Here is a 72,089-nt window from a genome sequence, read left to right as displayed (position 1 = left end):
AGATAAATTTTCCTGAATCCGAATTCAGTGGTTTCCAAAAATGTACATCCCTATGTCATTTTAGGAAATCCTACTCCCTTACTCTTATTTAAGAAGTCCAACTTCTTTATTCATTAAATTTAACTCTTTAAATTTAACTATCTCAACGGGGATTAAAACTCCATTACACTGTGTGACCCTCAATGGTTCAGGGATACAGCTAGCCGTGGGCTCACAACTCCTTGTGACTCGGAACAACGATTTCCGACTTGCCCAACGAATCATGGTAAAGCGCCTAGCAACATCGCCCCATGATTCCCTAGGTATCACTGATAGTGCCTACAAGAACCAGTAGATTTTGGTTAGCGTACAGTACGGTCCCTTCATCCATATATCCCGATCGAATCAACAACCATTGGTATATCGAGAGTCGCTCAAGATTCGATAACTATGCAATACATCTTGAAGATCAAATTAATGACATCGCATGTGCTACTAAGAAACCATTTCTTAAATCACATCAAGTACTCTGGCCAGAGATTCGTCACACTAATATCTCCTCAGATCGCATAGGATATCCACACTCGCAAGTATGTGGTGAATCCTTGACAACAATGCATCGACTCCTATATGTGTTGTAACTGTACCCAATCCCGACACCTGATGACCCCCATAGAGTCGGTAAACGAGTCAAAGCACAGTACTAGCATATAGAGTCTCCATGATGTTTCAAGTAGTAAGGACTAATGGTGTACAACCAAAACCGCGGACTTTATCCACTCGATAAGTGATAACCACTTGGAAAGTCCGGATAGGGTAGTTCGATTATTCATCCTATGAATATCCATTTGCATGCTTCGAACATCTCCATGTTCCCTACCAATGAAACGTGGTACTCCGCATCGCAAATGCTAGTCTCAAACTCGAGCGATCCTTATCCTTATTATCGGACGGCTCAATCGACTAGGAACAGTTTAGAACATACAGTGACTATAAGATGTATTTCATGATAGACATCCCCATGTTCTACCACATCTTACATACACTATAGTATATTCAAGGTCTTTATCAAAACAACAATAGTATATCACAATATAACAATATGAAGTAATATAAAGTCATTGCCATTAATAAAAGTGTAAATAATATTAAACAAAAGATTGTTTATACAAAGAGTCATCAAAGCCCATAGCCACAAGTTGGCTCACTGGGCACCCACTCTTTCAGACTGGTCCTTATGACAAAACTACAAACCAATATCTCTGACGACAGTCATTCGATATCTAAACCCCTGATACCTAACCAGGCATCTAATCCTATGTCATACCCCGTCGTGACTGTTACAAAAACTCTAGACTAGGTAGCCTTCCCACCGCCAATCCTGAAGCACGAAGGCTTCCAGGAATTCTCCGAAGTACGAAAGACTCCCAGAGTAACACTAGCATAGGGTCGCGCTCCATCTCTAGTCATGGTCATAGTCCACAACTCTCAATATGTACTCAACTAGTTCCTGATGAAATACCATCATCACGAATTCCCAACCTATGAAGGTCAATCAGGCTACTGTTCTACGGAAACAACCTAGAACGAAACTCAAAATTTCAAACAAGATCAAAATTCTCATGCTCCCAGATGAATCACCTCATCACTGGCACTAACCCAGTCGAACGACTAATTAGGTCAATCCTAAGAAAACACCTAGACTAACCCCATGTCAATCCGTTACCGCTGGCTTACTCAAAATCCATGAGCTATCCTAGTTGATTAGTCAACTAATTCCAAGCCAAACTTTATAAAATTACTTGCAATCAATCACGAATTGCTGAATAAGTAACACATGTATCATTACTTCAAGTTTGTACAATTTCTTTATTACAATCCCATGTAATATCATTACAGTATTCCGAAAATACAACAACATGTACATCCAATAACTTGATATGATACAACCAAATTCTGATGATATATTACAACTGAAATACTGTTTACAACTACAACAATACAGTATTTAAAATCATCGAATCCTGTCTTCGTCCCTTGAGCATGAAGCTTCCCATAGACACACGCATCGATACAAGCATACTCCCGTCCAAGTCTCTCTACATGTCCTCTCGCGAAGAACTCCGGAGAAATGGCACGTGTTAGCTAACCAGCTATGCTCTGCGTCAGTGCATGTCAGTCGACTTCTTCTGCTCACGATCTACCATCAGCGTTCGTCTTGTACCCAAATCATGCTTTTGAACATGAATTTTCCCGTATGCCTACCAAAAGCATCGATACAAGCATACCTTCAAAACCATGTTCTGCATGAGTTTACAGACCTTACGCTCGAAACCTGTCATGCCTTAGGCACTCAAGGCATTCCCTGGTAAAGGTCTATCTGACAATCTCTCCAGCTACAAGTGGAGAATCTTCAAGGACTAGAACCACATGGATTACTAACACCATTCGTTCCAAAAAGCCATCAGAGGTATCTGACGTGATATACCCGATCTTCTCTTCCAGTCTTCCCTGGCTGGAATCCATATGTTCTTCGATCAACATCCCAATGCATCGAATGATGAACCATCCACAGCAGTCAGTCTATCTATCGATATGCTACTACTGGTGTTCTCATCACTGTTGCATTCCTTATAGTAAAAACTTATGCCGCAAACCTTGGCAGTGAAGAACAAATCTTCTTTTTCTAGGCCTCAATAAATCCTACAAGGATAAACAAGAAGTCTTATTATCAATTTTCTAAGTCCCTTGCATGCAGCTCTGATACCATAAATGTAGCGACCCGACCCGGATCCACTACCTAATCAGAGTTAAGAACATAATTAAGCATGCATTAAATAAAATCGCTGCGGAAGACTTAAGTACAAGCAGACCGGCAGAATACAACCGGCTAACAAACTCGATTTATACAACCCAATCGAATTACTTAGATAAAAACCTACAGCTAAATACTGCTGTCTTCAAGGTCACTGGCTCCTCCAAGCTCGTGGCGCTCAATCCTGCACCTACACTTGCCCCGTCGAATAGGGTATCCATATACACAGAAAATACTGGACGTGAGCTCTAAGCTCAATACGAAAGCACGGATAAACATACAAAAATGATGCATGCAAATGACAGGGTATCCATATCTGGGATAACTGTATACGAACTGCTCAGACTGGCGCCTGGGATATAAGCTCGTCATATCGGGGTAGCTAACCACTGTGTGCAATCACTCATTCCCGAATCACGGATGCGGACCACGGAGTCCTCGAGGTATCATGCACATGCCGCATAACAATAATAACATGCAAACACATAAATGCAACATATAAGCATGCATATCCGCTGGCAATCTCAGTCAGTACTTACGTACCTTTCTAAGGCAGTCCTAGTAGTCCCACTCTAGGTTCCAAGCCTATCATCAAGTCTACAATGCAAATACCCATGCATCATTCAATAAGCTCTAAAAGCCTTAACTAAGCTATTGCATACTCCTAAATAATTTAAGGAGACCATAGCTATATCTGCGTCCGTCGTCAGCCCACTGATGGCGACTATCCCGCAACTAGGGGTACACCCCTACTGCAGCTCCACAGCTTCGAGCACTGCTCAGCTACACGAGCACTGCTCCGCTACTGTGTCAGACACTGTCTGACTATACTAAAATATGTTCCCTACTCCAACTCTAAAATAAGAGTACCCAAAGCCCTAAATAGAGCCTTGCAGGCGAAGGAGAGGAACTCGGAATTGGCAAGAAATGAGGAGCTCGGACCTCATATTTATAGGCATCGATCGGAAGCTCCGTTCCTCGATTGGAAGCTCCGAACGTCGCAGTTCGGAAGCTCCGTTCCCCGATCGGAAGCTCCGATTTCCACGCGTCAATTCCTTTACATGCAACCACACACCTATCACCGCCGGCCGATCGGAAGCTCCGATCTCCTTGCTTCCGATGTGGTTCCGAACTCACCAAGATCAGAAGCTCCGATCCTGGATCGGTGGCTCCGATCCTGCTCAAGTCTTGGGACCCTCTGGACCATTTCCGAGTATTCTGGATCCATTTCCGAAGTCCGTTAATTCATCTGGAATTTCCTTAATCATGTTTTACTTAGTCTCAACATGATTATACGATTAATTACTCATTAATCATTAGTTTTGGATACGGGCCACTACATTTTTTATGACACCACAAGTATTTAATATCATAAGTATTAGAATTTGAAAGTTTAGATGTACCTTGATATTCACGCTTTGGAACTCCACTTCTCATCTCATAGTGATTAGGAGCAAAACGCTTTTTCATAACTCTTTTCATCTCATCCCATGTAGAAATAGGACTCATTACATGCCTTTTCCTATTCACCACCACTTTATCCCACCAAGTGCAAGCATAATCGATAAACTCTTGTAAGACAAGTTTAACCTTCTTAGCTTCAGAAAAATCATGACTTCAAATATATTCTTTACCTTTTCTCCCAATTCAAATACGATTCCGAATCCATATCTCCATGGAACGACGGAATTTTATTTTTCTTAATCCTATCCAAATAACATTCAAAAAAATTTCTCCACGACAACCATCATCATCTCTATACACATCAATTTTTCTCTCTCTCCTACTCCCATAATCTCTCATTTCTCTCCCCCAATCCTCACTACTATATTCATCTTTTCTTCTATTACTACCACACCCATAAAATCTCCTTTTACTCTCCATATACTCATCATCTTCACCAACAAAATAATTTCTATAGGACATCGTACCTGTAAGAAAAAGGTTAGTAATAAAAATTTACCTCACAAAAATTCTCACTAGTCACTCCAAAGAAAATCACTCAAGCACTCTTTTTTTAATCAAATATATGAAATAGCTTATGCTTTGTGGTTTTGTGTGTATCAAACTCACAAGTTCAAAATTTGTAAACACTTGCAAATCGACTTACATAGACTGCGCAAAAATAAGAAATTGACTTTATGAGGATTGAGATAACTTTGTACCCATAGACTCACAAGACACAAAAAATTTGCCACAAGTTTTTCTCGCTTCTTTTTTTTTTAAGCCTTTTTTTTTTCTCTTTTTTCGATTTTTCTCTTCATTTTTTTTTAAAAACTTGTAGCACAAGACACAAAACTTGGGCAACAAGATTTACAGAATGAAAAACGAAGAACGAAGAACACGAAAAACGGATAAGAAGAACGAAGAATAGATAAGAAGAACAAATAGAAAGATACGACTAACTTGATCAAGAGAACCTTAAACTTTGATACCAAATGATGTGAATCTTGGATGCATGAAAAGAAAACACGACTATAAATGAATCGTACCCTCAATTCATTAACAAAAAGATTCTATAATGTTATCCCAATCTTTTGAACAAATAAGTTTGGATATCCACATATAGTTTACAACGAAACTAGCAACAGGTAATCACGATAAGAAAACAATCAAAAATTCAATTGAACCTTCAAAGGAACCTGTCTTTCACAACCCAAGTGAAAAATCAATTGACAAACGCCACAAAGTTTATGAAACTTTGATAAGTTTGATTTGATAAAAACAAAGCAAATCTTTGGCAAAATTCTAGAGAGAATTTTAAGAATTGATAAAAATCAATAATTCAATAATAACTTGTATATTCTCTATTGAATGTAAAGTTTATAATATATAAAAGAAAATAAGCTAGGAATCCTAATAGAATTATACTATAAATTTCCTAGTTGGATTATAATTTCAAAATCCTAAAGATAATGCAAAAATATTGCAAAATATATCAAAGATATCATCTAAAAGTTTCTAATAGAATTATAAGACTCAAAATAACCAATATATCAAAATATATAAAAAATACTCAAAATTCCACACACACACACTAACACGCCGAAGTGCATGTGTAGTGACCCTTACCTGGATCACCTACTAAACAGAACTTAGGCATGCAATTAACTTAATAAAATAGATATCAGAATAAACTTGTGAAAACCATAAACAAATACAATCCCAAGGAAAGGAATCTGTAATTTATCCAAATATTATACAACCAAATCGAATAGTGTATCAACCCAAAACAACAGAAATAAAACCTAGACGAAGCTCCAGCTGGCCAACCACTGCCTAGCCCCTCTTGGAACCACCCGCCTCGTCCAATCGCAAACCTGCCCCATGGAAATAGGGTGTCCAGAAACACAGAGTACGAGACGTGAGCATAAAACGCTCCGCACGAGAGTATGAGTATACATGCATGCAAAGTGAACTCCCTATAAACTCGAGGTCAAGGATCAGATAACAGAGGCAAACCGGGCCCTGGTATGTAGCACTGACCGACAAAATCGGTGTGATAAATATCTACTGGCAAGCGCACCAGGTCAAGTAATAGTAAAGTGGACTGAGAGTCCAAGTATCGATCCCACAGAGACTATTGTCAATTCTCAAGAATTAATTATTTTACTTAATCTAGACAAAATAATAAAAAACAATTTGATTTAAAAAAAATAAGAAAATAAAATAAAAACTACTTAAGAAATACGAATAAAAATAACTAAAGATAAAAATAATTAAAAAAAAGACAACCAAGACAGACGTAGGTACCGAACAAATTTTGTAACATGTAGTCGATTCAGGACTCAGATTTAATCTTAATTCACGGGAATTCTCCTAATTTGTTCAAAGGACTATTTCTAGAACAATCAAACCTATTCAAATATTGATGAACTAATCTTTCATAATTCTAATCAAATTTGAATGCATTAAATATTTGTGAAAATTCAGTTTACACCTAAACCGCACACTGAAACCGAATTCTATTTCTAGTCGGTTTTACAATATGTTAATTATCAGAGTGATCAAAATCAAAACCTCCTCTGTCGATTTGGAATTGATTAACATGCAAGCAAACAGTTGATCAGACTATTCACAAGACAAATATAAATCTGACAATTAATAAAATAAAATCAACTCTAAAAAATCCCAAACAAACATCCAAGTTTTCTACATGAATTTGTTCGGCCCAATCACGCCGTCTTGGTTGAAAATAAACTACTCAATAATTAAAAACAATAATTCAAAAATAAAAATAAAAAGAAGAAAAGAAAGAAGAAATCTTCTCTCCCAAGCCTTGTAGCCGCCTCCTCTTGCGTTGTCTGCGCTCTGGAGCTTCCGAAAACCTCAAAAATATGTTATATCTTCTATATATATGGTCCGGAACGCCTACCAGTTAATTTCCTCTCAAAATAAGGATTTTTCGGAACACATATGACCCCCGAACACGCGCGCGCGCGCGACATAGGCCTTGCGCGCGTGCAGCACATAAAAACAGAGGCCTGTAGGTCGGACTCGCGCGCGCGCGAGCTTGATTCTCGCGCGAGCGCAGTACAAAAAATCTGCACCGAGCGACAATTTTCAAAAATTCATATCTAGATATCTAGCCGTCGGATTGAGCTGAAATTTGGACAACAGCTTCAAAACATCTTTAAATTTAATCTGAACGATGGAGATTGGATTTCAATGTATGTAAAATTAAATATGAATTTTTTGATCAAGGCTTCTCCGTAATTCACTCTTCAAAAATCTATTTTCCTACAAAATTAACCCAAGGAGTGAAATACACACACATGCACTAAAACACATAAAAACACATAAAAATAATATGAATGCACACAAAATAGACATAAAATCAACATAAAATAATGCATACAAAATGCACTTATCAACACCCCCATACTTTACTCTTGCTCGCCCTCGAGCAAGACATGCAAAAACAAAATGCAAACAAAAACATAAGTAAGGACGATTCATAAATGTGCAAAGCCTCTGAGAAGTTTAATCACAAAAAAAAAAACACAGACATGCTCTCAACTTTTCATAATACACCTTCGGTTTAACGTGAACGTGTGTGTGTGAAATGTATTCCAGTTTCATACAACTTAGACCGAATTCATCTCAAAACTGCTTAGCGACCTATGACAAATTAGTGCAAGTTTCACTCTTCAAGTGTTCATTCCTTTCAACGACCTCTAGACTAAACCCACCTCCCTTGAGATAATGAATTACACACCTCCGGATTTTGCACCCGGTATTGCATTAGCCCCAATAATTACCCGCTGACTTAGCTATAACTGGCTAGGATACGAAAAATCATTCTATTTTTTCTTTCTAATCCCCTCGTCTATAGCCCGGATGGAGCATCAATCCCATTGAATCCGCATACTTAGCCTTAAATTTAATTTTTTTTTTTTTTTGGATTTTAATCCTTTCAAGGCCCGGATGGAATTGTATATAAATTTTTTTTCTCTAGGTGCGCCCAAGATCATAAGTGTAAACTAGAGCCTCATCAAAATCCATAGAACACAATCAAGATCCACAAACCACCTATTGTCGTGCAATTGTCAAACAGATAGAAACTTCATCAAATCTTTCGCTACAATTCACTGGTCTAACATTAGTGCTTAAAAATATTCACGGTTCAACCTACAGTTTCTCATGTCCAGTCAAGAGCATAAAAAATTTCAAAAATCAATTTTTTCAAATAAACTTCATCATCATTGGCTATCATGACTCATCCTACCCATGCAGGACAACACAAACAACAACAAAAACACACTATATGCAAACAAAAACGAAACACGACAAATGCAAAACAAACACACAAATGCTATAAACTAGTCTACCCCCCCATACTTATCCAAAGCATTGCCCTCAATGCTTCAGACAATGAACAGAATTCAAAACGAACAAAAACACAATGAAAACAAAAATAACACTCCCCTGGTTTTCGTTTCATTCTCTTCCTTCTTGACGGCATCAGCTGGGACAGTAGCATCAATCTAGATATATCGGCAGGCATGACCAACTGGCATGGGAAAGAAAAAAAAATCAAATAAAAAAAATATAAAAAAAAACAAAATAAAAACAAAAGCAAAAACACTGGGTTGCCTCCCAGTCAGCTCTAAAATTATAGTCTATAGCCCGACTATGCAGAAGCCACCATCAAAGAGCGGCTGCCGCCCATAGTAAGAATCATACGATTCTACGTATGGGTTTTGAATTTATTCGCCCTCAAGCTTGGCGTGATATTTGTAGTTTAAGCTTGTCGGTCCAACAGTACTCGGCATGAAATTTTTCCTTTGGAAAGAGACTCTGATTCTAGGCTGAAGCTCAAAGAGGATGTAATACTGTGGAGGTGGCGTCAATGGAAAAAAAGTATCTTCTAACGGTGTACATAAAACGACCACTGACGAGGTAAAATCTCTCTCCTTGTATGGTTCTTCCTCCTCCACTATCATGTTTGTCTCATCCTCACAAAAAGATTCCTCAAAAATGATTTCTTCATGCTCTGGCTCAGTTACTTCACTCAATTGGCAGATATCCAAAATTGGTTCTCTAATAAGCGCAATCTGTTCATCCAAAAGACTTATGCGGCTTTCTAAAAATTGATTTGACTCTGTCTGCTGTCGCACAAGATTTTCCAACTGAGCCACATAATCTTCGGAACGCCCTATGCACTCTTCTTGATGCTCCGGTGGCTGGTTCGCAAAATTTTTAGAGTTGATATCTGGAGGATATTGGTGACTCCAACCCTGCAGTGAAGGATCACAATGCCAATGGTAGTCAAAATCTGCCATATCATTTAACAAGTGCATCGCACTATCTTCATCTCTTCTAAACAATTGACTGCCAGTGGCCAACGCTCCATAATCCACCCAACTTCTTGTAATCTCATCCAACCCACCATAAAAAAATTGAGTGAGGGTGTAGCTCAAAAATTTATGGCATCGAAATCTGTTCGCCAAATCATTGAATCTCCCCCAAACAGCATAGAATGGCTCCAAGTATTGCTGGCCAAATCTTGTGAACACCTGATGATGATCCATCTCCAAGTACCTCACAAGCAAAAGAAAAGAAAAAAAAATCAAAATTAAAATAAAATTAAAAAAAACGAAAAGAACGAAAAGATAGAAATAAAAAAAAAATGTCTAGCCTCAAGAAAATAATCTATCCTAATATCAACTAAACAGTCCCCGACAACGGCGCCAAAAACTTGACCGACAAAATCGGTGTGATAAATATCTACTGGCAAGCGTACCAGGTCAAGTAATAGTAAAGTGGACTGAGAGTCCAAGTATCGATCCCACAGAGACTGTTGTCAATTCTCAAGAATTAATTATTTTACTTAATCTAGACAAAATAATAAAAAACAATTTGATTTAAAAAAAATAAGAAAATAAAATAAAAACTACTTAAGAAATACGAATAAAAATAACTAAAGATAAAAATAATTAAAAAAAAACAACCAAGACACACGTAGGTACCGAACAAATTTTGTAACATGTAGTCGATTCAGGACTCAGATTTAATCTTAATTCACGGGAATTCTCCTAATTTGTTCAAAGGACTATTTCTAGAACAATCAAACCTATTCAAATATTGATGAACTAATCTTTCATAATTCTAATCAAATTTGAATGCATTAAATATTTGTGAAAATTCAGTTTACACCTAAACCGCACACTGAAACCGAATTCTATTTCTAGTCGGTTTTACAATATGTTAATTATCAGAGTGATCAAAATCAAAACCTCCTCTGTCTATTTGGAATTGATTAACATGCAAGCAAACAGTTGATCAGACTATTCACAAGACAAATATAAATTTGACAATTAATAAAATAAAATCAACTCTAAAAAATCCCAAACAAACATCCAAGTTTTCTACATGAATTTGTTCGGCCCAATCACGCCGTCTTGGTTGAAAATAAACTACTCAATAATTAAAAACAATAATTCAAAAATAAAAATAAAAAGAAGAAAAGAAAGAAGAAATCTTCTCTCCCAAGCCTTGTAGCCGCCTCCTCTTGCGTTGTCTGCGCTCTGGAGCTTCCGAAAACCTCAAAAATATGTTATATCTTCTATATATATGGTCCGGAACGCCTACCAGTTAATTTCCTCTCAAAATAAGGATTTTTCGGAAAACATATGACCCCCGAACACGCGCGCGCAGCACATAAAAACAGAGGCCTGTACGTCGGACTCGCGCGCGCGTGAGCTTGATTCTCGCGCGCGCGCAGTACAAAAAATCTGCACCGAGCGACAATTTTCAAAAATTCATATCTCGAGATCTAGCCGTCGGATTGAGCTGCAATTTGGACAACAGCTTCAAAACATCTTTAAATTTAATCTGAACGGTGGAGATTGGATTTCAATGTATGTAAAATTAAATATGAATTTTTTGATCAAGGCTTCTCCGTAATTCACTCTTCAAAAATCTATTTTCCTACAAAATTAACCCAAGGAGTGAAATACACACACATGCACTAAAACACATAAAAACACATAAAAATAATATGAATGCACACAAAATAGACATAAAAACAACATGAAATAATGCATACAAAATGCACTTATCAAGCACGCTGTGCCGTCGCTTCAGGAGGTGGCTCCCATACCATAATACCAGTTGATATGCCGGACCCAAATCGATGGAAGTCCAACCACTAACAGGATAAGGAAAAACTCTACTAACAGACATCTCGAAGTAGATAGCTCAGTATGCAAATGAGTGCAGCATAAATCAATGACATATAAACCATGCAGTCACATAATACATGCATACTCAGTAAGGATATCTCGAACAGTACTTTCATACCTCAAATCAGTGCAAGCTCTACCAACTCTAGGTCCACGCCTATAGTCTGCTCTACACTGCCAAATGATACTACTATCATTATAGTGCTCTAAAAGCCTTAACTAAGCTATTGCATACTCCTAAATATTTATAGGAAACAAAAGCTATACCTTCGTCCGTCGTTAGTTCTTTGATGTCGATGCCTCCAGAACTTGGGCACAACTCCGCTATGACTATCGAATGCCTCAACGACTCCCGGGGCAAGTCTAGGAAGGCTAGAACAACTCGAATATGACTAGAGTAGAGAGGAAATCCAGAATTGGCAATTGAAAATGAATTCTCGACCTTCTATTTATAGACAAAGATCGGAGCCTCCGATCCTCGATCGGAACGTCCGAACCTCGATCGAAACGTCCGATCCTGCCATTGGAGCTTCTGAAGATCCTGATCTTCCACGTGTCAAAATATCACTTGTTGACTTCGGATAGGGGTGATCGGAGCTTCCGATCCTGATCGTAGCTTCCGATCTTGCCACACGTCATGCCTGACGTAATACCATCGGAGCTTCCGATCCTGTTCGGAGCTTCCGAGCTCACCTTCAGAGCTTCCGAACTCTTCCCAAGTAATTATGATTAATTCCTTAATTATTGATTTTGGCTACGGGCTACTACATTCTCCCCCACTTAAGATATTTCGTCCTCGGAATCAGATCTTAAGTACTGAATGTAATGCAAAAATCAGAAACATTCTTTATTCAAATCAAACGTTTACAGAGTTTGCAACTGAATACAACTTAAGAATGAAATCAAAACAACTCAGGATGGCCTTCACGCATCCTGTCTTCAAGTTCCCAAGTAGCCTCCTCAGTGCCTCGGCGTTGCCACTGAACTAAAACCAGAGGAATGACTTTGTTCCGCAAAACCTTATCCTTATAATCCAAGATACGAATAGGTTTCTCAACATAAGTCAAATCCTTGCTCACCTGAACCTCAGACCGCTGCAGAATAAGAGATTCATCCGCCACATATCGTCGCAACACAGATACGTGGAACACGTCGTGAATACTGAAAAGATGCGGTGGCAAAGCTACTCGATAAGCCAAATCACCAATGCTCTCCAAGATCTCAAATGGATCGATAAATCTGGGAGATAACTAATCCTTAAGGCCAAATCTGAGAATCTTGCGGAAAGGTGACACTCTCAGAAACACTTTCTCCCCGACATCGAACTTCAAAGGCCTAAGCTTGGTGTTAGCATAGCTGGCCTGACGATCCTATGCAGTCTTAATCCGTTTCTTTATCTGATCAACAATGTCTATCGCCTGCTGGATAAACTCCGGTCCCTCAGCCTGTCTCTCCCCCACTTCTTCCCAGAAGAGTGGAGTACGACAACATCGCCCGTACAACGCCTCAAAAGGTGTCATTCCAATACTAGTATGATGCTGTTGTTGTATGCGAACTCGATCAATGGCAAATGATCCTGCCAGGCTGAACCAAAATTCATGACGCACGCTCTAAGCATATCCTCCAAAGTACGGATAGTGCGCTCTGACTGACCATCAGTCTCCGGATGATAGGCAGTACTCAAACTGAGAGTAGTACCCATCGCACGCTGAACACTCCCCCAGAATCTAGAAGTAAACCTAGGGTCCCGATCACTGACAATGCTCACAGGCACTCCATGAAGTCGAACGATCTCCTGAATGTACAATCGAGCCATACGATCCACGTTGTACTCCCGACTATAGGCAATGAAATGCGCTGACTTGGTGAGTCGGTCCACCACAACCCAGATAGCATCACAGTTCTTCGGGAATAACGGCAAATGGGTCACAAAGTCCATTGTGATAAACTCTCATTTCCATTCAGGAATAGGCAGAATGTGAAGCAATCCTTCAGGTCATCGGTGCTCTGCCTTGACCTGTTGACACACCAAACATCTCGAAACAAACTGATAAACACTGCGTTTCATACCCTTCCACCAAAAACGAGTACGTAGATCCTTGTATATCTTGTTGCTCCCAGGATGAATACTCAACTTAGTGCGATGCGCCTGAGAAAAAATCTCCTCTCGCAACTCTTCATCCTGCGGAATCACAAGTCTACCAGACAAACACAGAAAGCCATCTGACTGATAATGAAATCCAGACGAGCTACCCTCATTAGCTAGACGAGCTAAATGCTGGGTCTTCGAATCAGACATCTGAGCATCTCGAATCCGCGAATACAAAGCTGGCTCAGATAATATCGCAAACATCTGGATACTCTGCATACCTTTCTTATGCTTGAAGGTATAACCTGAAGTACAACAGTAACTGATCGCACTAGACATCGAACAAGTCTGAAGTGCGGATAGTCGCACCTTGTGACTCAAAGCATCAACGGTGAGATTAGCAGCTCCCGGATGGTACTTAATCTCGCAATCATAGTCCTTAAACAAGTCCATCCAACATCTCTGCCTCATGTTCAACTCCGCCTGAGTGAAAAAATACTTGAGACTCTTATGGTCGGTGAAGATCTCAAATTTTTCGCCATACAGATAATGACGCAAGATCTTCAAAGAGAACACAATGGCTGCTAACTCCAAATCATGGACTGGATAGTTGTTCTCATGAAGCTTCAGCTGTCTAGAAGCGTATTCGATCACATGCCCATTCTGAGTCAGGACACAACCTAACCCCTGAAGAGAAGCATCAGTGTATACCACATACCCTCCAGATCCTGACGGCAATGCCAACACCGGTGCAGAAGTCAACCTCCGTCGAAGCTCACAGAAATTCTCCTCGCACTCGGAGGGCCACTCGAAATCCACACCCTTGCGGGTAAGCTGCATAAAAGGTCATGCTAGTTGAGAGAAGTTCAGAATGAAGCGACGATAATAACCTTCTAGACCCAAAAAACTACGGATCTCCGCAACCGTCGTCGGACGCGACCAATTAAGCACCGCCTCAATCTTGCTTGGATCAACAGAAATCCCTTCCCTAGATATGATATAGCCAAGAAAGACCACTCGATCCATCTAGAACTCACACTTGCTCAGCTTGGCGTACAACTGCTCATCTCGAAGAGTCTGCAGTACCAACCGCAAGTGAAAAACATGCTCTTCCGTATTACGCAAATACACCAAGATGTCGTCAATGAAAACCACGACAAACTTTTCCATATACTCCCTGAAGACAAGGTTCATCAGTTCCATGAATATAGCCGCCGCAATAGTCAAACCAAATGGCATCACTAGGAACTCGTAATGCCCATAGCGAGTGCAGAATGCAGTCTTGGCTACGTCCTGATCACGGACTCTCAACTGATGATACCCAGATCTCAAGTCAATCTTGGAGTAAATAGAAGTACCCTGCAGCTGATCAAACAAGTCATCAATGCGAGGCAACGGATACTTGTTCTTCACAGTGACTCGATTCAGCTGCCTATAGTCAATGCACAGCCGCATCGACCCATCCTTCTTCTTTACAAAAAGAACAGGAGCTCCCCAAGGAGATAAACTAGGAAGAATGTACCCCTTGTCCAAAAGGTCCTGTAGTTGATTCTTCAACTCACGCATCTCTGAAGGAGCCAGACGATACGATGCTCGAGAAATAGGCGAAGTACCTGGCATCAACTCTATGCCAAACTCGACTTCCCTAACAGGAGGAAAACCCGGAATCTCATCAGGAAAAACATCTGGGAATTCATCTACAACATGAATGCTCTCTATCCCATTACTCTCAGCGGACAAATCAACTGCATAGATAAGGTAGCCTTCCCTGCCAGACTCTAGCGCTTGAAAGGCTCTCAAAGCTGATACCAAAGGCATCGGGGGTCGCGCTCCCTCTCCATAGAAAAACCATCTCTCACTCCCCTCCGGATGAAAGCGTACTAATCTCTGATAGCAGTCCACTGAAGCTCGATAGGTAGTCAACATATCTATTCCCAGAATGCGGTCAAAGTCGTCCATCGCCAGGACCATGAGATTCGCTTACAGAATGTTCCCTTCGAACTCTAAAGGGCAACCCATCACTAGACGCTTAGCCAAAGCAGATTGGCCCGTCGGAGTAGAAACAGACATCACTACGTCTAGTGCAATGCATGGTAACTTATGCATCTTAACAAAACGTGCAGAAATGAAGGAATGAGATGCACCAGTGTCAATAAGTACAAGAGCAGGTATACCATAAAGCAGAAAAGTACCTGCGATGACTTTCTCATTCTCCTCCACTGCCTGATCATGTCTCAGGGCAAACACCTGGTCCGAAGCTCGTGGCCTCAAATGAGAACTCCCAGCAGGCTGTCCCTGCGACCTCTGCTGAACGGTAGCTTGAGAACCAGATCCTGAACCTGAACCAGAACCGCCTCCCCCAGATAGTGGACAATCCCTCCGGATATGACCAGTCTCTCCACAACGGAAACAAGCTCCAGAAGCTCTACGACACTTGTTGGATGAGTGGTTATTCCCACAGTGATCACACTTGTCCTTCTTACCGAAACGGACAACACCGCCAGAACCAGAGGAAGAAGTAGATCCAGACTTCTTAAAAGATTGGGCACGGGGACCCAAAGAACTAGCAGGCCTCGACTGAGGAAAAGACCTGTTCCCTCGAATGCTGTCCCCCGCTTGGTGACAACGGCTCACCAAACCCTCGTAGGACATGTCGTCGCCAACCGCCACACGGTCATGGATCTCAGGGTAAAGGCCCTGAAGGAACAGATTATACTTCATCCCAGAGCTGTCAGCAATCTCGGGGCAATAGGATAGCAGATCAAAGAACTTCTGCTAATACTCATCAATAGACATGGCTCCCTGTCGCAGACTCAGTAGCTCGCCCGCCTTCGACTGACGGAGTGCAGGAGGAAAATACAGCTTCTGAAAAGCTGTGCGGAACTCGGCCCAGGTGTCCACTCCTCTCGCCGCAACAAAAGGTGCAGAATTAAACCTCCACCACCTGCGCGCACGTCCATCCAAAAGATAACCCAGGGTCTCCATCTTCTGCTCCTCGGTGCAGTGGAAAGTCTGAAAAGTCATCTCCATGCGGTCTAACCAGTTATCCGCATCCTCCGAAGACTCACCTCCAACTAAGGGCTTAGGACCCATAGCTAAGAATCGACGCACAATGAAACGCTCGTCGTCATGATGACGATGACGCCGTTCTCGACGACATTCTCGGTCGGCATCGCCCCAACGACCGCCTCCACTTCCGTGGCTACTCCCGTCATCGTAGTTTGCCATCTACAAAAATACCTCATGATAAGACTAAATCCGAAGAATACTTTTGCATGCTCTGATACCATAAATGTAGTGACCCTTACCTGGATCACCTACTAAACAAAACATAAGCATGCAATTAACTTAATAAAATAGATATCAGAATAAACTTGCGGAAACCATAAACAAATATAATCCCAAGGAAAGGAATCTGTAATTTATCCAAATATTATACAACCAAATCGAATAGCTGTATCAACCCAAAACAACAGAAATAAAACCTAGACAAAGCTCCAGCTGGCCAACCACTACCTAGTCCCTCTTGGAACCACCCGCCTCGTCCAATCGCAAACCTGCCCCATGGAAATAGGGTGTCCAGAAACACAGAGTACGAGACGTGAGCATAAAACTCTCAGCACGAGAGTATGAGTATACATGCATGCAAAGTGAACTCCCTATAAACTCGAGGTCAAGGATCAGATAACAGAGACAGACCGGGCCCTGGTATGTAGCACGCTGTGCCATCGCTTCAGGAGGTGGCTCCCATACCATAATACCAGTGGATATGCCGGATCCAAATCGATGGAAGTCCAACCACTAACAGGATAAGGAAAAACCCTACTAAAAGACATCTCGAAGGAGATAGCTCAGTACGCAAATGAGTGCAGCATAAATCAATGACATATAAACCATGCAGTCACATAATACATGTATACTCAGTCAGGATATCTCGAACAATACTTTCGTACCTCAAATCAGTGCAAGCTCTACCAACTCTAGGTCCACGCCTATAGTCTGCTCTACACTGCCAAATGATACTACTATCATTATAGTGCTCTAAAAGCCTTAACTAAGCTATTGCATACTCCTAAATATTTATAGGAAGCAAAAGCTATACCTTCGTACGTCGTTAGCCCTTTGATGTCGATGCCTCCAGAACATGGGCACCACTCCGCTACGACTATCGAACGTCTCGACGACTCCCGGGGCAAGCCTAGGAAGGCTAGAACAACTCGAATACGACTAGAGTAGAGAGGAAATCCGGAATTGGCAATTGAAAATGAATTCTCGACCTTTTATTTATAGACAACGATCGGAGCCTCCGATCCTCGATCGGAACGTCCGATCCTGCCATCGGAGCTTCCGAAGATCCTGATCTTCCACGTGTCAAAATATCACTTGTTGACTTCGGATAGGGGTGATCGGAGCTTCCGATCCTGATTGGAGCTTCCGATCTTGCCACACGTCATGCCTGACGTAATACCATCGTAGCTTCCGATCCTGCATCGGATCTTCCGATCCTGTTCAGAGCTTCCGAACTCACCTTCGGAGCTTCCAAACTCTTCCCAAGTAATTATGATTAATTCCTTAATTACTGATTTTGGTTACGGGCTACTACAACATGTGAGAGAACGTAGCGCGGGCGCACTTGTTGTGAGCAAATCGTGGCACGGGCGCACTGAAGCCTTGAATTTGCTTTCAAATTTTCTTTACTTTCTTGATCTTTTTGGCTTCAACAATGTTATAATAATTCCCAAAATTATTTCCATTCTCTCCAACTAAGTCTTTATGGATCCCAAACCCTTCAATTCTTGATGGCAAATTAAGAGACATTTCTTGGAACAATATGAATCTTCGAGCACCTCATAGATTCATATCAAATCCTTTCAAGTTTTGAAAAATTTTCACGTGAAAAATCAATGTTTCAACGAGGGAATGTTTTGGTGCAAAGTATTTTAAGATTTATGGCTTGAATTGTGTTAAATTGAAAATTTTGGTCTGAGTATGCTGGATGCGAAGTTTTTAATCAAACTTTAGAAAGATTGTTCGTTGTATATGGACTCCCTTTTGTGTTTTGAAGTTTTTGAGTATAGACTCATTTTTGTCAACGTGTGGGTGAGTATTTTCTCAAAAGATGTCGAAGGGGATCGAAACATGATTTTCAGAGAAGTATTCAAGCAAATTCGAGCAGCGTCGACAAGCCTGGGAAACCCAGGCAGATCGCCTCGCGCCCAGGAGCTTGTGCTGGGGCGGAATAAATTTCCGCCCTGGCGAGAAATGTTCTGTCTCGGAATTTTAAGTACGTGTTTTTGAGGTCCTAAATTAATATTCATGATATTCTAAGGTGTTTAGGTACTTTTAAAAGTTCCTATTCAAAAATTTTTGAGTTTTAATGTCAAAAACGAAAAGAATGATTCACGTGGATCGGTTTAGTTATGTAATGCATTATATGCTAGTATGTTATCGCGAAAGTTATATTCATTATGAAAGCACGAAATTTTATGAATGTAAAGATGATTTACTCATTTTTATTTAATTATAACGCATGATTTTCAAGAATGAAAGAATTTCAAGAGAATGAAATGTTGAGTATCAAGTTATTTTGAAGGACATGATGACATGATGTTTTTAAGATATTTTAAATATGTTTAATGAACGATAAGAAGTTTTATGATGTAAATATTTTATGATGATGTTTCATGACGATGATGAAGTAGGATGATATTTCAATTATGCATGAAAATATTTTGATGTTGTATGTGTTCTGAAGGTGCACATATTGATCAAGGCCAGTATGGACGGTATTCGGTGCGCATATTGGCCAAGACCAGTATGGACGACAAAGAGATAGTGTGCGTATTAGTTGAGACCAGTATGGACGATATTCGGTGCGCATGTTGGCCAAGGTTAGTATGGATGGTACATCTATATGCTTGTTGTACAACAACCGTGATCACGGGAACCTCATGTGCTCATATGATATGTTTACCACAATTACATGTATTCTATCACACGAAATGAAGTATTTTTATGCCATGATTTTATATGCATGATTTTATGTTTAGTCTTGCACGTCCAAAACATGATGATTATTTTTATGTAATTATATTATGTATGAATAATGCTTGTCGAGTCTTTAGACTCATTATACTTGATTGGTACAGTTAGAAGTAAATGAATTAAAAGCTTTGGTAGAAAGACTTAAGAGTCCAAGAGGCGAAGGTATTTCATGACACGACCGCTCGAATCTCTGGCATTTTAAAGTGAGAAGTTTTGCATATGTTTATTGATATTCTGTCGTTACATTATTTTATGCACGACCTTTAAAAATTGATTTTAAGTAAAGTTTAGATTTAGTATTTTCAATGACGGTCTCGCGACGATGTGTTTTTATGATTTTATGTTTTTAACCTTTTATGTTGTGGGGACCTCGGGTGCTAATATACTATGATAGAATATAACCATCATTATGAATCAATAAGCCAAGATAATAAAAAAAAATTTAAAATTGAACAGTGTCGCGCTCGAGCGGCAGGAATATGCACTCGAGCGCGAGACACTATACCCAAAAAATTAAAAACGCTCGCTCGAGCGGCAAGAAGTCGTGCTCGAGCGAGAAGCCTGCTGGAGTACCATTCCTCTATGTACTAAAAATCCCAGAACAATCCCTGCAACATATTTCCAATTCTTACAAATATTCGAGGGTTCGAAATACATGAAATAAAAATAAAATACAACATGTTCGATATATACACATAATCAACATATTTCAAAACGAGTACAAAGCAACTCTACTTCTTAACCCAACATTTCGCTTCTATGACTCAAGCTCGATCTATCCAAATCCTCGCTGACTCGATCATGCCCCACCTGTTTCCATGCACACATACAACATAGAGCAACAGCCGGATAACTTCGGTGAGAATAAAAATTCCAGTATGAACGACAATAAGCATACAAATCATGTATACATTTCAAGTCATAATTCCATTACCATAAAAGATCTTATATGGCAAATGAAAAAATGCAATGCATGTTCAATAAAAAGGGCTTTCAAATCATAGATTCAATTTGAATTTGGTTCTTGGGATCCCGTGGAAAAGAACGCACAACAATCTCCCACCTACTCTCCCGATCGAGGTGGCGTTGAGTTTCTTGTTCCCGGACTTTGGTCATCTATACCGAGCATTCTGGCTATACGAGCTAATCTGCAACCTATGCCACTCCAATATAATTCCAAACATCCATTGTAATCTAGGCGGATCTGCATTCAAAACTCAAAGAAGTTTGGCTCAAGATGAATGCAATGAGACATATCAAATATATAAATTTTTTGATTACTTAGAACATCTAAAATCTTAGAGGTCATCTCATTCTAATCATATATTCAATTCATGAACATTCAATCTATAATCATTGAACTAATCAAATAAGCATACTCATGCTGATCAACAAATTGTAAGCATCGAATCAATCAAGAAAAGTAAATATATAAACATGCAAGTATGTGGTTTAAACGGAAACTCGAGAATCTCAATCTATCTCGAGTATTCTTTCCCTTCTTAATCAACATCAGCTCATACCTTTATCATGTTTCTGGATTGCTCGAATCTGATATAGCTGCACAACACAATTTTTTATCAGAAATCTGCTCAAGTACTCTTCAATCTTCAGGGTAAGAATCATTACAAACTTTGCTCCACTTCTATCGGTTCGACTTCTGGAATTCCCGAGTTCGATGACCCTTTCTCAAATCTGAATTGAAGTATGAATAAGCTCAATATACCATCTTTCAACTCAATCAAAACACAGCTCAATCAAACACTCCAACAATGCAAAAAATCTTGAACCGTCGCCGCCACCGATTACAATTCGGCAATCCAAACTTCATTTATATCATTCTATAAACCCAATACAATTCATATCCTAATCATGTCAGCCTCAAATCATCATATGAAGCTCAAAATCAGAAGCATCAGATTTAAATTATTTTCAAAAAAAATTCTAACAATTGAAAAAATGCTCAAACAAAGATCTTTTCTCGATCCGTCTTAGATATGCTATCGTCGTCTATATTAGAACATATTTATACAATAAAAATCTGATTCTAACACCATCTCAAAATTAAAACATTGTAGAACTTAATAAAACTTACGTCAAAGTGAAGCCTTCGACGCGAGGATCGCAAATATACGATCAATTCTGAAATCTAACGGTCGGCTGAAGATAAATCGAATCTTGCAAGATGATGAAAATGGCGTTAAGGAGCTTCTCTGCTCTCTCTCTCTCTCGTTCTTTCTGGAATGGGGAAAAATGATATACAATTTCAAATAATATATATCTCATATTGATTGACTAGTCAAAATCAAAATTGCAGTTTGGTCCCTGGCCAAACTTTTAAACTTCAATTCAGTCCCTTAATTTCTGAAACCTGGAATTTAAATCTATAATCCCGTAAATGCTCAAATTTAATATTTTCGGGGCATTACATATGTTGTTTATTTCATTATGGGAATTTGACATTCCGTTTCACGAATTTTTGTAAATTAAATTCCACACTTAGTTTACTTTATTGCAAGAGCGGCTCTGTCCCAGGGCAGGCAAGGCCCATGCCCAAGGCCCACTCATGGTGGGGCCCCAAATTTGTTAAAAAAAATTTATTATACATATATATTATAAATATTATGTATTAAATTATGTAGTTCAATTAATTATTATTATATTATAATAGTTATTAAAAAATCGAAGAATATTTATGCATCATCAACAATAAAAGTATCTCCCAAACTGATATGTTTAATTTTCGCTTTGTTCATCACCTCTCAGTTTGGCTTGTTTGTCTTCGACCATCACCTTCAATTGCCTCTTGATAGGACTCAGTTTCACGTGTTTTATTCTCGATTTCTTTGTGTTTTGTTTTTGTTTCGTGTCATTTTGTTTGTGTTTAATCTAATCTTTGTGTGTTTAGTGTTTTATCATGCATTTCATTCACTCCTCTAATATTTGTGGTCTTTTAGCAGGAAAACAAGAAAAAGAAGAATTTATTTTGGAAAAGTCAGAGTGCACTGATAAGTGCATGTTATGCACTTAATTTATATATGATTTGACTTGGATTTTGTGATGTATCGAGTGGATATTATGCGTATTTGTTGTTTTTTTTTTGAGTTGCAAAGATTTGAAGAAAAGTAGCAAGAAGAAGCGGAAAGACGAATTATAGACAGCAAAGTTTACAAAATTACTGGAGCTTATAAACAAACCAAATCCAATCTCCACCGTTCAAATTGAAGTTTTGGATGTTTTAAAGTTTCTGTAAAAATTTGAGCTCGATCCAACGGCTAGAACACAAGATATGAATTTTTCAAGATTTTTGCGCGTTGGACAAAAGGAATAGCGCCCCAGCGCCTAATTGGGAGACGCTCCAGTGCTTCTCGGTAGCTCAGTAAAAGGATTTTATTCGAAATTTCAGCACCCCAGCTCTAGTTTTCCAGTGCTCCAGCGCCCATAATTTCATGCCTTAAGCGCCCCAGCGCCAATTTGGAAGCGCTCCAGCGCTAGACGTCCGTCATTAAAAAATAAAATACGAAACTTGAGCGCCCCAGCGCCGAATAATTAGAGCTCCAGCGCTGCGCAGTCTCCAAAAATATGAAAAATTTTTAATCGAGTTTAAAAGGGTTTTGATAGCTTATTATTGAGGGAGACGAGGGTTTAGAGAGTATTCAGAGTTTTTGAAGGCTAGAGACCAAGGAAAAGGGAGAAGAAGCATTCTTGGCACGAAGACGGACGAAGCGACTACCGGAGATGGAGAAGCATCATCTACCTTCATTTTTATTTCAATCTTTCTCCTAATTTAATGATGTTCAAGAACATGCTTTGTTTGATTTTTATTTTCATTATGAACTAATTCCTTTGTCTAGAGGGACGACGTAGCTTGACTTGAAACCATGTTTTTGATACTTTGATTGATATATTAGAATTCTTCATTCGGTTTATTTGTATTTTTCTGAATTGATTGCATTCAATTAACTGATCATTAGTTGAATTGTTATATTTATTTGAAATATAGCACTCGAGAGAGGCGATTTTGAATAGGACCGTAGGAAAATACATCATTGGTGTTTATAGAGTTTGAGATGCCTATAACTCCATTGAAGCCTTTGTAGGAATTATTGTGCTATTTACCGCATTTAATAGTTGAACTTAGATAGATATATTGAGTTTGCTATTGAATACGAATTTCTGCTTGACACTCGAGAGAGGTAATAGAAAATAATATGGATTCTTGGCTAATAAACTAGAAGAATATATGATATAGATTTCTTTATGAATTAAACTGGTGGATAGTTAAGTGATGTCGAACCTCTAGAATTTGTCTCTCATTGAATTTTCGTCTTGCGAACTCGTAGTTAATTAATTTTATTTATTGCAAATTTTAGTTTGATATAACTCAAATCATAGGATTAAGATTTTATTAGTTGCAAATATTTGATATAATATCATTTATTCATTCTCCGTGGGATCGACTTGGATTTAATTCCTATATTATAACTTGACATCGTGCGCTTGCGAGCGAAAAACACGCAACAAGTTTTTGGCGCCGTTTCCGGGGAGTGAATTTTATTTGATTTATATTAAATTGTGCTAATTAGTCTTAATTTTGATTTAGAGCATTTTATTTTATTTTGTTGGTTCTAATTTTAAAATTTTTCCTGTCAATGCAGTTTATGCAAAAAATCCAAAGTTACGACTCACTGCTCTTTGATCCGAAAATCGAGAAAACTGCTAAAGCTTTGAGAAAAGCTAGAAGAGAAGAGTTGCAAAAAATGGCTGAACAAAGGGAAAGAGCTGTCAATAATGCTCCGGTGCCGATCAGAGATCACTTTCGATCAGTGATCAATACTCATTATTCTGGGATAGCTCGGCAGAACATCACGGCGAATAATTTTGAGTTGAAGCCAGCTCTGATAAATATGGTGCAACAGAATCAGTTTAAGGGTGCAGCTACTGAAGATCCAAATTTGCACCTGCGTACGTTTTTGGAGATTGCTGACACAGGATTCATGGTGTTACTGAGGACACCATTAGACTACGATTGTTCCCGTTCTCTCTTAGGGACAATGCTCGCAGTTGGTTGCAGTCACTACCTTTAGGGAGCATCACTACATGGGAAGACATGACATCTAAATTTCTGGCTAAGTACTTTCCTCCTGCCAAGTCTGCCCAACTAAAAATTGAGATCACAAATTTCAAATAGCAAGATTATGAGCAGCTTTATGAAGCTTGGGAGCGGTACAAGGAATTGCTTAGGAAATGTCCAAACCATAATTTTCCAGATTGGGAACAGATTGAGTTATTCTACAATTGTTTGAATGGCCCAACGAGGATTTCTGTGGATGCTGCAGCTGGAGGTCCAATATTTTCTAAATCTTGAACAGGCTTATGAGATGCTTGAGAAAATGACTGTTAACAGTTATCAGTGGCCGAGTGAGAGATATGTAATAAGGAAGCCTGCTGGAATTCATGAGGTTGATGCATTCACTGTTTTGACTGCTCAGATGGCAACTATTTCTACACAGTTGGCTGCACTGACCAAAGGCAATCAAGTTTCTATTAAGACAGCATCGCTGGAGACTTCCGTAAATTCTGCTGATGGATTTGAGAGTGTGGAGCAAGCTCAGTATGTGAACAACAGAAATTACAACAACTATCGAGGTAATCCTGTACCCAATCAATATCATCTTAGTTTGTGTAATCATGAAAATTTTTTATATGCAATAATAATAATGTGTTGAATCCTCCTCCGGGATACAATACAAATAAGGGTGAGGGTCAGCCTACTTTGGAGGATGTTGTTAATGATTTTGTGCAGGAATCAAGCAAGAGGATGGCAAGGACTGAGGCTCGCCTGGACAACTTAGAGACGCACGTGGCCAACATGGGTGTTGTATTGAAATCCATGGAGACTAGCATTGGGCAGTTGGCGAACGCACTGAAAGATAATAACAGAGGCCAATTCCCAAGTAATACTGAGGTGAATCCCAAGGAGCAGTGTAATGCTATCACTTTGAGAAATGGGAAGCAGGTGGATAATGAAGAGGGAAAATCTGAGAGCAAGACGTCTGAAAAAGTTGCAGTTGACGAGAAGAAGGTCGAGGAAAAAGAGTCTGAACTTGAGCAGAAACCGATGTACAAACCTCCTCTTCCATACCCCGAAAGGTTCAAGAAGAAGGCAGTGGACGAGCAGTTCTCAAAATTCTTGGATATTTTCAAGAAGATACATATCAACATCCCTTTTGCTGATGCTTTGGCACAAATGCCAAATTATGCAAAGTTTATTAAAGAGGTGATGTCGAAGAAAAAAATTCTGCAAGAGAATGAGGTGGTGAGCTTAACTGAAGAATGTAGTGCTGTGCTCCAAAACAAGATGCCACAAAAGCAGAAGGATCCAGGGAGTTTTACTATTCCTTGCACTATTGGTTCTTCTTATTTTAATAGTACACTTTGCGATCTAGGAGCTAGCATTAACCTGATGTCTTTGTCTGTTTTCAGGAGCTTAGGACTTGGCGAGGTGAAGCCCACAATGATCGCATTGCAGCTAGCTGATAGATCTATCACATATCCACTTGGAATCATTGAAAATGTTTTGGTAAAAATAGATAAATTTATTTTTCCGGTGGATTTTGTTGTGCTAGATATGGAGGAGGATGCAAATATGCCATTGATATTGGGGAGACCTTTCTTGGCAACTGCTGATGCCAAGATTGAGGTAAAGAATGGTGAGTTGTCGATGGGTGTGGACGGCGAAAGAGTTATTTTTAACATATTCAAGAAATCAAGTAATCCACCCATCGAGGAATTATGCATGATTGAGCGAGTTGTGAAGCTGGATGGCCATCCCAAACTTGTTCATGAGGTAGATTCAAAGAAGAATGATCCAAAGGTGCCAAAGAAGAAGAAGAAAACAAAGAAGAAATCAAAGTTTAAAAAGGTTGTTGAATATATTTGGAGGGTGAAAGCGAAAGGGAAGACCCTCAACAAAGTGGAACCGGGCTAGAATTGGAATACAGTCGGGCTATGGACTATAAACTAAGCACTTCTTGGGAGGCAACCCAAGCTAGTTTTTATGCGTTTTTTATTTTCTTTTAGTTGTTTTTGTTTTTATTTTTATCGTGAGGAAACTAGACATTAATAATGATTTTGAATTGTGTAGGTGAAAAAGTATGGAGCTGAAAGAGTTTAGGAGCCACCCCTGATGAAAAGTTTTGAGTGATTAAGATGGTGCCGAGTACTGACGTTTGATGCCTAAGGTATGTATCCCTTGTTTTTAATGAATATTGTACATTGAGGACAATGCACAATTTAAGTTTGGAGGGGTGTTTAAAAATTGTGAAAATTTGAATTTTTTTTAATGAGTTAGTTTGAGTTAAATGCATGATGTTGTAATTGTGTTGGCCTATGATGAAAATAAATTTTGTGTGCTGAAAAAGTTTATGTTAGCTATATTTAATCTTGAGTTCTCACATTTATGCACGAATGCCATGATTTTCTATACTCCTAGCAATTAGAAAAAAATTATGTGGATTTGTGATGTGGATTAGAGGATTTGATTCTTAACTCTTGTGATTTTTACTTGAAACTGAGGTAGATTTTTAAGATCAAAGAAGTGATTTAGGCATTTTTTAATTCGTTGAGCCTTTTTAGCCATTATTCATTTGTTAGTTATATAAATCATGAAAAATCCAAAACAAATTGAGTAGCTAAAAAGTTCAAAGAAAAGTAATGGCGGAGAAAGTAAGGTGAGGGGAGGCCTTGAAAAGAAAAAAAGAATGGATTGAAATTCTAGTCCAAATACAAGGCATAAAGATGGAGATTTATGGAGTAGAAGAAATCCAAGACTAATGTCTCGCAATGCAAATAAAAAAAATTTAGCTACTCATCATCCTACACAAATTAAAAATATTCAGTACCCTTTGCTTTGAATCATGAGTCCTTGTTTACATTGATATACATATGGATGCTTATCTCCTGCTGATTATACTTGAGCATAATGTTAACCGAAAAAGTCCTGTTGATCTGTGTGAGTAAAATTTGAACTTGTTTGAGAGTATTTTGAAACTTGAGGGCGGAGTTAATGATTTTATGAAGCTTAAGAATTGCATGATTTTACGGAAAGTTAGGTGGGTAGATGAGATTGGCAAATCACACACACACGAGAACTCTTAAGAAAATTAGCGGGCATGTGTATTGAATCTTGAAATGTAAAAATTCAGAGGTCGACTATATTGTTCATTACTGTTTTGCTCGGGACTAGCAAAAGTCTAAGTTTGGGGGGATTTGATAAGTGCATTTTATGCACTTAATTTATATATTATTTGATTTGGATTTTGTGATGCATCGAGTGGATATTATGCGTATTTGTTGCTGTTTTTGTGAGTTGCAAAGATTTGAAGAAAAGTAGCAAGAAGAAGCGGAAAGACGAATTATAGACAATAAAATTTACAAAATTAGTGGAGCTTATACACACATCCAAATCCGATCTTCACTGTTCAAATTTAAGTTTTGGATGTTTTAAAGTTGCTGTCAAAATTTCAGATCGATCCGACGGCTAGAACTGAAGATATGATTTTTGCAATATTGCTGCGCGTTGGACAAAAGGAATAGCGCCCCAGCGCCTCATTGGGAGCGCTCCTGCGCTTCTTGGTAGCTCAGTAAAAGGATTTTATTCGAAATTTCAGTGCCCCAGCACTAGTTTTCCAGCGCTCCAGCGCCCGTAATTTCATGTCTTAAGCGCCCCAGCACCAATTTGGAAGCGCTCAAGCGCTAGACGTCCGTCATTGAAAAATAAAATACGAAACTTGAGCGCCCCAGCGCCGAATAATTAGAGCTCCAGCGCTGCGCAGTCTCCAAAAATATGTAAAGTCTTTAATCGAGTTTAAAAGGGTTTTGATAGCTTATTTTTGAGGGAGACGAGGGTTTAGAGAGTATTCAGAGTTTTTGATGGCTAGAGACGGCTAGAGATCAAGGAAAAGGGAGAAGAAGCATTCTTGGCACGAAGACGGACGAAGCGACTATCGGAGACGGAGAAGCATCATCTACCTTCATTTTTATTTCAATATTTCTCCTAATTTTTGAATGAAGTTCAAGAACATGCTTTGTTTGATTTTTATTTTCATTATGAACTAATTCCTTTGTCTAGAGGGACGACATAGCTTGACTTGAAACCATGTTTTTGATACTTTGATTGATATATTAGAATTCTTCATTCGGTTTATTTGTGTTTTTCTAAATTGATTGCGTTCAATTAACTGATCATTAGTTGAATTGTTATATTTATTTGAAATCTAGCACTCGAGAGAGGCGATTTTGAATAGAACCGTAGAAAAATACATCATTGGTGTTTATAGAGTTCGAGAGGCCTATAACTCCATTGAAGCCTTTGTAAGAATTATTGTGCTATTTACCGCATGTAATAGTTGAACTTAGATAGATATATTGAGTTTGCTATTGAATACGAATTTCTGCTTGACACTCGAGAGAGGTAGTAGAAAATAATATGGATTCTTGGCTAATAAACTAGAAGAATATATGATATAGATTTTTTTTATGAATTAAACTGGTGGATAGTTAAGTGATGTCGAACCTCTAGAATTTGTCTCTCATTGAATTTTCGTCTTGCGAACTCGTAGTTAATTAATTTTATTTATTGCAAAATTTAGTTTGATATAACTCAAATCATTCTCGTAGCTCTACATAGGATTAAGATTTTATTAGTTGCAAATATTTGATATAATATCATTTATTCATTCTCCGTGGGATCGACTTGGATTTAATTTCTATATTATAACTTGACATCGTGCGCTTGCGAGCGAAAAACATGCAACATGCACCCGAGAGCAGCATTTGAAAAAATAAGGCAATGGTTCACAGGGGGGTGCGCCGAGCGGTAGTTTTCTACCACCCGCACGCGCACCCAAGGAATAAAATAGTAGCAAGAAAGAAAAGTGAGCGCACGAGCGGTAATTTTCTACCGCCCGCTTGTTGCTCAAGAATCAAGGCTGTAAGGTGGGCAGAAACCCAGCGCCCGAGCGGCTCTTTTCTACCGCTCGGGCGCTCCCGCGTAATTATGGAAATTATTATTTCGGGTATTTTGAAAGGAAATGACTCTTGGGGTCAATATAAAAGGAAGATTTTCAGACTTTAGAAGGGTTCGACACAAAGAAGAAGGAGGGACAGCGGCTATGAAGAGTTGGAAGATTGTTCGGATTGTTTTCACTTTTCTTATCTTCAAAACTTTGAAATTCTATGTTGAAAACTTTTGTAGTTTGATTTTTATTATGAGTTGTAGTAGATAAACAATATTTTGTTGAAATTTAGGGGATCCGAACCCCGAAACACGTATGTGTGATTGAACTTTGTGGATGAATTGAGTTTGATTTATACTAGTATTTGATTTTATCATGGTTTATTATTCTATGTTGAGGAGTAGCTAACTTTAGCATAGATTCGTAAGTTGTGAATTGTTGTCGAGAGATATATTCATTATTAGTACTTGAGGACGATACTCGTACTCAGTACACTTTACTATAACTTGAGTCATGCACTTGCGATAATTTTGAGCGCAATAGAAAGATTTTTATATTGAGTTTAAGTGTTAGTATTTGCTCAATCAAGTTTTTGGCACCGTTTTCGGGGACTATTGATTACTTTGATTTATCTTATTTAATTTTCTTTACACCAATTTTAATCACTATTTTCATCTGTGAACTGCAGGATTCTCTTGCAATGCATGAAACATCCATTTGAGTTAGAACTGATCCCTTTTGATCCTGAAATTGAAAGAACCTTTCGCAGGAGAAGAAGGCAACGGAGATAAACAATGGCAAAACTGGAGCATCATATGCTGAATGATGGAGATCCTGAGAACAATGCACCACCTATCTACAGGTCAATGATGGATAGCTCCTTGCCATCCATAAAAAATGTCAGACCAAGCATCATCGGGCCAACCATAGCAGCAAATCCTTTTGAAGTAAATCTTGCTATCATTCAAATGGTGAAAAACACAATCCAATTTGGTAGGATGACAATTGATGATCCGTATGCTCACCTGACAAATTTTCTAAAAATCCGTGATACTTTCAAGATGCAGGAGTTTCTGATGACGCTATTCGTTTGCGTTTATTCCCTTTTTCTTTAAGAGATAAGGCTAAAGCATGGCTAACAAATCTACCTGCAGGTTTGATCACCACTTGGGATGATCTCGCGAAAGATTTTCTCACCAAATACTTTCCACCATCTAAATCGATGAAGCTAAGAGATGACATCACAACCTTTGCTCAAGGAGAACAGGAAAAACTCTATGAATCATGGGAGCACTACAAAGATCTATTGGGGAGATGCCCACACCACCAATTACCAGACGGTCTTGTGGTACAAACTTTTTATTATGGTCTTCCTCACTCTAATCGCACCATGTTATATGCAGCTGCTAAAAGAGTGGGTGCCCGGTTAGCCAACTTGTGGCTAAGGGCTTTTATGACTCTATGTATAAACAATCTTTGTTTAATATAATTTACATTCATTAATGGCATTTTCTTTGTCTTTCTTCATATTTTTATATTGTGATATACTATTGTTGTTTTGATAAAGACCTTGAATATACTATAGTGTAAGTAAGATGAGGTAGTGAATAAAGAGAGATCACTATTATGAAACACATCTTATAGTCACTGTATATTCTAAACAGTTCCTAGTCAATTGAGCCGTCCGCTAATAAGGATAAGGATCGCTCGAGATTGAGACTAGCATTTCTGATGCCAAGTACCACGTTTCATTGGTAATGGACATGGAGATGTTCAAAGCATGCAAATGGATATTCATATGATGAATGATCGAACTACCCTATTCGGACTTTCCAAGTGGTTATTATTATTTGAGTGGATAAGTCCGCGGTTTTGGTTGTACATCATTAGTCCTTACTACTTGAAACATCATTGAGACTCTATATGCTAGTACTGTACTTTGACTCATTTACCGACTCTATTGGGGTCATCAGGTGTCGGGATTGGGTACAGTTATGACACATATAGGAGTCGATGCTTTGTTGTCAAGGATTCACCACATACTTGCGATTGTGGATATCCTATGCGATCTGAGGAGATATTAGTGTGACGAATCTCTGGCCAGAGTAAATGATGTGTTTTAGGTTACTCGGTTTTCCTAGTAACACGTGCGATGTCACTATTTGATCTCCAAGATGTAATGCATAGTTATCGAATCTCGAACGACTCTCGATGCACCAATGGTTGTTGATTCGATCGGGATATATGGATGAAGGGACCGTACTGTAGGCTAACCAAAATCTACTGGTTCTTGCAGGCACTATCAGTGATACCTAGGGAATCATGGGGCGATGTTGCTAGGCGCTCTTACCATGATTCGATGGGTAACTCGGAAATTGTTTTTCCGAGTCACAAGGAGTTGTGAGCCCACGGCTAGCTGTATCCCTGAACCATTGAGGGTCACACAAGTAATGGATTACTAAACCCCATTGAGATAGTTAAATTTAAAGAGTTAAATTTAATGAAAGAGAAGTTGGACTTCTTAACTAAAAGGGAGTGGAATTTCCTAAAATGACATAGGGATGGACATTTTTGAAAATCACTGAATTCGGATACAGAAAAATTATTTTGACTTTAAAAGATGCAGAAATGATTTCTGTGCACATTGGTAAAATCAGTTTATCAATCGGAGTCACGATGAATTTTATATTAATTTATATAATAACAGGCTTGGCTTGTTGGGCTTAAGTTATGGATTGTGGGCCCTAAGGAGTTAGTGTCCTAATACAATTATAACTTAATCTAGTCTAGAAATTATCTATAAATACATGTGTAGTGTTCGAAAATTACATAGCATTCACTCTTGCAATTTTAAAAAATACTGCATAATATTTCAAGGGAATTTTCAAATTCCTCTGCTCCTTTTTGAGATAATTCAATCTGTAATTTTTGTGAAAAATTACATTCTGAATTGACAGATCAAATCTGTTTATTCTCTTCGATAAACATCTGATTGATTTCTATTGCAATCAATCAGAGGGTTTCTGTTTTCTATTCATGGACCTAATTCCGGAGATTGATCGAGCAAGTCATCAGTTCCCGGGATTTACAAGAAGAGCAGATTAAATTCTGTTGGAGTCCATAATCAAGTCATTGCTTGAAGAGGTAAAAATATTTAATTGTGATTTTTTATTTTTACTTGAAAGATTTTAATCGTTTGGATTTGATACCCACGATATGGAATCGTTCCATATCGAAAAATAAAATTTTAAACTTCCGCTGCTTCGGGTATCACATCCGTGTGATCAGAGAACGCGTGTTCCAACAGTGGTATCAGAGTCAGGTCGTAAACTTTGATCAAACAATTAAAATTAATCGATTGTACAAAATCTTTAGCCTCGGTTTTTGAAACAAAACAAAAAATTTTTAAAATTAAATTTGAAAGGAAACAAGGGCAATCGGGCAACGCACGTCGCTGCCCGTGGGCAGCGACGATCGCTGCCCTGGGCCCGGGAATGTCCCTGGCAGTCTGGAAATTTTAAATTTTGTTTTTTTGGATTTTTTGAAATTTTTGAAATTTTAGTTTTTGGTCCGATCGAAAATTGTTTTTGATTTGTCCACGAAGCATCGGATCAAATTGTTTGAGTCCGAAATTTTTTAAAATTAATTTTTGGATAAATTTGAATTTTTAGAAAATTTATAAATTTTATCCGTTAAATTAGATTTTATAAAATTAATTATTTTGGTACAATTGATGATAAGATATGATCTTATGAAAGGATAAGATAAAATTTGATTTTATCTTTTTAATTATGATTTCATTGCATGTTATCCAATTATTTAATTGTTGAATTAATTATTGGATAAAAGGATAATCGATTGTCATGACAAATATTATAGGTGTATGTTAGGTTGTTTACATTTGGTTTTATTATTTTTGGGTTTTATTAATGGGCTTGGTTTATGGCCCAATTTGAATTGTCATTTGTAATAAAAAGTGGGCCTGGTTTATGGCCCGTTCCCACCCTTAAATATGTATCCCCTACTTGTCATCGAAATTTATTGTAAATTTATTAGACGTAGTGGGAGATAAAGATTTGAAGACAAAGGTGGGCCCAGTAGACAATAAAGACCGAAGAAATGTAAATTGGAAGCTCAATGTAATAGGATTGCATTGCATACTTGCATATCACCTAGGATTGGACTTAGACTCGTGATTGGCAACCACGGGTCGATTAGTGATTGGGATCGATCATCCTTTAAATAATATATGATATTATTGTTGTATGCATGTTTAGACTAAATTTTATGAATCCCGCAAGCATACAAATATTGCATGATGAGACAATTTTCAAATTTAAAAATCCCTCATTTTAAATATGATTTAAAATTGATATCAAGATAAACAAAAGGGAATTTAAATATTGTTTAAATGTTCTTACCTTTCATCAACGATCAATGTATGAGATGCTACCTGCGGGCACGGTCCGGCTCATATTATTGGGGGGGCCCGTTCGTCGGAAAGCTGTACATTGGATCGACACATGTTGTAAGTTGGGTGGAACTCCCATGGGATTGGCTCATATTATTGGGGATCCACATGGCGATCGTCCATCATAACTTAATATTGATGGGTCATCTTGACATGTCACATTAAACGGCGTCATATTATTGGGCCCTTATTGGACATGAGGTAAAAACATGGGGTTGCTTTGGAAGCAATTGGGCTCTACCTTTTGAAAATTATGGTTAGCTGATATTATTCGGGACTATAGTTTGTCAATTGGACTCCATGTTCCCACTAAGGAAACAAGTTTCCCATTTTCACTAGAGGGTAGTGAAATCGTTAAAATAGTGGGAGTGAAATTCATAAAATTAAATCTCGCCATATTTTATGTCTTAGTAAATTAATTAAACAATCATCGATTATTGTCTGTTTCATCTCAGTATATCATTATGATGAATCTTCGTAATCCACATGTTTCAATTCTCGAACAAAACAAACTTTCTGGCGCAAACTATACGGAATGGTTCCATAAGTTAAGATTGTCCTGAGTTTGGAAAAGATTTTCTAAGTATTAGAAAAGGCTCCTCCGAAAAACAGCCCCGGCTGATGTAACTTCGGAAAGGTTGGCCGAACTAGAGAAATGGTAGGACCATGATCTCAAGGCCAAATGTTACATGCAAAGATGGAGAAGTCTAAATAAGTTTGCCATCACTGCAAGAAACTCGGTTACTGGAAGCGCAACTGCAAAGAATGTATATCGAGTAGTTACGAACTACAAAGGATATATTTTATAAATGTTTCACTTAATATTATTTCTTGGGTATTGGATACCAGATGTAGATCTCATATTTGCAATGAGTTGCAGATGATGACAAGAAGTCGTAAGCTTAGGATGGGTGAGACCCAGTTAAGGCTCGGGAATGGTTCCAGAGTTGAATCCAAAAGCTATGGGAAACATTTGTTTAATTTTGCAAAAACAATTTTAAGCTATATTTTGAGAGAGATGTTTTTATTTATACCAAGATTTCATTAAAACATTATTTCTTTTTCTATTTTTGATAGAGAAGATATTTCTTGAAAATTTGCGAATGGGATTTGCAATATTTACAAGAATGAATGTTTGGTTTGAAATGGACAATTTAAAAATGATCTATATAACTTAAAATTAAAAGACGTTCCAGTTGATTATGTTGATAAACCGGTAACAACAAACAAAATAAAAATCGATAGTCAAAACCCGGCAAACCTTTGGCATGCTAGGCTAGGTCATATTTCCTCAAGGAGTATGAACAAGCTAGTGAGAGAGGGCATGTTTGATATGTCTGATATTAACTCTCTACCTACTTGTGAGTCCTGCCTAAAAGGAAAAATGACTAAATCTCCTTTCAAAGGGAAACCTGAGCATAGTCAAAATCTGTTGGATTTGATCCATACAGATGTTTGCGGACCATTTAGTATCGGTACTAAATTTGGTCACACCTACTTCATTACCTTTACTGATGATTATTTTAGGTATGGGTATTTATATTTAATGAAATATAAGTCTGAATCATTTGAAAAGTTCAAAGAATTCAAGGCTGAAGTAGAAAACAAACAAGGTAGAAGTATTAAAGTACTTCGATCGGATCGAGGTGGAGAATACTTAAGTATCGAGTTTTTGAGCTATCTAAAAGAGAATGGGATTCTCTCTCAGTGGACTCCTCCTATGATACCTCAGCTAAATGGTGTCTCGGAGCGTCGCAATCGAACTTTGTTGGACATGGTTCAATCTATGATGAGCTTCACTGAGCTCCCTCCTTCGTTTTGGGCTATGCACTTGAAACGGCGGTGTTGTTGTTGAACAATGATCACACCAAAGAAGTGAATAAAACTCCATACGAGTTATGGAATGGCAAAGCTCATAAGTATTCGTACTTGAGGATTTGGGGATGTCCTGCTTACGTGAAGCAGACAGTGGGAGATAAGTTGGATAGTCGATCCACCTTATGTTATTCTGTAGGATATCCGAAGAATTCAATCGGATATTATTTCTATCATCCTACTGAAACAAAAGTGTTTTTTTCGAGGAATGTCACCTTCATGGAGAAGGAGTTTTTATTAGATAAGAAAGGCAAGATGATGGAACTCGAAGAAATTCGAGAAGAACCTGAGATACAAAATAATGATCCCACACCTCAAGAACCTTCAGTGGACACGCCTACATCTAGGAGATCCGAGAGGACTTCTAGAACTCCTATTCGATATGGTCTTCTTCTTGAAGGGGATCAAAGTGAACCCGACATTGGATGTGATCCAAGAAACTTCAAGGAAGCAATTTCTGATGCAGATTCGAATTTATGGCTTGATGCTATGCAGTCGGAAATAGACTTGATGCATACAAACCAAGTTTGGTCTTTAGTAGATCCTCCCGATGGAATTGTTCCAATAGGGTGTAAATGGATCTATAAGAGAAAACTTGGTCCTGATGGCAAGGTACTAACCTACAAGGCACGATTGGTAGCAAAAGGTTATACTCAAAGACAAGGAGTTGACTATGATGAAACCTTTTCACCGGTCGCAATGTTCAAGTCCATAAGAATCCTTATTGCCATAGCAGCATGGTATGACTATGAGATATGGCAAATGGATGTGAAGACTGCATTTCTTAATGGAAACATTAAGGAAGAAATCTATATGATGCAGCCCGAGGAATTCACATCCATGGAAAGCGAGCATAAGGTATGCAAGCTTCAGAGATCAATTTATGGTCTCAAACAAGCATCAAGAAGTTGGAACCAGAAATTTGATGAAACAATAAAGGACTTTGATTTCATCAAAAACCCGGAGGAATCGTGCGTGTACAAGAAAGTAGTTAAGGATGCGGTGATGTTCTTAGTGCTTTATGTTGATGACATCCTACTCATTGGGAATGATGTAGGGATGTTGCAGTCAACAAAGATATGGTTATCAGGTAGATTCTCGATGAAGGATTTGGGTGAGGCCTCCTATATTCTAGGGATACAGATCTATAGAGATAGATCTAAGAGAATGATAGGACTCACTCAAGCAACCTACATCGACATCATATTGAAAAGGTTTTCTATGGATGAGTCCAAGAGAGGACATCTACCTATGTGTCATGGAGTTTCTCTATCCAAGTCTATGTGTCCCAAGACTGACGAAGAGATAGAAAAAATGATACACATACCATATGCATCAGCCATACGTAGTATTATGTATGGGATGATATCTACCAGATCGGATGTAGCCTTTGCTCTGAGTGTCATGAGCAGATATCAGGCCAACCCTGGTCAAATGCATTGGAAAGCCGTGAAGGATATTCTTAAGTACTTGAGAAGGACTAAGAATATATTTATGGTTTATGGAGGAAGAGAATTGAAATTGGAAGGCTATACCGACTCTAGCTTCCAAAGCAATGTAGATGACTCGAAGTCAACCTCTGGATTTGTATTCATGCTCAATGGCGGTGCTGTCTCTTGGAAGAGTTCCAAGCAGGACACCATAGCGGATTCCACCACTGAGGCAGAATACATTGCAGCATCAGCTGCTGCTAAAGAGGCCGTTTGGATGAAGAATTTCGTCCAAGATTTGGGCGTAATTCCTGAAGCTGTTGGTCCAGTTCCGGTGTACTGCGACAACACTGGTGCCATTGCTCAGGCAAAGGAACCAAGGTCTCATCAAAGATCCAAACACATACTGAGGAAATACCACATCATCCGGGAGATTGTGGAAAGAGGAGAAATCACTGTCGAGAAAGTGGCCTCTACAGACAATATCGTTGATCCACTTACTAAGCCCTTGCCAGGACCATTGTTTGACAAACATCGCGAAGCAATGGAATTACGTAGTACGACTAGTTGGCTTTAGGGCAAGTGGAAGATTGAAAGAGTGGGTGCCCGGTTAGCCAACTTGTGGCTAAGGGCTTTTATGACTCTATGTATAATTAATCTTTATTTAATATAATTTACATTCATTAATGGCATTTTCTTTATATTTCTTCATATTGTTATATTGTGATATACTATTGTTGTTTTGATAAAGACCTTGAATATACTATAGTGTAAGTAAGATGAGATAGTGAATAAAGAGAGATCACTATTATGAAACACATCTTATAGTCACTGTATATTCTAAACAGTTCCTAGTCAATTGAGCCGTCCGCTAATAAGGATAAGGATCGCTCGAGATTGAGACTAGAATTTGTGATGCCAAGTACCACGTTTCATTGGTAATGGACATGAAGATGTTCAAAGCATGCAAATGGATATTCATATGATGAATAATCGAACTACCCTATTCGGACTTTCCAAGTGGTTATTATTATTTGAGTGGATAAGTCCGCGGTTTTGGTTGTACACCATTAGTCCTTACTACTTGAAACATCATTGAGACTCTATATGCTAGTACTGTACTTTGACTCGTTTACCAACTCTATTGGGGTCATCAGGTGTCGGGATTGGGTACAGTTACGACAGATATAGGAGTCGATGCTTTGTTGTCAAGGATTCACCACATACTTGCGAGTGTGGATATCCTATGCAATCTGAGGAGATATTAGTGTGACGAATCTCTAGCCAGAGTACAAGATGTGTTTTAGGTTACTCGGTTTTCCTAGTAACACATGCAATGTCACTATTTGATCTCCAAGATGTAATGCATAGTTATCGAATCTCGAATGACTCTCGATGCACCAATGGTTGTTGATTCGATCGGGATATATGGATGAAGGGACCGTACTGTACGCTAACCAAAATCTACTGGTTCTTGCAGGCATTATCAGTGATACCTAGGGAATCATGGGGCGATGTTTCTAGGCGCTCTTACCATGATTCGATGGGTAATTCGGAAATTGTTGTTCCAAGTCACAAGGAGTTGTGAGCCCACGGCTAGCTGTATCCCTGAACCATTGAGGGTCATACAAGTAATGGATTACTAAACCCCGTTGAGATAGTTAAATTTAAAGAGTTAAATTTAATGAAAGAGAAGTTGGACTTCTTAACTAAAAGGGAGTGGAATTTTCTAAAATGACATAGGGATGGGCATTTTTGGAAATCACTGAATTCGGATACAGAAAAATTATCTTAACTTTAAAAGATGCAGAAATGGTTTCTGTGCACATTGGTAAAATCAGTTTATCAATCGGAGTCACGATGAATTTTATATTAATTTCTATAATAACAGGCTTGGCTTGTTGGGCTTAAGTTATGGATTGTGGGCCCTAAGGAGTTAGTGTCCTAATAGAATTATAACTTAATCTAGTCTAGAAATTATCTATAAATACATGTGTAGTGTTCGAAAATTACATAGCATTCACTCTTGCAATTTTTGAAAATACTGCATAATATTTCAAGGGAATTTTCAAATTCCTCTGCTCCTTTTTGAGATAATTCAGTCTGTAATTTTTGTGAAAAATTACATTTTGAATTGACAGATCAAATCTGTTTATTCTCTTCGATAAACATCTGATTGATTTCTAGTGCAATCAATCAGAGGGTTTCTGTTTTCTATTCGTGGACCTAATTCCAGAGATTGATCGAGCAAGTCATCAGTTCCCGGGATTTACAAGAAGAGCAGATTAAATTCTGTTGGAGTCCATAATCAAGCCATTGCTTGAAGAGGTAAAAATATTTGATTGTGATTTTTTATTTTTACTTGCAAGATTTTAATCGTTTGGATTTGATACCCACGATATGGAATCGTTCCATATCAAAAAATAAAATTTTAAACTTCCGCTGCTCCGGGTATCACATCCGTGTGTTCAGAGAACGCGTGTTCCAACAGCTGCAGATGGTAATTTATTACGAAAATCACCAGAGGACGGATATGAGTTAATTGAGGATATGTCATCTAGTAGTTATCACCCTCAATCTGAGAGAAGTGCATCCAGGAGATCCGCAAGAATTCATCAAGTTGATGCATTCACCTCACTAGCAGCTCAGCTTGAGGTCATGAATAAGAGGATTGAAGAGCTAAGTTTAGGGTATTCTGCGATGCGTATTCAAGAAGTGTGGTGTGAGAAATGTGGTGCTGAACACTTCACAAAAGATTTTCAGACTAGCAATCCATCATATCAGCTAGAGGGAGGCATGGTAAACCATGTAGGACTTCAAAACCGCCCTAGGAATGATCTATTCTCAAATACATATAATCCAGGGTGGAAACAGCATCCGAACGTTTCGTGGGGAGGACAGAATAATAGGCCATATGGGAATCAGAACTACGAAAAACAGCCTCAAGAGGAGAATTTAAGCATGGAACAGATGATGCAAAAGTTCATATCATACACTGAGACTAGAATGCAGAATCAGGATGCATCGATTAAGAATTTGGAAAATCAAATAGGGCAGTTAGCTAAAGCGATGTCCAGCAGAGAGCTAGGTACTTTGCCAAGTGACACGGAAAAGAATACAAAGGATCAGGTCAAGGCAGTTGAATTGAGAAGTGGGAAGAGAATCGAAGGTGAGAGACGAGGCGAGAAAGAGCCAGAACCAACTATATTAGAGAAAACTGCAGGTAAGTCTTCTACTTCTACGCAACCACCCACATCATAGTAAAATATTGTTATTCCGCCACCTTTTCCTGCAGCTCTCAAGAAGGCCAAGCTAGATTCTCAGTTTGCTAAATTCCTAAAAGTATTCAAGAAATTGAATATAAAGATACCCTTCGCCGATGCATTGATGGAAATGCCCAGCAATGCTAAATTCTTGAAGGAGATTCTCTCCAACAAGAGAAAATTGGAGGAGCATGCAATGATCAGTCTAACAAAAAATTACTCTGCACTAGTTCAGAACAAAATCCCATTGAAGCAAAAAGATCCAGGGAGTTTTTCTATTCCTTGTGTTATTAATGATGTGCAATTTCATAAAGCTTTGTGTGATTTGGGTGCTAGCATAAACTTAGTGCCACATTCTGTTTTTAGGAAACTGAGCTTGGGAGAGCCGAAAGCCACCAGAATGTCGTTGAAATTGGCGGACAGGCCTATCACATATCCAATAGGGATAATAGAGGATGTGCTGGTGAAAGATGCAAATTCATCTTTCCGGTGGATTTTGTGGTACTTGATATGGAGGAAGACTTGGACATGCCACTTATTCTGGGAAGACCTTTCCTGGAAACAGGAAAAGCACTCATCGATGTCCAAAAGGGAGAACTACTTCTGAGAGTGGGAGAGGAGAAAATCTCCTTTGATGTGTTTAATGCACTTAAATTTTCACAATTTAATGAAGAGTGTTTTCAAATCGATGTTGCGGACTCACTTCTATATGATTATGTGCAGGATACATTTCAGGAACCGTTAGAAGCTGCACTTATATCTCCTCCACATGAGGACGAAATCAATGAAGGGATATAAGAGATGACTGCTTACTTGAATGATAACCAGTCATGGCAAAAAGGTTGCAAGCTTAGACTCGAAGATCTTGGTGACTGGAAGGATTTAGTTCTTTAGAAACCAAGTCTTGAAGAACCACCAACTGTTGAATTGAAACCATTACCAGCCCATCTGAAATATATATTTCTAGGTGAGAATGAAAATTTACCTGTCATAATTTCTTCTTCTTTGACAGGTGAGATGGAGGCCAGACTGCTGGATGTTCTAAAAAATCACAAGAGTGTGTTTGCTTGGAAGGTAGCAGATATCAAAGGCATTAATCCATCTATCTACATGCATAAAATCTTAATGGAAGAGAGCATCAACCCCTTGGTCCAACCATAGAGGAGATTGAATCCCAAGATGCAAGAAGTAGTGAAGGCTGAAACGATAAAACTTCTGGATGCAGGTATTATTTATCCCATTTTTGATTGTGCATGGATGAGTCCGGTTCAATGTGTATCGAAAAAAAGTGGGATAACTGTCATTAAGAATGAGCAGAATGAGCTGATACCTACTAGGACAGTTACAGGTTGGCGTGTGTGTATAGATTATAGGAAATTGAATGACGCAACCCGTAAGGACCATTTTTCCCTCCCCTTCATTGACCAAATGCTAAAAAGACTTGCTGGGTATGAATTCCATTGCTTTTTAGATGGGTATTCAGGATACAATCAAATTGAGATTGAACCTGAAGATTAGGATAAAACAACTTTTAATTGCCCATATGGTACGTTTGCCTATAGACGTATGCCTTTTTGTCTTTGTAATGCTCCTGCAACTTTTCAGAGATGCATGACTGCTATATTTCATGATATGGTTTAAAATTTTCTAGAAATATTCATGGATGATTTTTTCATTTTTGGTCAATCTTTTGATGCATGTCTGAATAATCTGAATACTGTTTTGATGAGATGCGAGGAGACGAACTTGGTACTAAACTGGAAAAAGTGCCACTTCATGGTGACAGAAGGTATTGTGTTAGGGCACGGAATATCTGAGCAGGGAATCGAGGTGGACAGGGCCAAGGTGCAAGTCATTCAGAATTTGCCTCCACCGACGACGATCAAGGGAGTCAGAAGTTTTCTAGGCCATGTCGGTTTTTATCGGCGGTTCATTAAAGATTTTTCAAAAATTGCAAAACCTCTGTCTTCTTTATTGATGAAAGATACACCTTTTAATTTTGATTCCCATTGTTTACAGGCATTTGAATCTCTGAGAGAAATATTGGTGACTGCACCAGTGCTGACCTCATCGAATTGGGATCTTCCATTTGAGGTCATGTGTGATGTCAGTGACTCAGCTGTTGGCGCGGTACTTGGCCAACGAATAGACAAGGTATTCCGTACTATTTACTATGCTAGCAAAACCTTGAATGAAGCTCAACTGAATTATGCCACCACTGAAAAGGAGTTTCAAGCTGTAGTCTTTGCACTTGAAAAATTCCATTCATACCTTGTACTTTTGAAAATCATTGTATACACTGATCACTCTGCCATAAGACACCTATTGGCTAAAAAAGATGCAAAACCTAGGTTGATTAGGTGTATCCTACTCTTACAATAATTTGATTTAGAGATAAAGGATAAGAAGGAGTAGAAAATGTTGTGGGTGATCACCTGTCTAGACTAGAATGCATTCCTGATTGTGCACAGAATGATACTGAGGACATAGATGATTGGTTCCCTGATGAAAAGTTGTTTGCCATAGAAAACTCCCCTTGGTATGCTAATTTTGCAAATTACTTGGTCACGGGCACACTCCCACATAACTTGTCTTTTCATCAAAATAAAAAATTTCTGTCAGATGTAAAACATTATTTTTGGGAAAAACCTTTCTTGTTTAAAATTTGTGCTGACTCTATGATCCGGAGATGTGGGGCGGAAGGAGAGATGAAAAGTATCTTCAGTCATTGTCATGACCATGAGGTAGGTGGCCATGCTGGGCCAATCAAGGCGGCAACTAAGGTACTTGAATGTAGATTCTATTGGCCCAATCTTTTTAAAGATGCACGGTCTTTTGTCATTGAGTGTGATAGATGTCAGCGGACAGGTAATATCTCAAATCATCATGAAATGCCATTGAATAATATTATTGAGTGTGAGATATTTGATGTTTGGGGAATCGACTTTATGGGACCATTTCCGAATTATTTTACAAAAAAATACATTTTGGTCGCCGTCGATTATGTTTCTAAATGGGTAGAGACTGAAGCTTTTGCAACTAATTATGCACAGGTGGTCATAAAATATTTGAAGAAAAATATTTTTAACCGGTTTGGTACACCCCGTGCAATTATTAGTGATGGTGGCACCCATTTTTGCAACAAATTCTTTGAAAAATTTTGAAAAATTATGGTGTCAAGTACAAAGTTTCTACACCCTATCATCCTCAAACAAGTGACCAAGTAGAAGTGTCCAATCGAAAAATCAAACAAATTTTTGAAAAGAATGTGACTACAAACAGAAAATATTGGGCACTTCGACTTGATGATGTTTTATGGGCCTATAGAACAGCTTTCAAAACTCCTATAGGCACCTCACCATATAGACTGTTGTTTTGTAAGGCATGTCATTTGCCAATTGAGTTAGAGCATAGAGCGTATTGGGCCATTAAGACACTAAACTTTGAATTTGCTACTGCTGGTGAGAAGAGACTGCTAGAACTTAACCAATTGGAAGAATTTCGAGACAACGCATATGATATGGCGGTATCGTTCAAGGAGCGGACTAAGAGGATACATGACAGACGCATTCGCCATCGAGAATTCAAAGAAGGAGACGCGGTCTTGTTATTTAACTCCCGGTTGAGGCTCTTTCCCGAAAAATTGAAGTCTAGGTGGTCTGGACCCTACAAAATCACCAGGGTGTATCCATCAGGGGCCATGGAGATAAAAGATGATAGAAATGAGTCTTTCACAGTCAATGCTCAGAGGCTAAAACATTGTGTGGGAGGTGACGTTGATTCCATTCCAGTCACCACCACGCTGACTGATCAAGACTAGTTTGGGGAGGAGAAAAGTCAAGCTCTAGACTTTAAATTGAGAACTACTTTCTTCACTCTCTTTTGTTTAGTTCTGTCAGACTTAATTTTTATTTTTCAGTTTTTTTTATTAGTTAGTGAAATTTTCGTACTGTTTCTTTTTCAAAATTTTAGGTGCACTCGAGCGGTAATTTATTACCGCCCGAGCGCCCATTCTCTGTTTCGAGCTTTTTGTTTCAAACTAGGGTGCGCGCGAGCGGTAATTTTTTGCCGCCCGTGCTCGTTCCCTCTGTTTTCAAATTTTTTCCAAATAGGGTGGCCCGCGCGGTAGTTTTCTACCTCCCACGCGTGCACTCTCTGTTTTCTTAATTTTTGCCCAAAGAGGGGTGCGCCCGTGCGGTCATTTTCTACCGCGCGCGCGCCTCGCGCAGATCCAGAATTTAAGCACCCCGATCCCCTTTCCTTTCTTATCTATTTCTTTCCTCTTCTTCTTACAAAACCCTACGCCCTTTCATCTCATCCCTTTTTCTCATATATTCTCCTCCAAATCGCAGGTACTTCTCTCCTATTTCCCTAATTTTTCTCAAGATGGGACCAAAGAGAGCAAAGATCGCTTCATCTCGTGCTTCTTCTTCATCCTCCACTATTATTGACTGAAAGTTCATCTCCATGGAGGCTAAAGCACGATATGAAGCCGCAAATATCAATAAGAATCCGATCCCCGAGAGAGGAATCTATCTATCCGGGAACCGCACCATCTCCCTCGGCATCACTGAGCCTGGATTGACCGAGTTCTGCCGCCAACCTCCGGCGGCCGTCGTACCTTTGGTGAGGGAATTCTATGCTAACGCCCCTTAACGAACCGATAACAAAGCTTTTGTGAGGGGTAAGTTCGTTTCTTTCGAAACTAAAACTATTAATGCTTTATTGCAAACACCGGAGGTCAACGATAGCCAATTCCAAGCATTTAAGGCTAGACCAGATTATAATCTATTCTCTGCTAAACTGTGCTATGATGAAAACGTTTGAATGGACTCGGTCAAATTTCTGTCGTTTAAAGAAAAGTTTTTAAAGATGGAACCGGCGTTGTGGTATGCGTTTCTAACTCACAGGATAATGCAGGTGTCCCACATGCACGACGTGGTGATGAGCAGGGCGTTGTTGTTGTTGTTTGCCTTACACAAACACTGGCCAATAAATATAGGAAAACTCATCAACAGGGAGTTGTACACGTCCATCCGCTCACCGAATATTGGCATATTCTTCCCGTCTATTGTTTTCGCACTTTGTGTGCAAGCTGAAGTTGTAGCGCGAGATGACAAAGAATGGAAACATCCAATTCAGGATGTGGACGATTCAATTTTGAAGACAAAGCAAACTTTTAGACTCCAGGAGTTTACATCGTGTGGGCGGGCGAGTTCTGGACCCGGTCAATCTTCTAGGCACGCCCCGAAACCACCACCCGCTCGCCGCCCCAATAATGAGATGGTTAATGAACTATCTGCTTGGTACCAACATCAGAACGAGTGCCAGAATGTCACATTTGCTTATATGAACTCGATGCATGCTATGATGAGATGGTTGTGCGCCACTGCTGGCTTGGATCCCGCGAATTTTCCAGCACCACCACCGTATCCACCACCGTTTTGATTCCAATATGCTGCACCCATCCGTGAGCTTTCTGATGATTTAGAGGCAGAGCCAGCTGGCCAGGATGAGGACCACTGATCAGGGGAGTTTTTGTTTTGTTTTTATTTGTTTTTGTTATTTTGTGTGTTTTGCATTGTTCGTTCTGTTTTTCATTCTCCGTGTTTTTAGGATTGCCTTGTGGTTTCTTTAGCATTGAGGACCATGCTTGTTTCTAAGTTTGGGGAGGGTGTCTTTTATGTTTTCATGCATTTTGTTTTTTTTTTTTTTTTGTCGTGTAATGTGGATGAATTCATAAAAACCAGTGATGATGTGTAGGAAGAAATTTTTAATTATAGCCTTAAAATAATAGACCTTTAGATTGATTGTTAACATTCATTTGCACTATAGTTCAACCTGTGAAGTGCACTAAGAAAGAAAAAAATTCAGTGGCTAGATCATTGCACGACACTAAGGGTTTTTCGAACTCGAGTTAATACTTTGTGATTTCGGTTGATTCTACTAATGCACTAATGATTTTGGAAAAGTGAATGATTCATAGCGCACTCGTAAAAAAAAAATTTCTTTGAATGCTCCATCCGGGGTTGATTTAGTGATTGAAATTCTAATACCTAAATCATAGCTAAGTTTGCGGATTTAATATGGCATGAAAAAATGATGTCTTGCAAAAAGAAATCAAATTTTAACAAAGATACTCCATCCGGGCTATAGACGAGGGGATTAAAATCCTAATCCTATCAAAGTTATAGGGCGGGTTAAATGGGGTATGAAAAAAAAATTTTTAAATTCCATCCGGGCTTGATTTAGAATTGAAATTCTAATCTCTAAATCATAGCTAAGTTTCGGACCAAATGGGATTAAAAATTCAATAGATATAAAATTCAGTGGTGCGTAATTAATATCTATGAATCATTCATTGGTAACTAGTTCTTTTGGAAATTCCAAAGGAGGTGAAAAGTTGGAGAACATGACTGAGAGAATGGGTGTTTAAGGGGTATATTTACCTTGATGTGTCATTTAGATCTTATAGCCCAAGTGATTGAGTCTCTTCGAGGTGCATAACACTGGAGCCACTATCCACACACTCACGTTCACATGAAATCTGAAGGGCACACTAAATTCTAATGCAGGGAAATGAAATTTCGGAGGCTTGAAAAATATGAGTTTATCCATTCTTGTTGTGTTTTGTTTTTGGTTTTGTGTTGTGTTTGCATTCCAGTTTGTCACCTATTTTGCTCGAGGATGAGCAAAATGTTAGTTTGGGGAGGTTGATAGGAGTCAGTTTTACGTGTTTTATTCTCGGTTTCTTTGTGTTTTATTTTTGTTTCGTGTCATTTTGTTTGTGATTAATCTAATCTTTGTGCGTTTAGTGTTTTATCATGCATTTCGTTCACTCCTCTGATATTTGTGGTCTTTTAGCAGGAAAACAAGAAAAAGACGAATTTATTTTGGAAAAGTCAGAGTGCACCCGAGAGCAGCATTTGAGAAAATAAAGCAGTGGTTCACAGGGGGGTGCGCCCGAGCGGTAGTTTTCTACCGCCCGCTGCGCACTCGAGGAATAAAACAGTAGCAAGAAAGAAAAGTGAGCGCGTGAGTGGTAATTTTCTACCGCCCGCGCGCGTGCTCAAGAATCAAGGCAGTAAGGTGGGCAAAAAACCAACGCCCGAGCGGATCTTTTCTACCGCTCGGGCGCTCCCGCGTAATTATGGAAATTATTATTTTGGATATTTTGAAAGGAAAGTACTCTTGGTGTCAATATAAAAGGAATATTTTCAGACTTTAGAAGGGTTCGACACGCAGAAGAAAGAGGGACGGCGGCTGTGAAGAGTTGGAAGATTGTTCGGCTTGTTTTGAGTTTTCTTCTCTTTCAAACTTTGAAATTCTATGTTGAAAACTTTTGTAGTTTGATTTTTATTATGAGTTGTAGTAGCTAAACAATATTTTGTGGGAATTTAGGGGATCCGAACCCCGAAACACGTATGTGTGATTGAAATTTGTGGACGAATTGAGTTTGATTTATACTAGTATTTGATTTTATCATGGTTTATTATTCTATGTTGAGGAGTAGCTAACTTTAGCATAGATTCGTAAGTTGTGAATTGTTGTCGAGAGATAGATTCATGATTAGGACGAGTGATAAAATCCATGGACTTAAAATATGCATAGAGATATGATATTTAGTACATGTTGATAACCATAGACCACTAGGTTGAAAGTTGTAGGAATTCAAAGAACGCAAAGCAATCAGTAATGATAAATAATTAAAGAGATTTAATTGTTTCATTAACTTGAGTTAGATTGGAATAAACTCGAGAGAGAGTGTTGATACATCATGAATTTCTGTCAAATTTATGTGTATTAAAGTAAGATTCAATCGTCCAGTTCAATTAGGGGGAAGGTGAACTGAAATTCCAACAAAATCTTTACATATTATATTTTTCGATCTTGAAAAGTTGTTTTCGTTATCTGCATTAATTCTAGTTACTCAAGTTGAGTTTATTAGTTATAAATTTTAGTTATAATCAATTATCAAAATTTCGATACTTTGGGTAGAAAAGATAAGATAAATAAATCATTGTCGACATAGTCCCTGAGGACGATATTCGTACTCAGTACACTTTACTATAACTTGAGTCGTGCACTTGCGATAATTTTGAGCGTAATAGAAAGATTTTTATACTGAGTTTAAGTGTTAGTATTTGCTCGATCACCAGGGGCGGAGCCAAGATTCGAAAATACCTGGGGCTGGCTCCGTCCCGTACTTGAATGTATTGACAAAATAAATAATTAATTAAAAAAGTATGTAAATATTAACTTTATGAAAACATACAAAAAAAATGTTTAATATTTTATACCTTCAAAAACACGTAGCTAAAACACTACTGGAGTTGCGCTCTTCGATTCTTCTTAGAATCAAACTCAAGAATGATTAAATCGTTATCAATTTTTTCGACCAAATCTCGTTCAATGTAGATTACCATAGAATCTACAAAGAACTCTGCTTCCATCTTATTTCGAAGAGCTTTTTTAACAAGTTTCATAGCTGAAAATGCTGGTTCTGTTGTTGCAGTAGAAACTGGGAGAGTTAAAACAAGACGAATCAACCTATCAATTAATTAAACATATTAGATTTAATATATAAGCAAACAATGTATGATGTAAATATAAAGTATAACACATGAAAAAATAACTTGTCAATCAAATTGTAGGTTTCGGACTTATTTATCTCAACCAATCTTCGACACAATTCAGAAATAGATGATAAATTCTGAAATCTTTCATGGCCAACAACATCAAGTTTATAGTGATCCAATTGCAATCTCAAGTGATGCAAATCTTGTGCATCGAAATCAAGAGAGTAGAATTTTTCAGCAAGTCGATAAACATGATCAACATTAAGAAACTTAAAGTTTTCTTTAGGTTCCAAAGCACAACTAAGTTTAAGAAGTTCAATTGTCTCATCATTGAATCTATTATAAAGCTCTTCAACTTGAAAATCTATTGCAGTTGTAAATACATCAAATCGATAGTGGTGCTCAACTGTGATTGAATCTTTTTGTTGACAAGAACGACCCGTACCAGATATATAACGAGCTTCCATGTTTGGTATCTCAATATCATGCTTGACACAAACTTATTTCATATAACTAAGAAGGATAACAAATCCTTCTTCTCTCAAAGTATGCAGTAAAGTTTTAGTAGTTGAAACACAATCCATTGCACTTAAAATATCCAGAGATTTCTCTTGCAATGATCGACAAAGCAGATTTGTTAGCCCCATTATCTTCTGCATCAAGTGTAATATGAATACAAAATCAAAAGACTTCATCGCAGTCAACAAACCACTAGCTTCACCACGGATAGAATTAGAAGCCCCATCATTCACCATGTTTTCTAACACAATAGTGACAGAGCTATACATATCAATCATGCTACAAAAGTGAGTCAAAATTAGAACTCCAACGAGTCTTTCCAGGCCGCAATAAATTTCCAATTTGATTACATCCTCTACCAGTATCACGTTCACCAGTAGCTACCATATGCGCAACTTCAATTCTTTGAGCAGAATGTAACTCAGCGTGGCGTTTAGGAGATGCATTGATGAGATTACAAATGGAATTCAATTTTGAAAAGAATAACCAAATGGGTACCTCTTTATCAGCAGCTGCAGTTAATGCTAGTTGGAGCCGATGAGCGAAACAATGTACATAATATGCACATGGACAATCTCTCAAGAAAAGAGCTTGTAATCCATTCCAAGAACCGCACATATTGCTAGCTCCATCATATCCCTGTCCCCGCATGTTGTGGATATTCAATTCATAACGACCAAGAGCATCAGATATTTCTTTTTCTCAAGTGTTGCAGCAGTTGTATCTGTCACATGTACAATGGAAAAGAACCGCTCTCTTAAAAATCCATCACTATCTACAAATCTTAATACAACTGCCATATGCTCCTTGTTAGATGCATCTCTTGCTTCATCAACTAAAATGCAGAATTTTTCATCCCCGATTTATTTACGAATCTTGGTTCTCACTTGGTTGGAAATAAGATTCAAGATATCTTTCTGAATATCTGGTGAAGTATACTTTGAATTCTTTGGAGCTTTCTCTAAGACGATGTCCCCAATACTCTCATTCATTTTTCCCATAAATTTTATCATCTCTATAAAATTTCCACGATTTTTAGAAGCTGGAGATTCGTCATGCCCTCTAAGTGCACATGCTTGCAAAGTGAGCCATTGAATGCTTTCAATAGTTGCTGTAAGACGTAATCTATTATTCTGCTTTTCTTCTGAAGATTGTGCATTTATCACTTTTTCAATATGACAAGGTATATTCATCAAATTATTAAGATATTCCACAGCCTTGTTATGGGGTGAAGTATTGCTTCCTATATGCATAAAAAATGTGCATCTATCCCCATCATTAACTCGCTTCCAATATTTGAATCCATCTATCGTAAATGTAGAATTGCGAGGATTTTTATGTTCAAACAAGAAACACGGAAAACAAAATGCAGCATCTTTCGAAGGAGAATACTCTAACCAAGTAAATTTCTTAAACCAATGACTTTGGAACCGTCGATTTTGACTTCCAAATTTGGTCGGTGGATACTCATTCTTAATAGGCTGATATGGCCCCATCTTGATATAAGCTCGTCTGATTTCATCCATTTGATTAACAGGATATTTTCATATCGGAGTACGTAATGCCGGATCAAGTTCAAGAGTACTCACATCAATATCAATTCTAGGAGATTTGTTAGGTTGTTGATCGCTGGGATTTGAGATGACAATACTGGACGGAGAATGCTCCTTACTTGTCGATGTCTGCTCTTTTGGCTTAAAAAATAAATCGATAGTTTTTCTTTTCTTCATTTGAGTTCCTTTATAATCTATCAAAATAACAAAAATATAAAAAATGTGAGAATTAATTTAATACATGATTACACAATAGTCAACTAGCACAAACAAATGTTAGAAAAAATTTAACTGAGTTAAAAAATCCAAATTTCGATCATAAAAAAATCTAATTTCAATCATCAATTATAAAAATAAATGATGTTACTACTCTATTTCAACTACTGCCTTTTTTTTTTTTTGTGGATTAAACACTGTCTAAATTTACACAATAAAGAGATTCCACTAAAAAACTACATTACTTTTAGAACAAAAGAAAAAAAACAAGATAAAAAAGTATTTCATTTAATTTCTACCAATATATACAAATTCAAAACAAAAGGAAAAAAAAAAGATAAAATAACAAATATTTCATCCCTAACCAAACTACATAAGCTATCGGCTCAATGGTTTTACAACAATTAATCGAATGTTTTTAGATTATTTGATATTAATTAAGATAAAATAACAAATATTTCATCCCTAACCAAACTACATAAGCTATCGGCTCAATGGTTCCATCTAAATTTTTTTTTCAAGAGATTACTTCTTAATTAATATCAAATAATCTAAAAACATTCGATTAATTGTTGTAATTGAAGAACAAAAAATAGAACAATTAAATCAAAATATGGGTCACGTCTTTAAAACTCGTGCTATAGGGCGGAAAATAATTCCTCACAAAAGTAGTGCCAAAAGATAACTTGCAATGAGAGCTTTTCAAATATGTGGTCGATTATAAATTTTGGCAACCAAATATTATGAATCGATTAATTAAAGAGATGGGAGGGTTTCAAAACTTTTTTTTCAGAACTTTTTTGTGGGAGAAAACGGGATGAGAGAGGGAATACAAGGATGGGTATGGGGCTACACATATATTATAAATTATAAATAACTGCTAATTTTTGTTTTTAAATTAGGTGGGACTGGAGCCCACCCTAGCCCGTAGGGTGGCTCCGCCCCTTGTCGATCACCTCTCCTTTATCATAGATGTTATTAACCTTGTATTTTATAGCTTGATGTTCGACCAATTTATTCTCAGCCTCTGTGAGCGTTAAAATTTGACTTATGACTCGTTCTATTTAATTTTGATTTAATATTAGATTTTAATATTTATAGTTAATTTCATGTCATAGTTGAAAATTTCTGGATTGAAGGTATGAATTTCGAAACATAATTTTGAAAATTGGGATTTTTATTTAATTTATCTTTGAATGACTAAATTAACTTCTTTTAAATTAAATTAGTACTTAAATTGTGAGTTTTGATAGTTCAATGTTATTTGTTTTTGGATAATTTCATAATTATATTCACAAAATATGAAGATAATTTTCTATAGCTCGATTATATTTGATTTTGTAAATGAAAGTTCATATTTACACTTCATTTTGTGTTATCTACACTCAAATTCATGTGAAGAATGGAGTGTACATTTATTCACAAATGGAGTGCAAATAACAAAAATGAAATGTAAATATCAACTTTTTTTTAATTTAATGTAAGAAACTCTTATTTTAATCTCGGTCTCGGGCCTCATTTTCCTTTGGACTGCCCCTACTTTATTGAAACTCATGTTTTGTCAGCTTTTTTAAGTTTTTAAATTGTCGATTCAGATTTGCTCAGTAGTAGTAGTTCTTGGTGTGCCCATATAGGAACCGATTATTGACTGTAGGGTTGCATCTTTTGTTCAAATATTTTTATGCACTTTAGAGTCATTAGATTTTAATTTCAATATCTAGTCGTTGAACTTGCAAACGCGATGCATGCCTGCACTTTTATATTTGAAAAATTTTCTCACACCTTTTCGCATCTACATTCTTGAGAAAAATGTCTAAAAAAAATATGGGACGTCACAATTGGATGTACAATTAATCACATCCAATAGTTCAGTGGCATATCATTGATGGACATAGAGGTGGGGGCACGATATGCATGAGCAACATATCAAAATAAATTTTGTGTGTGTGTGTGTGTCTATATATATATATATATATATATATATAAATTTTCAGTTGCCCAACCAATGATGTCCAACTCGTACCCGACCACTAAAATTCGATACCATGTTTTAGTTATACGAAAAATAAAAAAATAATTAAAACTCGGTACGACAGTACCGGGTTTTAGTGGTCGGGGATTGGGCAGCTGAAAAATCCTCTATATATATTTCATTGTAAATGGTACTTCGTGAATGTGTGAGGCTATTTCATATATGTTAATAAATTTGTGACTGTTAAAAACTAAAAATAGAATATGTTTGCACAATCTAATTTTAAGAAACGTAAATAACACAACCTATCTATGTATCTATATTATTAATTATTTGGATATTATTGTGATTTTTTAATGTGTTTGATATTTTAATTATACCACATTAATTCAAAGATCAGATATATTAATAATATTATCTCATAAGATATTATTTTGATATAAAATATTTGATATATCAAAGTGCATCCACCTGTGGATTAGAATTATAGTCAGGCCACACTGGTGTCCTATAAATATAGTTAGTCCCTAGTTGTCAGACACATGAATAATATAGACACACAATACACACAACCAAATATTCTTAAAAAAAACCAAATATTCTTACAAAGGTTTAAGGTGTGAACGTGATAGAAATATTCTAGTAATATTTCGACGACCGCAAAAGGAACAAATTACTATTCGTGCGATTTGTTACTATTCGTGCGATTTGTTCCTGAAACTTACTTGTAGATCAAATTAAAAATCCAACAATTGTGTGTTTTATTTTTCGCTGGAAATATACACACAGTTTATTGTTTTTGGATATTAGATCCTAACATTAATAAAGCAAGAATTTAATCTAATAATAGGAATTTTGCATATATAACGTGTATGTTCCGACGTCGATATAATATAATATAATAGAGTTGTTTCGGACAGTGACAAAATGAAACGCCTACTACTAATAAATGCGAATTTTTTTAAAAAAAATAATACTACTATACATACATGCCCATACATATATGTATATAAAAATAACATATTTTTTCTTAAATAACCTGAAAAATATTAAATAAATAAATCCTTAAAAATGTTTCATGCATCAATTTAAAATAATAAACAATGCTGCTGAAAAATCTCATATGCGGAAACAATAATAAAATAAAACATGTTTCAAAATTCAACATAATAAACTAAATAGCTGCGACGGTCACGGGGTCCACTGCTCCGTGAGCTCATAAGTCCTCACCACCGGTAGGAGCTACATAAACGTCATCATGCTCACCTGCACCATATAAGCGTAGTGAGCCTAGGGGCTCAACATGTCTAATCCTTTATAACAAGGTTAAAAATAATGCATCACATAATTACTAATACATATACATGTACATGAGCATGCATGGAAATATTTTCATCACATAATAAAACTGCTGAATCATAAACTGTATCATAACCATAATCATAAAAATATTATTTTTTCATCATATATGTTACGCCTTAAACGCATACAAATCTCGTGTTATGAGATTAATGTTTTTAATGCATTAACAAGTCTCATAATATTATGTTTTGATGATTACAAAACTCGGTTAATTGTTACTAACCATTTAAAGTGATATTTTGCAGATTAGAATTTATTGACAAATAAATTGTTGGAAGTTATTTTGAAGCTACATGTATTTATAAAATCTTTTATTGCTCATTGAATGGATGGAACATTGTTAAGAGATATGAAAAAAAGAGAAGAAGAAGCCAAAGTATGGAGCAGCAACTTCCGAAAATTACTGGGAATTTTCTAGGCATTTAAATCAAATCTCCACCAATCAAAATCAATATCAGGATGTTTTCAAACTTATATCAAAATTTCATATCAATCCAACGGCTAGATATGAAGTTATGATTTTTCTACAAAGATTGCACAGTACTTATTTCTGCAGAACATGAAGCAAATTATAAAGATTCAACTTCAGAAATTAACTGGGATTCTTTGAGACATCCAAATCACCTCTCCACCAATCAGATTCAAATTCAGGATGTTTTACAACCTCTGTCCAAATTTCAGATCAATCCAATGGATGGATATGGAGATATGAATTTTTCATATTTGTTGCACAGAACAGGTTCGAAAACATGATGAAGTGACTTCAGAAAATTACTGGAAATGTTTGACTCATTCAAATCAAATCTCTACAGTTTGGAATGAAAGTTCTGGATGTTTTAAAGCTTCAGTTCCAATTTCAGATCAATCCAACGGTTAGATTGGAAGATATGAGTTTTCCACAAAATCTGCTCAGTGCTGGGAAAAAGATGGCAGCGGCGCCGAACACTTTTTGTCACTCCTTGAATTCTTACCACACGCTCCAAGCACTCAAATCAGATTTAAAGCTTTGCCAACTATAAATAGAGGCCATCCAAGTTCATTTGGAGACATCCCAACTCATCTCTTCTCTCCTTTGCAAGCAATTTCTCACTATCAAAGTGTTTGTGTGATATATTTGAGAGTGTTTGTAAAAATAGTTTGTGAGTTGGTTGTGCTATTGTTGTAAACACTTGAGTGTGAAGCCAAGTATGTTGTGCTATCGTTGTAAGCACTTGAGTGTGAAGCCAAGTGTTGTGTTGAGGCTATCCTTGGAGCCCTTAAGGCCAAGAGTGTTGAGTTATATCGGCGCGGTGATCGTGTCAAGTTGTAAGGCTATCCTTGGAGCCATCAAGGCCAAGACATTCGAAGTGCTAGTGGATCCTTGGTTAATCGACTTAACCAAGAAGGGAAGACGTAGACGATTTATCGTCGAACTTCCATAAACATCTCTTATCCCTTTTACTGCTTTATTTACATTACGCATTTATTTACCGCACTTATTATTTGATTGCTTAAGTCTTCCGCTTGCGTACTTGCATAATCGCTTTAAATTGCTAAAGTTGCCAATAGAACCTAAATCCCCCCCCCCCCATTAGGTTCTAACAAGTGGTATCAGAGCCATTTGAAAATACTTTTCAAATCCTTTTTATGGCAAACCTAGCGAGTGATTATGCTCAAGGGCAATCTACTAATCGTCCTCCTCTTTTTAATGGCATAAACTACGGGTATTGGAAAAATCGTATGTTCCTATATATCCAATCCGTAGACTATGACCTATGGAAAGTGACGGTGAAAGGTCCCTATACACCTATGAAAATAGTTGATGGGGTTGAAATTCCTAAGGGAATGGATGACTTTTCAAAAGAGGACATGAAATTAATTTCGCAAAATGCTAAAGCTATGAATATCTTGCATTGTTCCTTAGATATGAACGAGTACAACCGGATATCGATGTGCTCATCCGCTAAAGAGATATGGGACAAGCTAGAGATATGTCACGAAGGCACCAACCAAGTGAAAGAGACAAAGATCGACTTACTCCAACTCAAATACGAAACATTTGAGATGGAATCCAATGAAGATGTTGACACCATGTTCCGAAGGCTTACTCAAATCATCAATGAGTTAGCACAATTGGGAGAACAATATCCTACCAAGCAAGTTTGGAGGAGAGCTCTTCGTGCCCTACCAAAAGAATGGGATGCAAAGAGAACCGCCATCATCGAATCCAACAAAGGGGACACTGCCGCCTATGATCTTGATCAACTACATGGGACCCTAAAAACCCATGAGTTAGAAATGTCCACGAGAAAAGAATCAAAGAAAGAAGATGTCAAGCACAAAGGGATAGCTTTGACTACACAAGTCGAAGAAGATGACGATGATGACATGGCTCTCCTCGCAAGAAAATTCAAGAAATTCATGCGAGGAAACAAATTCAAGAAAGACAAGAAACCTGAGAGAGAAGTGACCTGCTACAACTGTCAACAACAAGGTCACTACGCCAATGAATGCCCACTCAAGAAGAAAGTGGACAAAAGAAAGAAGAAAGCCCTACTAGCTACCTGGAGTGATAGCGACGACGACGACGAGGAAGCAAACCTCTGCTTCATGGCTAAGAGTGATGACATCGTCTCTGACGACGATGACGAGGTACCTACTTACGATGAACTCTTACATGCTTATAAAGATATGTTTGATATGGTTAAGTTTCTTAGAAAAGAGAATAAAAATCTTAAAAAGGAATTAGAAACTAAGGAGCATGATAATCTTAGACTTAAGGATGACCTAGATCACTTAGAAAAATCATTCGATAAATTCAATGTGAGTAGCAATAAATTGAACAACCTACTTAGCATGCAGAAATGTAGCTTTGATAAGGGAGGAATAGGCTATGGTAAGAAGTCTATAGACTTTGCTAGTCTAATAGCTTAGGCTAAGATGAGATCACCCCCTACTTGTTCTTATTGTTGCAAATCTGGTCATGTTAGACATAAATGCAGATCATTGAAATATCAATATGTTCAAAAGAGCTATATGAAATGGAGGCCTAAGAGTACTTAACAACTCATTAGTCGGCATTATGAGATCACAATCTAAGGGAGTTCAATATAGACCGGCTTAAAAATGCCTTGACTTGCGGCTGGTCTCCCTGTTGAACGTTGCTCTGTCCAAGGAAATAGGTTTTTAAAGTGGCCATATGCCCTACCTACTACTGGGAGCACTCTTAGAAAGTGGGGATGATATTGCTATGAGAGACTGAACTCTTAGAAGTCTATTTTGTATATCTCTTTTCTAACATTGTGGACCCAAAAGAACTAAAGGGTACCAAAACAATTCTTTTTAGGGAACTAGGAAAACTGTTCTCCCTAGCATATGGTATCTAGACAGTGGATGTTCTAGACATATGACGGGGAACAAGGATCTACTCCAATCAGTCAAACCTAAGGAGAAGGGAACAGTCACCTTTGGAGACAACAGCAAAGGAGTCATTGAAGGCATCAGCTCAATAGGTATATCTAATTCTTGCTTGATTGATGATGTACTCCTAGTGAAAGGGCTTAAGCATAATCTACTAAGCATAAGTCAATTGTGCGATAGAGGTTATGAAGTCAAATTCACTCCCCAACACTGCACTATATCACTCACGACTGACAAATCCATAAATTTCAAAGGGTATAGAAGTGAAAATGTTTACAAGGTTTCTTTAAACAATTTATCTTTATCAAATATTAAAAGCCTTGTATCCTTGAATGTTGATGACAACATTCTTTGGCATAGAAGACTAGGTCATGTTGGTCCTAGTACCATAGAAAAACTTTTTAAACTTGATTTAGTTGTTGGTATGCCAAAACTCAATTTAAAATTAGATTCTATTTGTGATGCATGTCAACTTGGCAAACATACAAGGGAATCTTTTAAAAGCAAAAATTTTATATCTACTTCCATGCCCCTTGAACTTCTTCACCTAGATCTATGTGGTCCATCGAGGAACTCTAGCCTAGGAGGAAAGCTTTATGCATTTGTCATTGTGGATGATTTTTCACGTTGCACGTGGACATTGTTTTTAGCCCACAAAAATGATGCCTTTGATTATTTTAAAACTTTTGTCAAACGAGTTGAGAATGAGAAAAATCTTTCAATAAAGCAGATCCGTAGTGACCACGGAACTGAATTTCAAAATGAGAGTTTTTCAAACTTTTGTGAAGATAAAGGCATCGGTCATAATTTTTCTTGTCCTAGGACTCCTCAACAAAACGGGGTCGTTGAGAGGAAAAATAGGACACTTGTGGAGATTGCGAAGACCATGATATGTGAGCATTCTCTACCAAAATATTTTTGGGCTGAAGCAATGAATACTGCCTGTTACATTATCAATCGCGTATCAATAAGGCCAATTCTCAAGAAAACTCCATATGAATTATGGAGAGGGAGAAAGCCTAACATTTCTTACTTTCGAGCTTTCGGTTCCAAATGCTACATACATAACAATGGTAAGGACAACCTTGGCAAATTTGATGCCAAATCCGACAAAGGTATCTTTCTTGGATATTCTACCTCAAGTAAGGCCTTTAGAGTTTTTAATAAACGCACTTTACTTGTTGAAGAATCTATGCATGTTATTTTTGATGAATCTATGTCTACTATTGTTCGCACTAACATTGATGATGTAGAATTACTCGAAGAAGAGTTGGCTTCCTCAAGCCTAAATGATATAGATGTTTCCGTTGAGAAAACACCACTTCCGAAGGATTGGACGCTTCACAAAGATCATCCTATGGATCTTATCATTGGAAGTCCTTCGAAGGGAGTAACTACTCGATCCTCTCTTAATAATATTTGTAATCATCTTGCCTTTGTTTCGCATGTTGAACCTAAATGTATTGATGATACTTTATTAGATGATGCATGGATAATTGCGATGCAAGATGAGTTAAATGAATTTAAGCGTAATGATGTTTGGTGTCTTGTTCCTAGGCCGCATGATAGATCTATCATTGGTACTAAATGGGTCTTTAGAAATAAACTTGACGAGCATGGTACGATAACTAGAAATAAAGCTAGGCTTGTAGCAAAAGGATATAGTCAAGAAGAAGGCATAGATTATGATGAAACTTATGCGCCTGTTGCTAGACTAGAATCCATTCGCATGCTACTTGCTTTTGCTTGCTCTAGAAATTTTAAGTTATTTCAAATGGATGTCAAGAGGGCTTTCTTGAATGGTGAACTAAAAGAGGAGGTTTACATTGAACAACCTGATGGCTTTGTTGATGCATTATTATCTGATCATGTTTATAGACTAAACAAAGCATTGTATGGTTTGAAACAAGCTCCTCGAGCTTGGTATGATAAATTGTCTACTTTTCTTCTTTCACATGGTTTTTGTAGAGGTAAAATTGATATTACCTTGTTTACAAAGAATGAAAAAGATGATTTATTAATTGTGCAAATTTATGTTGATGACATAATTTTTGGTTCTACTAACGAAACTCTTTGTCAAGAATTCTCTAAGTTGATGCAGGAACACTTCGAGATGAGCATGATGGGGGAACTTAACTATTTCCTCGGATTGCAAATCAAGCAGTGCAAAGATGGGTTCTTTGTGAACCAAAGCAAATACATCAAGGAGATTCTAAAGAAGTTTGGGATGGAGAACACAAAATCATCATCCACACCGATGAGCACAGCAATCAGACTCGACAAGGATGAAAATGGTAAATCTGTAGATCAATCTTCCTTTCGTAGTATGATTGGCTCCTTACTTTATGCTACTGCTAGTAGGCCGGACATTATGTTTAGTGTTTGTTTGTGTGCACGATTTCAATCATGTCCAAAGGAATCACACTTGTTCGCCTTAAAACGCATTTTTAAATATCTTTCAAATACTCCAAATCTCGGCTTGTGGCATTCGAAAAATTCTTTCTTTGATTTAAAAGCTTACTGTGATGCCGACTTTGGTGGATATAAGGTGGACCGGAAAAGCACTAGTGGAACCTGTTTCTTTTTAGGAAACTGTTTGGTTTCTTGGTTTTCCAAAAAGCAAAACTGTGTTGCGTTATCAACGACCGAAGCCGAATATATGGCTGCCGGTAGTTGTTGTGCGCAAATTCTTTGGATGAAGCATCAATTGCTCGACTATGGCGTCTCTTTTTCAAAAATCCCTATTTTCTGTGACAACACTAGCGTCATATGTCTTACAAAGAATCCGATTCAACATTCGCGCACCAAACATATTGACATTCGTCATCATTTTATTCGTGACCACATCGAACGAAATGAAGTTGAACTTCAATATGTTGACACTAAAAATCAAATTGCCGATATTTTTACAAAACCACTAGATGAAAATACTTTTATTCGTTTGCGTGGTGAACTTGGCATTATTGAGTTGTAATCACTTGTGGACATAAATAAATTTAATGTCATATTAAGGGGGAGCTTAATATAAAATTTGAGCAACTTAATTTTGGATAATACAAATTAATTGTATTTATTCAAAGTTATAAAGCTCACATTTTATGTGAAATTTATGTGTTGCTTTTTAGAAATCATATTCAATTATCATGTTTTGCATTTACTTTTCCAGTCTTTTTGATTATCACAAAAAGGGGGAGAATTAGTTTGGTTAAATACTTTAACTAAGGGGGAGAGTTAGTTTGCTTAAATGCATAGAGAATAAAAAAAATTGGTTATTTGATAAACAAACTCTTCTTAACTAATTGTTTAATTTAGGAGGAGTTTTATTCATGCAATTATATTGTGCAAATTTAAATTATTTATTTAATATTGTACATTTATTTTTCCTATTTAACCAAGTTTTGTGATCATCAAAAAGGGGGAGATTGTTACGCCTTAAACGCATACAAATCTCGTGTTATGAGATTAATGCTTTTAATGCATTAACAAGTCTCATAATATTATGTTTTGATGATTACAAAACTCGGTTAATTGTTACTAACCATTTAAAGTGAGATTTTGCAGATTAGAATTTATTGACAAATAAATTGTTGGAAGTTATTTTGAAGCTACATGTATTTATAAAATCTTTTATTACTCATTGAATGGATGGAACATTGTTAAGAGATATGAAAAAAAGAGAAGAAGAAGCCAAAGTATGGAGCAGCAACTTCCGAAAATTACTGGGCATTTTTTATGCATTTAAATCAAATCTCCACCAATCCAAATCAATATCAGGATGTTTTCAAACTTATTTTAAAATTTCATATCAATCCAACGGCTAGATATGAAGTTATGATTTTTCTACAAAGATTGCACAGTACTTATTTCTGCAGAACATGAAGCAAATTATGAAGATTCAACTTCAGAAATTAACTGGGATTGTTTGAGACATCCAAATCACATCTCCACCGATCAGATTCAAATTCTTGATGTTTTACAACCTCTGTCCAAATTTCAGATCAATCCAATGGATGGATATGGAGATATGAATTTTTCAAATTTGTTGCACAGAACAAGTTCGAAAACATGATGAAGTGACTTCAGAAAATTACTGGAAATGTTTGACTCATTCAAATCAAATCTCTACCATTTGGAATGAAATTTCTGGATGTTCTAAAGCTTCAGTTCCAATTTCAGATCAATCCAACGGTTAGATTGGAAGATATGAGTTTTCCACAAAATCTGCTCAGTGCTGGGAAAAAGATGGCAGCGGTGCCGAACATTTTTTGTCACTCCTTGACTTCTTACCACACGCTCCAAGCACTCAAATCAGATTCAAATCTTTGCCAACTATAAATAGAGGCCATCCAAGTTCATTTGGAGACATCCCAACTCATCTCTTCTCTCCTTTGCAAGCAATTTTTCACTATCAAAGTGTTTGTGTGATATATTTGAGAGTGTTTGTAAAAATAGTTTGTGAGTTGGTTGTGCTATTGTTGTAAACACTTGAGTGTGAAGCCAAGTGTGTTGTGCTATCGTTTTAAGCACTTGAGTGTGAAGCCAAGTGTTGTGTTGAGGCTATCCTTGGAGCCCTTAAGGCCAAGAGTGTTGAGTTATATCGGCGCGGTAATCGTGTCAAGTTGTAAGGCTATCCTTGGAGCCATCAAGGCCAAGACATTCGAAGTGCTAGTGGATCCTTGGTTAATCGACTTAACCAAGAAGGGGAGACGTAGACGATTTATCGTTGAACTTCCATAAACATCTCTTATCCCTTTTACTGCTTTATTTACATTACGCATTTATTTACCGCACTTATTATTTGATTGCTTAATTCTTCCGCTTGCGTACTTGCATAATCGCTTTAAACTGCTAAAGTTGCCAATAGAACCTAAATCCCCCCCCCCCCCCCATTAGGTTCTAACAATATATAACATAATTGAGCAATGCATTTGAAATCTGAAGATGGTCCTATCCATAAGTGTGACGCTCATGTGTTGACTGATCAGTCTCATGAACCAACGTACGATGGCGGTGATAAATCACCTCCTATGGTAGTAACCTACCGAATCATATGGTGGATAACCACCCCTATGGTAGTAAAACTACCGAATCATATTGTGGAAAACCAGCCATATGTCACACATACTTCAATTTCCATCAAAATATTTTATTGCTCATCATTTACATAATTATATACATAAGAAATTTCATTAATGCATGCACTGAAAATATGTCCGTAATATATATTTAATTTATTTTTCATAATAAATATACTTATACTTAAAATATAAACTTCATGCATAAAAATAATTAAATATATATTTCGGATTTATTTACTTTTCATGGGTTGGTCCAGACTGCTGGTCACTCATCTAGGTCCATTAAATTTAAATAAAACCCAATAATCATATTTTTAGCCCAAATAACTTAATTAAACTTAACTGAGCCCAAATAAAATATTTAAGACCATTAACTTAATTAAACACAATAAAATTCTAGATTGGCCCAAAATCCACTGACTGGCCCAAAAATATTTATGAGCTCCCAAGCCCATAAAAATTATTAGGCTAACTTAAATAAATTATTTAAGGCCCAAATAAAATTATTTGGAGGCCCAAATAATTTTCTAACTAATTATTAAAGCCCAAAATACACTTAAAACTATTAAATACTTAACAATTAAAATACCCGAGCCGGCCCACCTAACCCAGACCCGGCCCTACTGACCCGACCCTAGACCTACCAGACCCGACCCAGGCCCCAACCCAACCTGGGAACCATCCCCTAACCCTAAACCCGAACCAAGCCCCCCTCCCCTCCTTCGGCTGCGCGAGCAGCAGCCCTTCAACGGCTGCTGCTGCACGGATCCGGCTACGACCGGCCGGAGTGCCGCCGGCAGGACCTTTCCAGGGTCCTACCGGTCCTAACCTAGGCAGCCACTTAACTCATAACAGCCCTGCATGGCCGCACGTTCAACCCTTCCCTTAAACCCTAACCTGCGCACACCTTGGACCAGAATTGAAGCAGCTCTGTCCCAGCCCTTTTTCCGAGCCTTAAACACCAAGCCGAATCAAGCCTAGGGACCCTAAGACCCCTCTCTAAACCGTGGACCAGCAGCCATGCACGCCCAAACAAGAAGAAACGTGAGGATGAGCATGAAACCGTGCAACAACCATGTGCCAAATGAGTTCTCACCAAAATTCTGAATTATTTCGAACATAACCATAAATATCCAATAAAAATCTGACATGAAAAGAATAATAGCTTATATGGTATTCATGGAAGGAATTAAACATGCCTTTGATTTTTCTTTCGAAGCTTTTATCGCGTGTACGGCTCTGGGACAACGAACGGATTAATAACTCTCAAAATCTCTGAAAGATCGGCTATGGAGGCTCTAATATTTCTGGAAAATGGCGTGAAAAGGTTGAAGGAGATGGGTGGAGGCGGCTAAGGGAGTTGTCGGCTGATGAAGATTTGTGTAGGGTAGGAATTGATTTGTTTTTGGTTTAATTAGAATAGATAATGGTTTAAATAAACAATAATAATCAACATAAAGATAATATACCAACAAAACTTTATTTAAAACTCATAATAATAATAATAATCTGATACTAAAACTCAAATCCCGAAATTAAGACTTAAGAGATTTTTAAATATTAATAAAAATCATTAAAATGACTTATTTTGGCTAAAAATCAACCCTTAAATAAGTATATAATTAAATACTAAAATTTTCTTGACAAAAATATCTTAAAATAATATTTTAAGGCTCATAAAACTCATAAAATATTTTTGGCTAAATATTTTGGCATCTTGTCCGTCGACGGTCCCGTCTACGCGATCGACTCAAAAATATTCTCAAAAATCTAAAAATACAATAACTGCGGGTTAAATGATTTCATAAATTTAAATCATGCATATAATCCACATAATAACACATAAATGTCATTTAACCCAAATATAAATTTTAAATAATTATTTTTCCTAATTATGCATGCAAATTTACGTATTAAAAATTTCCGGGTGTTACAATTCTCCCCCCCTTAAATTGAATTTCGTCCTCGAAATTAAAGTGCTTACTCGAATAACTCCGGGTAGCGAGTCCTCATGTCTGCCTCGGTCTCTCAAGTGGCTTCCTCCTCGGAATGATTCTGCCACTGGACTTTGACCATCGATATGACCCGCGTCCTCAATCTCCGCTCATCTTTGGCTAAGATACGAATAGGCCTCTCCTCAAATGCTAGATCTGGTGCTAACTGCAAAGGCTCGTAATCCAACACATGCGTCGGATTAGAGATGTATCTCCGAAGCATGGATACATGGAAAACGTTGTGCACTGCTGCAAGCCCTGGCGGTAGTGCTAAACGGTATGCCAAAGTGCCAACTCTCTCCAAGATCTCAAATGGCCCAATATATCTCGGATTCAACTTGCCTCTGCGACCAAATCTCATCACCCCTTTCATAGGTGATACTTTCAAAAACACATGATCACCTAATACAAACCCAAGATCTCGTCGTCGAGTATCAGCATAACTCTTCTGCCGACTCTGAGCTGTCCTCATACGATCCCGTATCTGTGTCACAATATCGGCAGTCTGCTGTACAATCTCGGGACCAAGTAAAATCTTCTCGCCAACCTCATCCCAATGCACTGGCGATCTACATCTCCTCCCGTAGAGAGCTGCATAAGGATCCATACCTATAGACGACTGAAAACTGTTGTTATAGGTAAACTCTACTAATGGAAGTCTAGTCTCCCAAGAGCCCTGAAAATCAATGACAAAAGCTCTCAGTAGATCCTCAAGAATCTGGATCACCCTCTCCGACTGACCATCTGTCTGGGGATGAAACGCTGTACTGAATAATAGCCGAGTCCCCAAAGCTGTGTGCAAACTCTTCATGAATGCAGACGTAAATCTCGGATCTCTGTCCGATACTATCGACATTGGTATGCCATGCAGTCTAACAATCTCCTTGATGTAAAGCTCTGCATACTGCGTCAATGAGTAAGTAGTCCTCACCGGCAAGAAATGAGCTGACTTGGTGAGTCTATCCACGATCACCCAAATAGCTGTACATCCTCTAGTACTCCTCAGAAGGCCAACTACAAAGTCCATCGTAATGTTCTCCCACTTCCACTCCGAAATGGGTAGAGGCTTAAGTAACCCTGCAGGACGCTGATGCTCTGCCTTGACCTGCTGACAAGTCAAGCACTCTGATACAAATCGTCCAATATCTCTCTTCATGTCGGGCCACCAATACAATGACTGCAAATCTCTATACATCTTCGTACTTCCGGGGTGAATGGAATACGGAGATGTATGAGCCTCTGTCAAGATCTCAATCCTCAGCTGATCAACGTCCGGTACCCACATACGACCACGGTACTGAACGATACCATAAACAACTGTATAGAGAAGCCCGCCCTTGGCTTCATCTCTCTGCCTCAATCGCTGCAACTCCTCATCTGCAGGCTGTCCAACTCTGATACGATTCCGAAGATTTGGCTGTACCACTAACACTGCCAAACTCGGTGCCTGACCGCTCGAGTACAACTCCAGCTCGAATCTCTGAATCTCCTCCTGAAGTGGCAACTGAATTGTCACACAAGATGCCACTGAAGTCTTCCGACTCAACGCATCAGCCACTATATTAGCCTTACCCGGATGGTAGCAAATGTCATAGCCATAATTCTTAACTAATTCCAACCATCGGCGCTGTCTCATGTTCAACTCCTTCTGTGTGAAGAAGTACTTGAGACTCTTGTGGTCTGTGAAAATCTTGCACTTCTCACCATACAGATAGTGCCTCCAGATTTTCAAAGCAAAAACCACTGCTGCTAGCTCCAAGTCATGCGTCGGATAGTTCTGCTCATGAATCTTCAACTATCTCGACGCATAGGCAATGACTCGGTCACTCTGCATCAATACGGCGCCCAACCCAAGCTTAGACGCGTCCGTGTAAACCACTAACTCCTCGTGTGGAACAGGCATCGCCAACACTGGTGCAGATGTGAGTGCTTCCTTAAGTCGATCGAAGCTCCTCTGACGGTCTGAACTCCATACAAACTTCGCATTTTTCTTGGTCAAGGAAGTTAAGGGTACTGTAATAGAAGAAAAACCCTTGATAAACTTCCGGTAGTAGCCTGTTAAACCCAAGAAACTGCGAATCTCTGAAGCATTCTTCGGAATTCCCCAATCCTGCACTGCCTGCACTTTTGTCTGATCCACCGCTATCCCATCTTTCGAAACTATATGGCCAAGAAATGCCACCTGCTCTAGCCAAAACTCGCACTTACTGAATTTCGCATACAGTCGATGCTCCCTCAAAGTCTGCAATGCTGTCTGCAAGTGCTGTCTATGCTCCTCAATGCTCCTCGAGTAGATCAAGATATAATCAATAAAGACTATGATAAACTGATCTAAGTACGGCTGAAATACGCGGTTCATGAGATCCATGAAGACCGCTGGAGCATTGGTCAATCCAAACGGCATTACTAAGAACTCATAATGCCCATAGCGTGTCCGGAAAGCAGTCTTGGACACATCTGCATCTCTGACCCTCAACTGATGATAGCCAGATCGCAGATCGATCTTAGAGAAAACCGAAGCTCCCTGCAACTGATCGAACAAATCCTCAATCCTCGGCATTGGATACTTGTTCTTCACAGTGACCCTGTTGAGCTCTCGGTAATCGATGCAAAGTCTCATGCTACCATCCTTTTTCTTCACAAACAACTTTGGAGCTCCCCAAGGAGAAAAGCTAGGATGAATAAAGCCCTTCTCCAACAACTCTTGAATCTGCTCCTTCAACTCTTTCATCTCAGTAGGAGCAAGTCGATACGGTGCCTTAGAGATAGGCACAGTACCTGGTATCAGATCAATACTAAACTCCACCTCTCTAGCTGGTGGAACTCCCGAAACGTTCTCCGGAAAGACATCTGAAAAGTCACAAACCACCTCTATGTCTGACAATGATCTGCTAGGTGGTTCTGATGAAGTGACTACACTGGTGAGAAACCCCTGGCAACCACGTCTCAATAACTTTCTCGCACGTGTATAAGAGATAATAGGCGAGATCTCACTGCTCGGGGATGCATAGAAAACAAATTGGTCGCCTACCAATGGTTTCACTGCCACTGTCCTCTGCCAAAAATCAATCACTGCTCCATTGACTGACAACCAATCCATACCCAAAATCAGATCGAATCTAGTCAACGGTAAAACCACAAAATCTGCTCTGATAGTATGTCCCTGTAACTCCATCTCCAAATCTCTGCAGATGCTAGTGGTAGTAAGAATCTGACCAGACGGCATAGTGACATCGTAACCTGTAGTGTGTTGGAAAACGCGGGGATCAGATCAATCAGGATTGATACCCGGTGCAGCGGAAGTTTAAAAATTTTATATGGAACGATTCCATGATGGGTATCAAAACCTTACGATTAAATTGTGTGTGTAAAAATTAAATAACGATTATAAATTTTTACCTCCAATCTCGAATCGAGATTTTGGACACCAACAGATTGCTCTGCTCTTGTTGTATATCCCTGGAACTGATGGACGAACTGTTCTTCAATCAGGTCCACGAACGGATAATTAATCCCTCTGATAGATTGCACTAGAAAATCTATCAGAAGTTTCTACGAAGAGATTAACGAATTTGATCCGTTAAACCAGACTGTAATTCAAAATTCACAGACTGGATTTTACCGAGCAGAGGGGAAAAGGGGGCGGCCACTTCAGAGGAAAATACTAGGTTTTTCGAAAATTTGTGACCTGTTGTGTATAATTTCTGTACTGCAATAACTTATTTATAATGTAGGCCGCTAACAGCTTAGGGCCCATTAGTCATAAGTTCAAGCCCGACAAGCAAAGCCCGCATGTTCAGAAATTAATATAAAATTCATCATGACTCCGATTGATAAACCGATTTCACCAATGTGCATAGAAACTATTTCTGCACCTTTTAAAGTCAAGATAAATTTTTCTGAATCCGAATTCAGTGGTTTCCAAAAATGTCCATCCCTATGTCATTTTAGGAAATCTTACTCCTCTACTCATAATTAAGAAGTCCAACTTCTTTGTTCATTAAATTTAACTCTTTAAATTTAACTATCTCAACGGGGATTAAAAATCCATTACTCTGTGTGACCCTCAATGGTTCAGGGATACAGCTAGCCGTGGGCTCACAACTCCTTGTGACTCGGAACAACAATTTCCGACTTGCCCATCGAATCATGGTAAGAGCGTCTAGCAACATCGCCCCATGATTCCCTAGGTATCACTGATAGTGCCTGCAAGAACCAATAGATTTTGGTTAGCGTACAGTACGGTCCCTTCATCCATATATCTCGATCGAATCAACAACCATTGGTATATCGAGAGTCGTTCGAGATTCGATAACTATGCAATACATCTTGAAGATCAAATAGTGACATCGCATGTGCTACTAAGAAACCATTTCTTAATACACATCATGTACTCTGACCAGAGATTCGTCACACTAATATCTCCTCAGATCGCATAGGATATCCACACTCGCAAGTATGTGGTGAATCCTTGACAACAAAGCATCGACTCCTATATGTGTTGTAACTGTACCCAATCCCGACACCTGATGACCCCAATAGAGTCGGTAAACGAGTCAAAGCACAGTACTAGCATATAGAGTCTCAATGATGTTTCAAGTAGTAAGGACTAATGGTGTACAACCAAAACCTCGGACTTTATCCACTCGATAAGTGATAACCACTTGGAAAGTCCGGATAGGGTAGTTCGATCATTCATCGTATGAATATCCATTTGCATGCTTCGAACATCTCTATGTTTCTTACCAATGAAACGTGGTACTCTGCATCGCAAATGCTAGTCTCAAACTCGAGCGATCCTTATCCTTATTATCAGACGGCTCAATCGACTAGGAACAGTTTAGAATATACAGTGACTATAAGATGTGTTTCAGGATAGACATCTCCATGTTCTACCACATCTTACATACACTATAGTATATTCAAGGTCTTTATCAAAACAACAATAGTATATCACAATATAACAATATGAAGAAAGATAAAGTCATTGCCATTAATAAAAGTGTAAATTATATTAAACAAAAGATTGTTTATACAAAGAGTCATCAAAGCCCTTAGCCACAAGTTGGCTCACCGGGCACCTACTCTTTCAATCTCCCACTTGCCCTAAAGCCAACTAGTCATACTACGTAGACCCATTTCTTCGCGATGTTTGTCAAATAATGGTCCTGGCAAGGGCTTAGTAAGTGGATCAGCGATATTGTCTGCAGAGGCCACTCTTTCGACAGTGATGTCTCCTCTTTCCACAATCTCCCGGATGATATGGTATTTCCTCAGTACGTGTTTGGATCTTTGATGAGACCTTGGTTCCTTTGCCTGAGCAACGGCACCCGTGTTGTCACAGTACACCGGGACTGGACCAACAACTTCAGGAATGACGCCCAACTCTTGGACGAAATTCCTCATCCAAACGGCCTCTTTAGCAGCAGCTGATGCTGCAATGTATTCTGCCTCAGTGGTGGAATCCGCTGTGGTGTCCTGCTTGGAACTCTTCCAAGAGACAGCACCGCCATTGAGCATGAACACAAATCCAGAGGTTGAATTCGAGTCATCCACGTCACTTTGGAAGCTAGAGTCGGTATAGCCTTCCAATTTTAGTTCTCTTCCTCCATATACCATGAACATATTCTTAGTCCTTCGTAAGTACTTAAGAATGTCCTTCACGGCTTTCCAATGCATTTGACCGGGATTAGCCTGATATCTGCTCGTGACACTCAGAGCAAATGCTACATCCGGTCTGGTAGATATCATCCCATACATGATACTACCTATGGCTGACGCATATGGTACATGTGTCATTTTCTCTATCTCTTCATCAGTATTGGGACACATAGACTTGGATAGAGAAACTCCATGACACATGGGTAGATGTCCTCTCTTGGACCCATCCATTGAAACCGTTTCAATATGGTGTCGATGTAGGTTGATTGAGTGAGTCCTATCATTCTCTTATATCTATCTCTATAGATCTGTATCCCTAGAATATAGGATGCCTCACCCAAATCCTTCATCGAGAATCTACCTGATAACCATATCTTTGTTGACTGCAACATCCCTACGTCATTCCCAATGAGTAGGATGTCATCAACATAAAGTACTAAGAATGTCACAGCATCCTTAACTACTTTCTTGTACACGCATGGTTCCTCCGGATTCTTGATGAAACCAAAATCCTTTATTGTTTCATCAAATTTCTGGTTCCAACTTCTTGATGCTTGTTTTAGACCATAAATTGATCTCTGAAGCTTGCATACCTTATGCTCGCTTCCCATGGATGTGTACCCCTCAGGCTGCTTCATATAGATTTCTTCCTTAATGTCTCCATTAAGAAAAGCAGTCTTCACATCCATTTTCCATATCTCATAGTCATACCAAGCAGCTATGGCAATAAGGATTCTTATGGATTTGAACATTGCAACTGGTGAAAAGGTTTCATCATAGTCAACTCCTTGTCTTTGAGTATAACCTTTCGCCACCAATCGCGCCTTGTAGGTCAATACCTTACCATCAGGCCCAAGCTTTCTCTTGTAGATCCATTTACACCCTATTGGAACAATTCCATCGGGAGGATCTACTAACGACCAAACTTGGTTTGTATGCATCGAATCTATTTCCGACTGCATAGCTTCAAGCCATAAATTTGAATCTGCATCAGAAATTGCTTCCTTGAAGTTTCTTGGATCACATCCAACATCGGGTTCATCTTGATCCCCTTCAAGAAGAATACCATATCGAATAGGAGGT

General features: G+C 38.1%; 3 protein-coding genes and 2 non-coding genes across 5 annotated transcripts; 1 reads left to right on the top strand and 4 right to left on the bottom strand.

The window, feature by feature from the left end:
- Positions 1–24,773: 24,773 nt before the first annotated feature.
- LOC140876771 (small nucleolar RNA R71) lies at positions 24,774–24,880 on the bottom strand. The gene has a single exon (XR_012149005.1). It is a non-coding gene; the product is annotated as a small nucleolar RNA R71 (small nucleolar RNA).
- A 5,548-nt stretch (positions 24,881–30,428) lies between these two features.
- On the top strand, positions 30,429–41,471 carry LOC140876024 (uncharacterized). The gene is made up of 5 exons (XM_073279868.1): positions 30,429–30,649; positions 30,751–31,048; positions 39,883–40,633; positions 40,706–40,971; positions 41,040–41,471. Exons 1-5 carry the CDS (start codon positions 30,429–30,431, stop codon positions 41,469–41,471), a joined length of 1,968 nt encoding a protein of 655 aa, XP_073135969.1.
- LOC140876956 (small nucleolar RNA R71) lies at positions 30,860–30,966 on the bottom strand. The gene has a single exon (XR_012149180.1). It is a non-coding gene; the product is annotated as a small nucleolar RNA R71 (small nucleolar RNA).
- A 7,526-nt stretch (positions 41,472–48,997) lies between the features above and the next one.
- LOC140875910 (uncharacterized) lies at positions 48,998–49,719 on the bottom strand. The gene is made up of 2 exons (XM_073279746.1): positions 49,310–49,719; positions 48,998–49,223 (listed from the first exon to the last, which is right to left on the bottom strand). Exons 1-2 carry the CDS (start codon positions 49,717–49,719, stop codon positions 48,998–49,000), a joined length of 636 nt encoding a protein of 211 aa, XP_073135847.1.
- Positions 49,720–49,752: 33 nt separating this feature from the next.
- LOC140875901 (uncharacterized) lies at positions 49,753–51,297 on the bottom strand. Its single transcript, XM_073279735.1, has 3 exons — positions 50,659–51,297; positions 50,270–50,410; positions 49,753–50,151 (listed from the first exon to the last, which is right to left on the bottom strand). Exons 1-3 carry the CDS (start codon positions 51,295–51,297, stop codon positions 49,753–49,755), a joined length of 1,179 nt encoding a protein of 392 aa, XP_073135836.1.
- Between the last annotated feature and the right edge of the window lie 20,792 nt (positions 51,298–72,089).

Source organism: Henckelia pumila, chromosome 1 (genome assembly GCF_033568475.1).
Source record: "Henckelia pumila isolate YLH828 chromosome 1, ASM3356847v2, whole genome shotgun sequence".
In the NCBI taxonomy this organism is placed as follows: Eukaryota; Viridiplantae; Streptophyta; class Magnoliopsida; order Lamiales; family Gesneriaceae; genus Henckelia; species Henckelia pumila.
Note: the sequence above shows the minus strand (reverse complement) of the source record. Positions and strands in the feature narration are given on the sequence as shown.

Bases quoted from the DNA above. Each gene is read 5' to 3' on its own strand.
- LOC140876024 (XM_073279868.1), top strand. From the start codon at position 30,429: ATGGCAAAACTGGAGCATCATATGCTGAATGATGGAGATCCTGAGAAC. The intron at 30,650-30,750 runs GTATGCTCACCT...TTTTTCTTTAAG, and splicing joins AGGATGACAATTGATGATCC to AGATAAGGCTAAAGCATGGC. The intron at 40,634-40,705 runs GTAAGTCTTCTA...CTTTTCCTGCAG, and splicing joins TATATTAGAGAAAACTGCAG to CTCTCAAGAAGGCCAAGCTA.
- LOC140875910 (XM_073279746.1), bottom strand. From the start codon at position 49,719: ATGGAAGCTCGTTATATATCTGGTACGGGTCGTTCTTGTCAACAAAAA. The intron at 49,224-49,309 runs GTTATTTTTTCA...ATTAATTGATAG, and splicing joins ACCTACAATTTGATTGACAA to GTTGATTCGTCTTGTTTTAA.
- LOC140875901 (XM_073279735.1), bottom strand. From the start codon at position 51,297: ATGGATGAAATCAGACGAGCTTATATCAAGATGGGGCCATATCAGCCT. The intron at 50,411-50,658 runs GTGAGAACCAAG...ATGCGGGGACAG, and splicing joins TGAATCTTATTTCCAACCAA to GGATATGATGGAGCTAGCAA. The intron at 50,152-50,269 runs GTACCCATTTGG...CGCATATGGTAG, and splicing joins CTGCAGCTGCTGATAAAGAG to CTACTGGTGAACGTGATACT.